This window comes from Quercus lobata, chromosome 9 (assembly GCF_001633185.2).
Source record: "Quercus lobata isolate SW786 chromosome 9, ValleyOak3.0 Primary Assembly, whole genome shotgun sequence".
NCBI classification, from domain to species: Eukaryota; Viridiplantae; Streptophyta; class Magnoliopsida; order Fagales; family Fagaceae; genus Quercus; species Quercus lobata.
The window spans coordinates 10,307,972-10,380,060 of NC_044912.1; the positions used below are offsets into that span (position 1 = coordinate 10,307,972).

A 72,089-nucleotide genomic window follows, 5' to 3' on the forward strand; every position below is an offset into this window, starting at 1 on the left:
ATATGCAACATTGAAAAAAAAAAATTGAATAATAAAATCTTAATCCCCTTTTTTTCAAAAGATTAAAATAAAAATCAGCGAGGTTTAAACTTTCGTGTCTGAGATATGATATAAAATGCGACAACGGTCTGGTAAAAATGCACTGTAGTGTTCTACATATTTAAGAGACAACAACAGATGATTTCAAACAATTTCTTGGTACAAGGAGGATAGATTGACAAGTTTATTAGGCCTTAAACTCCATTATAGACTCTAAATTAAGGAGCAAGTTCATAATTCATGAAATGTATTAAGTCCAAAATCACCCGGTTTCAAAGCTTGTTATATTACTTTTTTTTGTTTTGAGGAATTGTTATATTTCATATATAGTTGTATGCTAGTTTACAAATTTTTGAAAATTTAACTTTTAACTTTTTATAAGTTTAAAATTAAACCATTGCTTTCAAATTTCAATATCAACAAAGTTTATATATATATATAGACACACACTTATCGGACAAAATGGCCTTATGCCATTTTCATCCAAATTATATAGTCTTATACCCTCTTTTCCAAACTAATTAAGAAAATGCCCCTCTTTTCTAACTCGATTTTCTTAAAATCAAGTTAAAAAAAAAAAAAATCTAAAGACCTATAGTGACGTTTTAAAGACCTATAGTGACGTTTTAAAACTTGATATCCATAAAATCGAGTTATAGGCAATTTTATTGCCTATATCAAGTTACAAAACGCCACTATAGGTCATTAAAAACGTCACTATAGGTCCTTAAAAACGTCACTATAAGGCTTAACTCGATTTTGAAAAAATCGAATTTCAAAAAATGGACATTTCCCTAATTAGTTTGGGCAGAGAGGCAAAAGACTATATAATTTGGGTGAAAAGGGCATAAGGCAATTTTGTCCCACACTTATCCATTGCTCCTAAATCTGGGTTGCGCAGATTGTGTTAAGATTTTTTGAACAGATTATGTGTAGATTCACACAAGTTAACCCAGATCACACAAAATTTAAATCATTCTAAACAATGAGTAGTAATTAACATGTTCATTCCATTTCTTTTCCTCTTGGCATTCCATGATTGATGTATATCTATAATAATACAAAGTAAAATAATAACTAATTAGAATGATATAAATTACAAATTGTTCCCTCTAACTTTATCCAAAATTCAATCCAGTCTTGTAACTTCTTATTTATTCATTTTAGTCCTATAATTTTTACTTTTATTAAATGTAGTCCTTTAGTCTAATTTTGTCACATTGTGCCATTATATAGGTGTCTTAAAATAGCATAGGACTGACTAAAACAAGTGAGAGAGAGAACTTAATTGTACAAAAAGGTTGCAAAACCTAATTCTCTCGATTTTACTGTACTAAAGATATTAAAGTAGAATTAATGAAGAAACTAAAGTCATAGTACTTGCCACACACTTACCGTTGCAAAGAAAACATTTAAGATATTCTTGAAATCAGTTGGAGGTTCCGGTTGTACCACAGGTCTGTCATTCATGAATCAACCAAATAATTGAAGGCTGTAAGGGGTTCAAATGAACCCCTGAAACTGGCCCAAAAAAAAACTATATATAATATTTTTTAATATTGTTTTTTGTTTTAAACCCCCCCCCCCCCCCCCCCCCCACTTCAAATAAAATTTGAACACCTTGATATTAGATTTTTTTAAGTCCAGTTGAAATAAGTTTTACTATGATCATCTTAACAATATTTTGGCACTTTTAAACACAAAAAAGCCTAGTAACAAACTAATTTGATCAAAAATCTGGAAAAAATAAAAATAAAATACTAACCCAATAACAAAAGTTAGAAATTTGTTAATCTTAAATCTTAGAAAAAACTCATTTAGATCTTAACAAATTTATAATATAAATATCAACTGAGAGATCAATAGATGAATGATTGTTTGGATGTGAAAGAGATGTAATTGGTAAGATTGATAATAAAGATATCATGTATGATTTCAAAATATAACACATTGTAAAAAGCAATTATAAAATTTTATGTGTTTCAGTTTTTGTTTTTGTTTTTGTTTTTTTTTTTGGGGGGTAATATCGATATATTCAAACTCTCCTTTGTTTTAAATTTTATATAATTTATGTTTCTTATTGATCCCTCTAACAAATAATCCTACACCTGCCACTGGATTGAAGTTCTTTTTTCTTTCCTATTTTATCCCAAAACTATTGAAAATAAACTCTTCACAAAGTTTATGGATTTTTTTTGTTTTTTAAGTTTTGGAACAAACAATGAAATTCATGTAAACATCAGGGATGAAAACTTGAAAAAAAAAAAAATTGAAGTATTAATATTCAAAGAAACACACCTGAATAGTAAATAAATAAATAAATAAACTTCCAAGAAGTGAAGCATATGTATGGGAGACAACTCATAAGCAGTCTTCACATCCGACTGCTCTTCTTGGTAGTAGCTAAGGAAACCAGGACTGAAGTTGTAGATAACAAATTAACAACATAATAAAAAGTCACATTTTCAGTGAAATCCATCTTATGGGTGGAAAGAAAAGCAAATAATTGTTATACAAATTTCAACACTCAAATAGATTAAAAGAATTTTATTTTCCGATTTCTAGTGTATATTAAATGATCAAGATCCAGTTGAGAATTATTCCATAGCCCACACTCGATCAACATGATACATAGGTCTCAGCTTGAACGAGCAGTGGTGTAATTGACTTATGTAGCTGATGAACTCGGTAACATCTCGTTCCCATCGCTTGTACCTTTAGACTGGGAAGACTTTTCTTTCTTGCGGTGCAAGTCTGGTTGGAAACATGGAAACAGCTTCCTTGCTTTCCAATTCTTTACTCTTCCTTTTTTTTCTTCTCTCTTTCCTCTTCTATTTTTGTGTTCCTCCTTGGATGTCTTGCCGTTCTTGTCTGTGCTTTTAGTTGCCAACTTTATATAAGTCTGTTCCAGTTCCACTAGTAAGTTAAATTTATCAAATCTCACAATATCTAGCATGTTTATATAAAGTATGTACATATTCGTTACCCTAAAATTAAGACTAATCTTAGGTGTGGATTTCAATTAGCTCAATTGGAAAAGTCTCTAATGGTTGTATAAGAGATTTAAGGTTCAATCTCTGTCTAAACCAAAAACTGATTGGTTTCTGAGTTTGATGATAAAGAATTATTATCAAGAGCGGACGCAATAAGTTGAAACTTTTAAAAAAAAAAAAAGGCTAATCTTAGGTCGCACTTTTAATGCAATAAATAGGGAAAAGAGCAGAAGAAGAGGAATGAAATTAGGGGTGCTTTGGTTTCTACTCCTCGAGCATACAAGGGAACTATAGAGTGAAATGCTGTTTTTCCATTTGAGGGGAACATAGAAACTAAGATTGATCTCACAATCTAAATATACGTTTTCTTGGTTTCAACAAATAAAATTGGATCTGATATTTCAACAAAAACAAAAGCATGATCAAGAAGAGGGTACCAAGATTAGTACCAAAAACGAAGAATGAAACAAAACTAGGGAAACAATAATAGTACTCACTTATCTAGAAGTTGATGAGGTAGGTTTGGCCGATTGCACTAACTACAGCCTCTTCTTTTTTTTCCTTTTTTTTTTTTTCCAATCATTGTTTCACCGAATGTGAAATACTTTATACAATGTCCACACTTTCGGATTAAATGTCCATATTTTACTCGAAATATAACAAAATATACATAATGAAGACACTATAAAAGATGTGAAATAATCAAAACCTATTTTGTTTTTAACCTTTCAAAGAATGCATGACTAGGCTTGAGGCAATAATTGTTTTTAGAAGCTGATTTTTGGTCTAATCTTCACATAATCATAGATGAGTAGTCCCACCTCTCAATTCAGCTAACAATCAACAACCCCACCCCACCTCCACTACAATCTCAAACCTTTTTTAGTAAGAAAAGGAGAGAAGAAAGAATTGAGTATTTACCTTCAAATTTTTAAGGAAATATAAAAATAGCAGCAAGCCCAAGATAGAGATAAAAATTGAAAAGCAACTTTCCCAGAGATAGTTGCTTGTTTGAAGGCCTTGACCATAAGAACTGCAAAAATTGGGCAAACATATTAATCTTAGAATTTTAACTAGAATATACATAAAGTAATAAGAATAGAGTTTTCTCCAAAAAATAGAAAAGTACAAACTTTATCGGTAAATAATAAGTTAATTAATAAGATGAAGAATATACTTGGGAGATATATGAAGAAAGACCGTAAAAGCATTTTAAAGTATGGTAAGGAAACAAAAATCAAGATCACCGGTTAATAATGGTCTTAGCCTATTGCAAAAGCAAGAGACTAATCCTCTTGATCACAATCCCATCCTAATGACAGATCGAAATAATTCAATAGATTCATAGCAAAAATTTCAACCAATTATAAGAGCATTTGATTAGTTTCTATAATTTTTTTTTTTTTTGGTTTATTTTAACATAAGAACTTATTTTTTCTATTTTACATACTCACTTTTCAAAACACACCATATCTAATTATCTACCATATACTCTCTTCATTCATCATTGGGATACATAAAAAGGGAATAAAAAATTAAATACAAAATTAATAGTGTTAAGAGTAAATTTACACAGTTACTATAATAATCTTATGATTTTACAAAATTTTACATAAACTGATGTGGGTGAAATTTTATTATACAAACATTGATACAACTTATACAAGTGCCCTAAGGTTTTATTTTTAAAAAAAAAAAAATTACAATTTATTTAAGAATAAATTATTAAATTTTATTTTAAATATTTTTCTATTACATTTTAATTGCAAATATTTTTTTAAAATTAAAAATTACCGGCGTGGATGCAGATGCTGAATTTCCATTCTATCACAATTGACATAAATGATAAATTTGGTTATTTCTTAAACTTCATAAGCCAATAATACTAAATCAAGAGTACATGAGACTTGTTTAAAACCTACTTCAAAATGAAATGTGTAGGACAACATACACTCTACTTCAAATGAAATTGCATTAGAACTCTCGCTTTCCAACAAAATAAAAGGGTATGGTATGATTTGATAATTAATCAACGCAGTATATATGTAACATGGAGAAGTCTAATACAAACTGATCGAAAAATTAAAGAGTGTAGTATATGCAAACCTTAGATTTCGTAGTCCCCACCAGAAACAGTAAAAGAATTTTTGTGGAAGATTTGAGGATTGCACAATACCAGACTGAAGGGCTTCAAGAAATATTCCAAAATCAAATTTTGTTGTATTTGGTGTATTTATTGGGCAACGATCATCTAGGAATGCGTAATTTACTGAACTGTCAGTGTTAGCACAACTAAAAGAATTTCCACATCCACTTAGATTTCCACAGACCAAGTGCCAGCAAGCTGTCTCTCGTTGAATAGAAAAAAAGTACCAAAAGGCTCCAATTACCTGAAAGACGAACATGTTATTAAAAGTCTTTAAATCCAGTTTGTAGTTTTATTACATTTTTCCTATTGTTGTGGTGATATGCACGCATCTAAAAACAACCATTCATCAAGTTAGTAGTTATATTCTTCTCAAAACCTTAAGTGGTGAATAAAATATCTGAAAGACGTCCTTGGAATGACCAAGGAGACTTGGTTTGCAATTGGTGGCTCAATTTGTGGATCTGGAGACTAACAAGAAGAAAAGATTCAAGGAATCCATTGCTTGTAGGGGCGCAGAAGGCTCGAGTATATAGTCATATAGTTTGGTTGGTTTTGTAAGTGATGTGTACTTCAACTGTTCTTATTTAGTGGATAGTTTGATGCTATAGGCCCTAAATAGTTTTTTTTTTTTTTTACTTGGTTCTTGATTTTTTTTCTCTTCATAAACACTTTGGTGTTCTTGTGTGTGTGTGATTGTTTATTTAGGTTTTGCTACCATGTTTATATCCATGATAATGTCAATTGGCTAATTACTTAAACAATTGGGCTTTGATACAAGGCTACAAATGGAGGCACGTGCTAAGGCAATTGGTGTCATGAAGGGTTATGTGTTGCACAGCTGTGTGGCCTTGAGGTGTGCACTGGGGTGCGTGGGTTGCTGCTGTGTGGTGCGTGGTCTGCTGCTGTGATGGCTTCAGGGGTAGTTAGTCAGTTAGGCCGTTAAGAGCGGGGGGTTGTGGGTAGTTATTTAGTTACTCATTTACTGTTTAAGCATTGATTAGTGAGATGTAATCATGGATTAGAGAATTAGTTAGTTACATTGGATTCTGTACATAAGGAGGTTGGATTGTATTGATTAGGCATAAGAAATAACACATTGTTTCCATTGTTTCCTTATTTGCTCTGTTTTCTCTCTTTCTCACTCTTCATCTACTTTCCATCATTCTTGGAGGCTGGCTGTCCTTGAATTCAGCTAATTCCTGTCAGATTCTTAAGGATCTTATCAGGCTTACGTCTATAGTTAGCATGAAATTGACTATTAACAGTAAAATGGAGGTCTAAATTGTGTTAACTCTCATTCTCTAACGTTACACTACAACAAAAAGTTATTGTGTACATATCTCTTGAGGCTTGATGAGTTCTATAATTAGTCCGCCTAATAACACTGAGAAATTTTATAATTCACCCTTAATAAATATGAACTCAGTACCTCAAGAAACTTACGTGACTGGCGAGGATGAACAGAAAGAAATTGAATAAAGCTTTAATCCATCCATCAAGTTTGCCAGCATTTCTCGGAAGGTTCTTCCAGGATAGGTAGATCTGACGAATTCTAGGCACATATTGAAAGAGCACAAGGGTGTTCAGTGACTTTATTATTTCTGAAGGTCTCGTGCTTCTCATTTCTTTAAAAATGAATGGAAATACCACCTGAATAGATTGCAAGGAGTTTAGTTTCAACGGATAAAATCTAGTCAAGCAGGAGAAAAAGAATTTGGAAATATACTTTCTTTTAAAAACGAAGGACAAAAGCTAATATAAAGAAAATGTAAAACTATAGTTTAGTGACTTTAGTCCCCTTAATTCTGTACGAGTTATCAATTTGGATTTTGGACCCAAGCTCATATTGAGAAACAGTGTAGAGATGAGCTTGTGGGACAGAATCGGCTATAATTGCCGTCAGATCATGATCCCATGCGATTCTAGGATGTGACACAATTCAACTATATATAACTTTATTAGATGAACGAATTTAGACTTTAGAGTAATATGGATTGCAATCTAGGATTATAGGATTCACGATCCTACCATGGTTTTAAAACATGGACCGTTTATCGAACCGTAATAAAAGAAGTTCAAGGTTTTTGAGGTCAGACCGAAGTTCAACTGATATCGAATTATGATGTTATCATAATTAATTTAATAATTATTTAAAATATAAATTAATATATTAAATTAGTATAAATATAAAATTTGACTAAAATAAACCAAATAAATATAAAGACCATCTTTCAAATGTATTTTCATACCACAACTTCCATTATAGTGTTCAAAAATCAACGCAATATTATTAATTGTTAAACAAAATAATAATAAAAAGAAAACTTATTTATTTACAAGAGTTGTGTTAATGGGCACTGCACGGTGCCCGTTAACCACAAAATTTTTTTACTTTTTTCTGACACAATTTTTGTCTTTTTTTGCAATTCATATAATTTTTTTTCAGTTTTGTAGGTATTATTCAGAATTTTTTTGACTTTTTCTGACAAATTTTTTTTTTGTCTTTTCTACACTTAACCAGCATAAGGCGATGCTGGTTAACATTCTCCTATTTACAATATACTATGAAGGTAAGATTTATATTGTAGATTAAATAAATACTTATAACATTATACACTCAGTATAAATATATACAATGTTTTAAGCATTTTTTAATCTACAATTACATTGACAATACAAAAGCAATAAATAAATTAAAATATACGAAATTACAAATTGGTGGGAATTGAAAGGCAAAGTTCATAAAAAGTTCATAAAAAATTACAAACCAAAATGAAAGGCAAAGTCGTAGCCACATGTCCAACTTTTCACATGGGAAAGGATAGTGTCTGTCAATGCATAGACCATAGTGGTAGACAACTCATTGAAAAAGCAAAAATCTTGGCTTTTGGGTACTAGTGACTAGCGACAGAAGAAGAAAGAAGGAAAATGCAAGAGGAAGAACAAAGAAAACGCAGATGCAGAAAAAGAAGAAAAGGTTTGTGCTTTTCATCTCATTGTACGTGAATTTTCCCATTTAGTGTGTTTTGGGACTGCAATTTCAAATTTGGGGTTGATAAGCACAGAAAACGGCACAAACAGCTCAGTTTCACCGGAGATGAATTGAGGTTTTTTTTTTTTTTTTTTTTTTTTTAAGCTTTAGCCTGAACCGTGAGACCGGGTCACACTTCTCAAACCCAGGTGGTTTGACCTCAGTTCAAACAGTTCACTAGATTTTTTGTGTAGAGCGGGTTTTGAAGTTAAAAGAACCATCCAAATAGGCGGTTCCGGTTAAGTAGTCCGGTCCGGATTTCAAAACCATGGATTCTACAAACCAGGATTGTGATTTTAATAACCTGAGACAATTGATATGTATTACTTCTTTTTTCATTTTTCTTTTTTTCTCTATGATCTATATATACAGCAACTAAAAACGTCACCAAGGAAATAGGAATACGCACTCTTTGCACAGTATTACTTTGAAAAATGGACAAGGTGTCCTAAAAATACTCGAGGGCAAAAAAAAAAAATTAAAAAAAAAAAATTAAAATTGAAGACATTTAAAATTTTTGAAAGGCTGGAGTTTTTAATTTGAAAGAACAAATGACAATAGAAGGAACAACTCAACTCAATGCAATTATGTAGTGAAAATGTGGTGGAATATTGTTGTGGCCATAGAAAAACAAATTTAGTTGAAGAAAGCTGCTCTTACCTGTGGGACGGGAAGAACAACAAAAACGTCGATTAGGAAGGAGAAGCATCTCCGAACACTTGCAAAAACGTTAGTATTAGAACAGCAAATATTTGACCTAGGCTTTTCACAGATCTTGAAGTCCATCCACGGCCGCAAAGCAATATGAACAAGGTAAATGACATCGGTGACCATCCGAAAAACAAAAACGGCAGTCCACAACTTTTTTTCCAACAAAAGGCACCTCTTACTATCATTGATCACAGGGATGTAAAAGAATAGAGGATCCACAATTGCTGCAATCACACAAGAGAATAGGAAGAGATAATTCCATACATGTCTAAGAATTATCCTTTTAGTTATTCTTTCACCCTCATGATTATCATTATTGGAATGTTGCAATTCAGCAGCTTCATGTTCTGGTCCATTAATATTCCCTGAGTCTTCATTCTCAGTTTCCCGATTCATACTGACACAAAAATATGGCAAACATAAAATTATAAGTTCGTGATTTATTCTTATCTACTATAGTACTATCTATGGGGTGAGTAAATTAAACATCAAATTAAGAAACTAACCTTTCACCATTCTCTTGCGGACTCCCCCGGTTACTCATAACTATATTGTACAAAACAAAGAATCAGTCTCTGAACTATAGACCCCAACTAAATTTACAGGTGAAATTTTGATCCCTGCAAATATTGTGAAACGGATTAGACAATATATACCCATTTCCATTTGTTCTAAGTGCAATTTCTCCGCACTAGGCACCCAAAGACTTTTCTTTTTGGCTAGCCTGTGAAGCTGTCATATATAAATTGAGACCCTTTTGAGTTTTAGTTAATCTTAAAATGCAGTGTCATATAGGGGTGTCAATTCGGGTTAGCGTGTCGGGTTCGTGTCGTGTCAAGGTAGGGGGTATTCGACTAAATGGCTCAACCCTAACCCGACCCATTTAATAATCGTGTCATGATTCTTCAACCCTAACCCGACCTGTTAATAAGGCAGGTTGACCTGACCCAACCCATTTGACACGCTTAATAAACGAGTCGTGTTAGGTTGACATGAATGTAACACAACCCATTTCAACCTGCATAATATTAAATATAACATCCATCTAGAAATAATTTTTTTTACATCCCAAAAAACGGTGCATACACTTCAAGTCTTCAACTCACATTCAAAATAATATAGTTCAACAAAAATATAATATTCATCTAGAAAATAAGTTCTTTACACTCTAAAAGAAGTGCATACACTTCAACCCAAATTCAAAATAACTAAGTTTAACAAAAATAAAATAACATAGTTAAAATATATATATATATATATATATAATATTCTTGGAACTTGTCAAATGCTAAGTATTAATATTTAAAGAATTTGAGTAAACAGTAGACTAATCCTGACTATGACCACGATTATCATACATAGATTCTTTGTTGATGTTCAAATTCATAACATCTTCCACAAGCTCATCCAATTTTATTTGTGCAAGTTCTATGCAAAAAAAAAAAAAAAAAAAAAAGTATTAGTAGTTCTAGGGTCTGTAAAGTTTCAATTTCCAATTATATTTCTTGTAAATTTTTGTAATTACTCACTTTTCTTTTTAAATTTAAAATATATGTTGGATATAAAAGGTATTTGACAAATCTAAAATAAAATAAATATTTATTTGTTAAATGAGTTAAATAAGTTGTGTTAAGTGGGTCATTTCGGGTTGACACAAATAAATTGGCGTGTCAAACGTGTCTATTGCGGGTTATGCGGGTTGACCCACTTAGGACACGTTTCTTATCGTGTCACTTTCGAGTCGACCCGTTTATGACCCAAACCCATTAAGGTCCAACCCTAACCCGAAAAAACCCGTGTCGAGTTCGTGTCGTGTTCGCGGATTGGGTCGAACATTGACACTCCTAGTGTCATATCAACTTTTGAGTTATAATAATTTTACATCTTATTATTTTAATATATATATTTTTAATTAAATTTAAAATCTATTACTTATGAATTAGCAGAATATATAATTCCATATATAAATACAATCATAATAAATACCTAATGTTATTTTTTTTATAGTTCTATCTACAAACATAACCATAATAAATGTTTATTAATAAACTATAATTATCATTATTATCAAATTTCATATTTAAACAAAAAAACTGTTAGGCTAATCAACAAACACAGTAGGCTACATGTGGCTTTTAATAATGATTCATTTTTGTCCTGTTGCTAAGCTAGTGACGCAGCTCTGGGTGGCTTTAGGACCCTTTCTTATACTTTTGTACTTTTTGTTCACTAAAACATACCCATTCTACCTTTTTCAGTCCAAAAAAAATATTTAAACAAAAAACTAAAAACTAAAAAAAATCATATTATATTAAACTATTTGGTGGATTGTATGGGGTTTATTTATATATGGTAAGAAACCATATAAAGATCAAGAAGCAAAGATTTTTATAAAATTAATTACACCTATCTTAATAAAAATTGCAAGACTTTAAGCATAATTTAATTGGTAAAATGAACCCCAAAAAATGAAATAAAAATTATAAACACTGTCCGATTGCTTTCGGAATGTCAATGAAAACAACAATTTCAAATAGTTCTCTAAAGAAGTATCCCCCCGCAGAAATAAGAGAATGAGAATTTATATGACAGAATCTAACCTGGTAAAGTTGAGTAGTTATGAAGGCACTTTACAAGGCGGAGCAAGAGAGACCAGCAGGATTTGGAGAAGGCGAAGAGTCGCTGAAATTGGATTTTAAAGGTGTGCAGATGAAGTTTCCAAGTAATGCAAAGGAAACTTCCAGGTGATGCAGAGGAAACTCTTGTCGTTCTCTTAATTAGTAAGTAATTACTAGTAGTAAACATTTGAAGATAGTCTCTTCCTCAGGTACTTCACTAAATAATAGTATTGTATTGTTTTTCTTACCAACCGATGAACTGTTAATTTATATTCCGAAGTCTACACAGCCAGTTCAACATGATAGCGTAAACATTCAAAAAAAAATCCAACTTCACAAAATTGTAGCAAAATAAAATCGTAATAAATATATACAAGTACGTATATTCTGCAATTTTCTAATTGACTTGACCTGGAAATTTCAAGGGCAAATGGGAACTTAATTAAGATATAATAAGTAAGAAATTGAAAGAAAACTTGTTTGAATAAATCCTCATGATTACTAGTTGGCCATAAAACCTTCATGATGTTTTAGCTTCTGTTTCACAAGCTAACAACTCTCCTCATTTTTTAACTAGAAACTCGTACGATTATCTTGTCTGTCCACGAAGTTCGGCAATGGCAGCCAACTTGGACTCAATTTTCTAAGGAATGGTCTTACAAGGAAACCTGTAAACGGAATCATTTTTGACATTACCCTACAACTATGTCGCATACCATAATTTCAGGTTCAAATAAAATATTGTTTAGTGATTATATAATATTTTATTTTGTTAAAATACAAGAGTCAACCTGTGTGAATGGGAATGAGAAGAATAGTTACAGAAACTCCAAAGCTCTATGTAACAAAAAAATGATTCTCGAGAACCCATGCTTTTGTCGTGGATAAACCCTCCATCTGAACATAAGTTTGACATTTATTCTTTCCTTTTCTCTTTTAGAAATCGAATTAGATAATAGGGCGAAAACAAACAAACGGTGAAGGACTTTGATTCTTCAACGTTTACCAGATATACACTTCAGTCGGACCCTTTGCCACCAAGTACACATCCAGAACAAATGGGCTTAACTGAAACTAGCATTATTGTATTGTGTCAAACTACTGTAAAATAATCAGTTAAAACTAGGATAAAATAATAATAAAGACTAAGACAATATGATATAATGGGATTTGGCCTTTAACCCATGTCTATAACATCCCCTCAAAGGCTCAAACTGAATGGCTTAAAATCCAGTCCATGAAAGAATAAGTTCGGAGGTTTCTTTTGCAATCGCACTTTAATTAGAAGAAGAATAGGGAGGTGTGTTAATTCATTTTGAAGTGTTAGTCCCACAACGATAAGAATAGTAATCTTAATTAAAAATTCAGTCTCACATTGAAAAGAAAAGAAATAAGGTACTATGCCAGTTCTTATCAATAAAGTGGTGGCATAGCCTTTGTAGTGTGTGTGTGAGAGTTGGAAGACAATACATTTTCTAGGTAGAGATCTAGGGACTAAAATTTCGTTTAGTGGGTAAGTATGAGTGTACAGGTCAATTTGATATTAGAGATTTGGTTGTCACCCTAGGTATAAATTAAAATTTTACTCACCCTAAGTGCTTTTAACCTTTTGGATGTTTGCCTCTCAAAATATAATGATTGAATACACGCGTAAGCACTACACAGGACCGACTTTATGATATAAGTAAATGAGGGGACAACTCTAATAGTATAGGCAAAATGAGGCTTTCAAAAGTAAAAGTAAAAAAATAAAAAAAAATAAAAAATTTTAATAAAAAGGTTATTTATTTAATTGTAACAGTAACTTAAATATTAACTAATAAATAAAATAATATTTTTTATCAAAAAAAAAAAAAAATTATGTCTATAATACTTTTAAAAATAAATTTTAAGTGGTAATTATTATTGACTATAATAAAAAATAATCCCAGCAATGAGTTGAAATCAATAAAGTGAATACCGTATTGTACCGTACCGGTCAGTACAACCGATATACATGCTACCGGTCAGTCAAACGGTACAGAAAGACCATTGATTCGTACCGCCCAAATTACCAGACCATACCGCTCTTACTGGTGAATATCAGCCATTTCGGCCGGTAAATCTAATCCGGGCCGGTACAAAAAAAAAATGAAAAAAAAAAAACAAAAAGAAGAAGAAAAGAAACCAAAAACCAGTCATTGCTGTCACACCACTCACCACAATGTCGCCGTCGTTTCTGAACGATACCATGTCGTGGAGCAACTTTTCCCCCACTGCCGCTGCTTCTTCTTCTTCTTCGTTTTTTTTTCTTTTTTCTTTCTTCTTTCTTCGTTCTCCTTGACTCTGTACTCTTCTTTTTTATATTTCCTTGTTTTGTCCACTGTACTGAATAGTGAATACTGGTGTGAATAAATGAAATGAAATACCCAAAAGTTTTGGATATTTTTCAAACTTGCCTTTAGTATCAATTCATTTCCACCAACCACGTGGCTTAATGCTCTTAAATTTTTGTTTTGCCCCTGTACTTTCTTTTTATTTCATTAACTAGGTACCAGGCACATGTACTGATGTATATATACATATTTACATTATTATAATAATTTTGCTTGATTGATACGTATTTTATTTAATCTAATATTTTGGTTATGTACTTAAGCTAATATGTAAACTTATAAAGTATGTGAATTTTAAATTTTACGTTAATGAACATAAAATTTTATATTCATTCTTACCTAAATAATACAAACAAATATATATTTACGTACAAAAATATATAAATAGTAGTAATCTTGAAACAGTATACCGATATTAACTGATATTCTGGCCAAACGAAAATAGCCTACAGTATGAAATTGACTCTCATGGTTTAAATTAGAACTAATAATAACCAAACAACTAGGATTTGTTATAAAAATATTGTGAATGCAGCACTTTAAAAAAAATAACAATACATACAAAATTTCACAACATTTTCTATATTAGTGATGATAATATTCGGGTCCCGTCTGCCCGTGTTGAGCTGAAACTCGAGTATGGGCCGAGTGGGAGTTTTTCGAGTAGGCAAGGATTGGGTGGAGGTGGAAGTGGAAGTGGAAATGGGAATGTGAATTCGTATGCCGGGAAGGTTAATGAGGCGGGTAGTGTTGTTAGGGTTAGTTCACAGAATTTAGGTGGGAATAGTGGGGGTTATACAAATGTGTGGGCAGCCAGGAAAGAGGCAAAGGGGGTTAATGAGCCGGTGCAGCAAGCTGCATTGGCCGGACAAAATGATGTTTCCAAGTTTACTCATGCTAGTGCACTTGATAAGGTGTCTTCGAGTAGATGGCAATCGAAGCAACCGGCCCCTTATCAGGGTGATGTTGAGGTAGCTAGGTCGCCCGAAAGGGAGAGTGGCTTTTAGTCTAAGAACTTTGGTGCCGACAATGGTGGTGGTGGCTATGATAGTGTGGATGTTGCGAGTGGGAGAGAATATCATGATGCTACATTGGCGAGACAAGCTGAAAAGGGTCTGAATATTGAGGATGGGGTTCAGGTTGGTACAAAGGAGATTCTGGATTATGAAAGAGCTGGGGCTCCTGTTTGTTTTGAGGAATTGTTATTGTGGGGCCCGAGAATTTTTGGTCCCGGTCCACTTCATAATAGGGCCCAAGATCCAAGCCAAGGAGAATGATTTCCAAGTACGCAAAGTAAAAATCCAAAAAAGGCCCAAATATATGGCCGAGGACGATCTTATGCTCGGCACCTCACAAAACGCCTAAAGAAAAGGACAAACTCAGTACAGGGGCAGTACAAGGGAGAAAGCTGCCAACACCGTAGTATGGAACCCTGCATCTGATAGGCCCATACTCCAGACCATGCTATTTAACTTTTCCAACCACCCCCAACCACTCTATGTATGGATTGATAGGACGGGTCTTTACCCTAAAAAGCAAAACTTACACGTGGACACTAAATGGGAAGTAAACACTAGTATAAAAGGGAAAGAGAGTCAAGGAAGAAGGGGATCCCAAAAAGAGGATAAATCCTACAAAAGGGAGAAGGGGAAGGATACTATGCTCCTCAGACTACGTCCGAGGACTTCAACCCTACAAGCCGCATCGATGTAAGGCTTAGTTAGTCAAGCCAAGCCCACCCTCATATAAGCTTCCATAAAAGCCACGACTAGACCGCTGACTAGTGACCAAGGTCCAGCCTTTCAAACCCACACTCTACAAATTATATTGTTTGGGCCCTTTACATACGAGCCTAATGTCATTCTTGGGTCGTGAATAATCGTGTCCCTACAATTGGCGCCATCTGTGGGGAGGCTTGCGCGTTGGCACAAGTGGTGGTGGAGTCAAGCCTCTGTCAAGCAAGGGTCGGCGAAAGCTCCTTCATTTCCAGCAGCACGCTATTGTTGTTCCGACATAAATTTCCGCTAGGCGCTACGCCTCGCAGTGTTAATGGCACGGGCAGCTCTAGGGGCTTCCAACATCAAGCTAACGCCCCCCACCTTGGCCGAGGGGCTAATCTTCGAAAATAAGAAAAAATACAAGTTTTGGACAGAACCAAGACCTTGTATGGTCCTCGGACTCAAGCCTATGGAGAAACCAACTACTTAAAAGAAAAAATACAAGTTTTGGACAGAACCAAGGCGTTGTATGGTCCTCGGACTCAAGCCTATGAGGAAATCAACTATTTAAAGGAAAAAATACAAGTTTTGGACAGAACCAAGGCCTTGTATGGTCCTCGGACTCAAGCCTATGGGGAAACCAACTACTTAAAGGAAAAAATACAAGTTTTGGACAGAACCAAGGCCTTGTATGGTCCTCGGACTCAAGCCTATGGGGAAACCAACTACTTAAAAGAAAAAATACAAGTTTTGGAGAGAACCAAGACCTTGTATGGTCATCGGACTCAAGCCTATGGGGAAACCAACTACTTAAAAGAAAAAATACAAGTTTTAGAGAGAACCAAGGCCTTGTATAGTCCTCAGACTCAAACCTATGGGGAAACCAACTACTTAAAGGAAAAAATACAAGTTTTGGACAGAACTAAGGTCTTGTATGGTCCTCGAACTCAAGCCTATGGGGAAACCAACTATTTAAAAGAAAAAATACAAGTTTTGGACAAAACCAAGGCCTTGTATGGTCCTCGGACTCAAGCCTATGGAGAAACCAACTACTTAAAGGAAAAAATACAAGTTTTGGACAAAATCAAGGCCTTGTATGGTCTTCGGACTCAAGCCTATGGGGAAACCAACTACTTAAAAGAAAAAATACAAGTTTTGGACAGAACCAAGGCCTTGTATGATCCTCAGACTCAAGCCTATGAGGAAACCAACTACTTAAAAGAAAAAATACAAGTTTTGGACAGAACCAAGGCCTTGTATGGTCCTCGGACTCAAGCCTATGGGGAAACCAACTACTTAAAGGAAAAAATTCAAGTTTTGGACAGAACCAAGGCCTTGTATGGTCCTCGGACTCAGGCCTATGGGGAAACTAACTACTTAAAGGAAAAAATACAAGTTTTGGACAGAACCAAGGCCTTGTATGGTCCTCGGACTCAAGCCTATGGGGAAACCAACTACTTAAAGGAAAAAATACAAGTTTTGGACAGACAAGGCCTTGTATGGTCCTCGGACTCAAGCCTATGGGGAAACCAACTACTTAAAAGAAAAAATACAAGTTTTGGACAGAACCAAGGCCTTGTATGGGTCCTCAGACTCAAGCCTATGGGGAAACCAACTACTTAAAAGAAAAAAATACAAGTTTTGGACAGAACTAAGGCCTTGTATGGTCCTCGGACTCAAGCCTATGGGGAAACCAACTACTTAAAAGAAAAAATATAGACAGAACCAAGGCCTTATATGGTCCTCGGACTCAAGCCTATGGGGAAACCAACTACTTAAAAGAAAAAATACAAGTTTTGGACAGAACCAAGACCTTGTATGGTCCTCGGACTCAAGCCTATGGGGAAACCAATTACCTAAAAAAAAAATAAATAAATAAATAAAGGTTCTGGACACAACCTGGACATTGTACGACCCTTAGACCTATCCCATGGAGGAGTTACCCATTAATAGTTGGGTTAATCCCTAGACCGAATGGAATCCCCAATTTATCCTCGGATCCTTAATAACAAGGGAACTAATGCGATTGTGATGGGGCCAGGTGTTATCAAAAACACGACCAAAGTCCCTCACTACTCGGCAACCCTCTCGGATGGTTTATTTTGAGTTTCTCATTCTTGGACGGCTGCCTCACACGCATTACAGAGCACTCAACTGTTATCTCGATTAGTCTCATAAGTTTAATCTACTGTGGGTTAGCATTATTATATTTGATAATGTTGATAAGTTCAAATTAATAGCTTTTTGTTAACAAGGTTTCCTGTCCTAAGTATCATTAAAGGAAAATACACATGTAGCACACCCATTCACAAAGTAATTGCTGCAGAAAATAAAAGTATTTAGAAGGAAACAAATTCATCTTTTATTAAGACAAAGAAATAGTACAACGTACAATGAAGGAGCTTGAATAAGTTTATACTAAAAACTAACTACATAAGCAAAAAGAAAAGGTACAAGGGAATGAAGAAAAAGCAGAAGAAGAGGTGCAGAGAAGAGGGATGCAGCCATTCCAAAATGTTGTCTAAGGAAACCATTTCTCAGTACTTTTACATGCCCATAACTCAGGCAGCAAAAGAACCTAACGTGAGGCTAGCACCTTTGAAGAAAAGGTGCAGGGAGTGGGGTATTCGCCGGTGGCCCCACAGGAAGTTGATGAGCCTCCATGTTAGCCATGCTCGCAATAGAGCGGATGGCGCTGACGACGGAAAACCTTACTGCTGTCGCACCAAGAATCTGTTGCGACCAGTACCTGCTTCGGATTTTGGCTGAAAGAGGTAGAGATATCACCCCCATCTTGTGAAAGCGGAGGATTGTCTTGAGTTTGTGTCTCCCCCGTCCAGACGGCACCACCTTGAGTCTCGGAAGGATCCGGTGCCCCTAGAGCAGGTGTGGTTCCTTCACCCCCACCCGTGCCTCAAACATATTGCTCTAAGGATGGATTGCACTGGAGATGAAGACTGTGAGTATGGATGAAGGATTATGAATTTGAAGGGGCCGAGGGGTTTAAATTTAAAGGGAGTAACCTCCTATCCTACCTATATAAAGGGCAAATTGGTGGCATTTAATTTATGCAGGTTTCCAAGAAATGCTACAAACAAGACGGTTTTGACTCAATTTCCAACACCGTCTGCAACCGTAAGATTTGAATATCCTCGTGAAGGCGCGCCTCGAGCACTGAAACGTCGAGGACGCCGCATGAGTAAATCTAAAGGGATGTCTCATAATTCGACGCACCTCCCATGCACATGGAAAACACCAACATCAATAAAGTACGGAGTTGGGCAAGCCATGGTTTGAGCCCGACATCACTAAAACCCCCCTCCCCAACCAAGAGGTCGGGCAGCAGGATTTTGAGGGGCTATTATGGGGCCCGAGAATTTGTGGTCCCGGCCCACTTCATAATAGGGCCCAAGATCCAAGCCAAGGAGAATGATTTCCGAGGACGCGAAGTAAAAATCCAAAAAATGCCCAAATATATGGCCGAGGACGATCTTATGCTCGGCACCTCACAAAACGCCTGAAGAAAAGAACAAACTCAGTACTGAGGCAGTACAAGGGAGAAAGCTGCCAACACCGTAGTATGGAACCCTGCATCTGACAGGCCAATACTCCAGACCATGCTATTTAACTTTTCCAACTACCCCCAACCACTCTATGTATGGATTGATATGACGGGTCTTTACCCCAAAAAGCAAAACTTACACGTGGACACTAAACGGAAAGTAAACACTAGTATAAAAGAGAAAGAGAGCCAAGGGAGAAGGGGATTCCAAAAAGAGGATAAATCCTACAAAAGGGAGAAGGGGAATGATACTATGCTCCTTGGACGTAGTCCGAGGACTTAAACCCTACAAGCCGCATCGATGTAAGGCTTAGCTAGTCAAGCCAAGCCCACCCTCATATAAGCTTCCATAAAAGCCACGACTAGACCGCTGACCAGTGACCAAGGTCCAGCCTTTCAAACTCACACTCTACAAATTATATTGTTCGGGCCCTTTACATACGAGCCCAATGTCATTCTTGGGTCGTGAATAATCGTGTCCCTACAGTTATATTTCATATATAGTTGTATGCTAGTTTACAAATTTTTGAAATTTTAACTTTTTATTAGTTTAAAATTAAACCATTGATTTCAAATTTCAATATCAACAAAGTTTATATATATATATATATATATATATATATAGACACACACTTATCCATTTCTAATAAATCTGGGTTGAGCAGATTGTGTTAAGATTTTTTGAACAGATTATGTGTAGATTCACACAAGTTAACACCCAGATCACACAAAATTTAAATCATTCTAAACAATGAGTAGTAATTAACATGTTCATTCCATTTCTTTTCCTCTTGGCATTCCATGATTGATGTATCTATAATAATACAAAGTAAAATAATAATTAATTAGAATGATATAAATTACAAATTGTTCCCTCTAACTTTATCCAAAATTCAATCCAGTCTTATAACTTCTTTTTTATTCATTTTAGTCCTATAATTTTTACTTTTATTAAATGTAGTCCTTTAGCCTAATTTTGTCACGTTGTGCCATTATATAGGTGTCTTAAAATAGCATAGGATTGACTAAAACAAGTGAGAAAGAGCACTTAATTGTACAAAAAGGTTGCAAAACCTAATTCTCTCGATTTTACTGTACTAAAGATATTAAAGTAGATCTAAACATAAATTAATGAAGAAACTAAAGTCATAGTTCTTGCCACACACTTATCGTTGCAAAGAAAATATTTAAGATATTCTTGAAATCAGTTGGAGGTTCCGGTTGTACCACAGGTCTGTCATTCATGAATCAACCAAATAATTGAAGGCTGTAAGCTTCTAAGTTTTGTATGGGCCAACAGAGTCTAGGAAAATGAATTTTTATTTTGTATTTCTAACTTTCTAGCCTTCATTAAATAATCAAGATCCAATTGAGAATTCCATAGTCCATAATTATCATGCATGTTACGTACGTATGTAACTTGAACAATCAATTTTTAACTTGGCAATTCCCTGTCCCCATTGTCGCTCATACTGGACTGGAAAGACTTCCCTTAAAATTTCTTATTTTTAATTCATTTCTTGCAACTTATTTTTAATTCATTTCTTGCAGTGCAATTATGCTACGTAAGGATAAAGTTTTCCTCCAAACTAATTTAAAGAAAAACCCTTTAAACACTTACTAAAAAATTAACATGACAATATATTTTGAAAGTCTAACATTAGAATTGCATATTCTTTATATTATTAGTATATATATCAAATTTCGATCAAATTGCATATTCTTTTTTTTTTTTTTCTCTTCTTTAAAAAAGGATAAAATATTGTTTTATTCTCAATATTTTGCATGAATATTTTTTTTTTCATAAATTATTGAAAATGTTTTGCTTTCTGTCCTTCAACTTTAAAAAAATACCTTTTTCCGTTCATAAACTATTGAAAAAAGATTGAAGCATGGGCAGCTCCACTTGGAGTCCGGGGGTTCAAATGAACCCCTGAAACTAGCCAACAAAAAAAAAACTATATATAATATTTTTTAATATTGTTTTTGTTCCCTCCCCCCCCCCCTCCCCCCCTCCCCCACTTCAAATAAAATTTGAATACCTTGATATTAGATTTTATGATCATCATAACAATATTTTGGTACTTTTAAACACACACACACACAAATAATAATAATAATAATAAAAAAATACTAAGCCAAACTACAAAGTTAGAAATTTGTTAATCTTAAATCTTAGAAAAAAACTCATTTAGATCTTAACAAATTTATAATATAAATATCAACTAAGAGATCAATGAATGAATGATTGTTTGGATGTGAAAGAGATGTAATTGGTAAGATTGATAATAAAGATATCATGTATGATTTCAAAATATAACACATTGTAAAAAGCAATTATAAAATTTTATGTGTTTCAGTTTTTGTTTTTGTTTTTGTTTTTTTTTTTGGGGGGTAATATCGATATATTCAAACTCTCCTTTGTTTTAAATTTTATATAATTTATGTTTCTTATTGATCCCTCTAACAAATAATCCTACACCTGCCACTGGATTGAAGTTCTTTTTTCTTTCCTATTTTATCCCAAAACTATTGAAAATAAACTCTTCACAAAGTTTATGGATTTTTTTTGTTTTTTAAGTTTTGGAACAAACAATGAAATTCATGTAAACATCAGGGATGAAAACTTGAAAAAAAAAAATTGAAGTATTAATATTCAAAAACAGAAACCCGAATAATAAATAAATAAATAAATAAACTTCCAAGAAGTGAAGCATATGTATGGGAGACAACTCATAAGCAGTCTTCACATCCAATTGCTCTTCTTGGTAGTAGCTAAGGAAACCAGGACTGAAGTTGTAGATAACAAATTAACATAATAAAAAGTCACATTTTCAGTGAAATCCATCTTATGGGTGGAAAGAAAAGCAAATAATTGTTATACAAATTTCAACACTCAAATATATTAAAAGAATTTTATTTTCCGATTTCTAGTGTACATTAAATGATCAAGATCCAGTTGAGAATTATTCCATAGCCCACACTCGATCAACATGATACATAGGTCTCAGCTTGAACGAGCAGTGGTGTAATTGACTTATGTAGCTGATGAACTCGGTAATATCTCGTCCCCATCGCTTGTACCTTTAGACTGGGAAGTGGGAAGACTTTTCTTTCTTGCAGCGCAAGTCTGGTTGGAAACATGGAAACAGCTTCCTCGCTTTCCAATTGATCTTTCCTCTTCCTTTTTTTTTCTTCTCTCTTTCCTCTTCTATTTTTGTGTTCCTCCTTGGATGTCTTGCCGTTCTTGTCTGAGCTTTTAGTTGCCAACTTTATATAAGTCTGTTCCAGTTCCACTAGTAAGTTAAATTTATCAAATCTCACAATATCTAGCATATTTATATAAAGTATATGCATATTCATTACCCTAAAATTAAGACTAATCCTAGGTGTGGATTTCAATTAGTTTAATTAGAAAAGTCTTTAATGGTTGTATAAGAGATTTATGATTCAATCTCTGTCTAAACCAAAAACTAATTAGTGTCTTAGTCTGATGATAAAGAACTATTATCAGGAGCGGACGCCATAAGTTGAAACTTTCTGAAAAAAAAAAAAAGGCTAATCTTAGGTCGCACTTTTAATGCAATAAATAGGGAAAAGAGCAGAAGAAGAGGAATGAAATTAGGGGTGCTTTGGTTTCTACTCCTCGAGCATACAAGGGAACTATAGAGTGAAATGCTGTTTTTCCATTTGAGGGGAACATAGAAACTAAGATTGATCTCACAATCTAAATATACGTTTTCTTGGTTTCAACAAATAAAATTGGATCTGATATTTCAACAAAAACAAAAGCATGATCAAGAAGAGGGTACCAAGATTAGTACCAAAAACGAAGAATGAAACAAAACTAGGGAAACAATAATAGTACTCACTTATCTAGAAGTTGATGAGGTAGGTTTGGCCGATTGCACTAACTACAGCCTCTTCTTTTTTTTCCTTTTTTTTTTTTTCCAATCATTGTTTCACCGAATGTGAAATACTTTATACAATGTCCACACTTTCGGATTAAATGTCCATATTTTACTCGAAATATAACAAAATATACATAATGAAGACACTATAAAAGATGTGAAATAATCAAAACCTATTTTGTTTTTAACCTTTCAAAGAATGCATGACTAGGCTTGAGGCAATAATTGTTTTTAGAAGCTGATTTTTGGTCTAATCTTCACATAATCATAGATGAGTAGTCCCACCTCTCAATTCAGTTAACAATCAACAACCCCACCCCACCTCCACTACAATCTCAAACCTTTTTTAGTAAGAAAAGGAGAGAAGAAAGAATTGAGTATTTACCTTCAAATTTTTAAGGAAATATAAAAATAGCAGCAAGCCCAAGATAGAGATAAAAATTGAAAAGCAACTTTCCCAGAGATAGTTGCTTGTTTGAAGGCCTTGACCATAAGAACTGCAAAAATTGGGCAAACATATTAATCTTAGAATTTTAACTAGAATATACATAAAGTAATAAGAATAGAGTTTTCTCAAAAAAAAAGAAAAAAGAAAAGAATATAGATAAGTACAAACTTTATTGGTAAATAATAAGTTAATTAATAAGACGTAGAATATATATATTTTTTTTGAGAAAAATAATAAGACAAAGAATATACTTGGTAGACATATGAAGAAAGACCGTAAAAGTATGGTAAGGAAACAAAAATCAAGATCACCGGTTAATAATGGTCTTAGCCTATTGCATATAGCTCCCTCTCCCATAAAGGTGGTCCCCATACATGAGACTTACAAAAGCTAAAAATCAGAACCAAAAGCCAAGAGACTAAGGGCCCGTTTGGTTTAGAGGTATCTCAATTTTCATAACTCAAACTCAAACTTAAAACTCATAACTCAATCTCAAAACTCAAAACTCACTACTCAAATCTCACCTTTACTCAAAAATTGCAAAACACCTATTTGGACTTATAACTCAGTTACATATCCCTACAACTTTTTTCCAAAACTGTGGACCCCACCCACTGACACTACCCATTGTTACTACTGTAGCTACCCGCGTCTCACTAACAAAAAAATCTTCCCCTTTACTTCTCCTACACATCCTCTCACCTTTCATTTCTCTGACTCTCCCTCTTTTCTATCAAATTTTTTTGTCTATCTCTCTTTCTTTGGCTCTCCCCTCTTCACTCTATATTTGATTTTTTTTTCCACTCCTCTGTTTCTTTCTCAGCTTTCTCTGTCTCTCCCCTTTTCAATCTGTATTTGATTTTTTTTCTCTCTTCTCTGTTTCTTTCTCAGCTGTTTTTGGTTGGTTTGAATCGGTGATGGTGGGTTGTTTCAGTGGTTGCTAGGTTCGGATTGGTGATGGTGGGTTTCGGTGGTGGTCATTTGGGTGTTGGCTGGGTTTCACGGTGGAGATAGATCGGGTTTGAGATTGGGTTTTTGGGGCTGGGTTACGGTGGAGATAAATCGGGTTTGAGATTGGGTTTTTGGGGTTGGGTCACGGCGTGGCTTGAAGCGGTTGGGACTAGCTTGAATTGGTTTGGTGTTTCGGAGGTGTGGATCGGCCTAGGTTTGATTGGGTTTTTGGGTTTCAGTTGGTGTTTCGGTGGTGATTTGTTGCGGTGGGTTGCTGTGGCGGTGTTGGGTGGGGCTGGGTTTGTGTTTCGGTGGTGTTGTGGTGCTGTTGTGGCGGCGCTGGGTGGGGTTGTGGTGGTGTTTGCAATGATAATACCCAACAGCTCTGAATGAACAAGACAACACAGAAGTCTATGGGCCCTACAGAGTCCAGAAATTTACCATTGTGCCACTGAGTTATGTATCTCGAAAACTAAAAACACCAATTTGGTGTTTTTAGTTTTCATCACTCTCACTCAAAATTTTTGAGTTTTGAGTGATGAAAACAAGATGAGGAAATCAAACCAAACAAAAAAAACTGTGTAGGTCCCATGTTTTTTCATAACTGAGTTATCAGTTTCCAGTCATATCACTCAAAACAGGCCTAAACCAAACAGGCCCTAATCCTCTTGATCACATTCCCATCCTAATGACAGATCAAAATAATTTAATACATTCATAGCAAAAATTTCAACCAATTATAAGAACATTTGATTAGTTTCTGTAATTTTTTTTTTTTTTTTTTGTTTATTTTAACACAAGAACTAATTTTTTCAATTTTACATACTCACTTTTCAAAACACACCATATCTAATTATCTACTATATACTCTCTTCATTCATCATTGGGATACGTAAAAAGGGAATAAAAAATTAAATACAAAATAAATAGTGTTAGAGTAAATTTACACAATTACTATAATAATCTTATAATTTTACAAAATTTTACAAAGACTGATGTGGGTGAAATTCTATTATACAAACATTGATATAAGTGCCCCAAGGTTTTTTTTTTTTTTTAATTACAATTTATTTAAGAATAAATTATTAAATTTTATTTTAAATATTTTTCTATTACATTTTAATTGCAAATATTTTTTAAAAAAAAATTTTAAATTAGCCGCGTGGATGCACATGCTGAATTTCCATTCTATCACAATTGACATAAATGATAAATTTTGTTATTTCTTAAACTTCATAAGCCAATAATACTAAATCAAGAGTACATGAGACTTGTTTAAAACCTACTTCAAAATGAAATGTGTAGGACAACATAACACAACTTCAAATGAAATTGCGTTAGAACTCTTGTTTTCCAACAAAATAAAAGGGTTAGAAACCAAAGAATGTTATGATTTGATAATTAATTAACGCAGCATATATGTAACATGGAGAAGTCTAATACAAACTGATCGAAAAATTAAAGAGTGTAGTATATGCAAACCTTAGATTTCGTAGTCCCCACCAGAAACAGTAAAAGAATTTTTGTGGAAGATTTGAGGATTGCACAATACCAGACTGAAGGGCTTCAAGAAATATTCCAAAATCAAATTTTGTTGTATTTGGTGTATTTATTGGGCAACGATCATCTAGGAATGCGTAATTTACTGAACTGTCAGTATTAGCACAACTAAAAGAATTTCCACATCCACTTAGATTTCCACAGACCAAGTGCCAGCAAGCTGTCTCTCGTTGAATAGAAAAAAAGTACCAAAAGGCTCCAATTACCTGAAAGACGAACATGTTATTAAAAGTCTTTAAATCCAGTGTGTAGTTTTATTATATTTTTCCTATTGTTGTGGTGATATGCATGCATGTAAAAACAACCATTCATCAAGTTAGTAGTTATATTCTTCTCAAAACCTTAAGTGGTCTTGAGTGTTGTTGGTGTTGAGGAATAAAATATCTGAAAGACGTCCTTGGAATGACCAAGGAGACTTGGTTTGCGATTGGTGGCTCAATTTGTGGATCTGGAGACTAACAAGAAGAAAAGATTCAAGGAATCCATTGCTTGTAGGAGCGCAGAAGGCTCGAGTATATAGTCATATAGTTTGGTTGGTTTTGTAAGTGATGTGTACTTCAACTATTCTTATTTAGTGGATAGTTTGATGCTATAGGCCCTAATTTTTTTTTTTTTTTCACTGGGTTCTTGATTTTTCTTCTCTTCATAAACATTTTGGTGTTCTTGTGTGTGTGATTGTTTATTTAGATTTTGCTACCATGTTTATATCCATGATAATGTCAATTGGCTAATTACTTAAACAATTGGGCTTACATCTATAGTTAGCTTGAAATTGACTATAAAAGTAAAACTTACCGCATGAGAGGCTATTGCCAAGTAGGCAAATATGACCTCATCCACCTCAGGACTAGACATGATGGGAGGCCGAGATAGGTACTCTTTAAGCTATTGAAATGCTACAGCACACTCCTCGGTCCATTCAAATCCCTTCCATTTATGCAGCAAAAGAAAAAAGGGTCTACACCTATCTGCTGACTTGGATATAAATCGGTTTAGTGCAGCAGTCATCCCGGTCAATTTCTGGACCTCCTTGGGGTTTCGAGGTGGTTGCAAGCTATTAATGACCTTAATCTGATTAGGGTTCACCTCAATTCCCCTGTGAGTCACCATGTAGTCCAAAAACTTTCCTGAGCCTACACCAAACGAACGCTTAGAAGCATTCAGGCGTAACTTGTGCTTTCTCAGAATTCCAAAAATGTTCGTGAGATCTCCCACATGCTCGGACACCATCTTGCTTTTTACAACCATATCATCAATATAGACTTCAATGCTCCTGCCCAACTGTGATTCGAACATCTTAGTCATCATCCGTTGATAAGTAGACCCTGCATTTTTCAAACCAAAGGGCATCACTTTGTAGTGATAATTTCCAATGGGAGTGACAAAAGCTGTCTTTTCTTGATCGTCCAGTGCTAGTGGTATCTAGTGATATCCTTGAAAGGCATCCAAGAAACTCATCCGAGGATGGCCTATCGTTACGTCCACCAACTGATCTATCCGAGACATAGGGAAAGGATCTTTGGGACAAGCCTTGTTGAGATCTGTGAAGTCCACACACACACACCATTTCCAAGTTTTCTTTTTCACCACCATCGTATTAGCTAACTACTGAGGATAGAAAACTTCCTTGATAGCTCCTGCCTGTTTGAGCTTTGTTACCTCATTTCTGACTGCCTCGGCGTATTCTTTGGATGGACGCCGAGGTGGCTGTCTCTTCGAAGTAATGGAATGGTTAACATTCAAATGATGACAAATGAAATTTGGATCTATACCAGGGGATTTGTACGCGCTCCAAGCGAACACATCAACGTTTTTTCTAAGAAACTCAACCAATTGCTCCCTCTCCTATAGTGGTAGTTAAGCTCCAACCTGAAAGAACTTCTCCTGATCATCGCCAACAATTACCCTTTCTAGATCTTCACATTTCGCTTCATCAGCTGGTCCATTGAAAGGCAATGCCAGAGTTTCTGATTGCTATAAACCATTATCAGCAGTGGCCGAGATTTCAACCTCAGACCGATGTTGGATGGCTGTTACCAGGCATTGTCTGGTCGTAGACTGACTTCCTAATATCTCCAAAACCTGGCCTCCAGAAGGATATTTCACCTTTTGCTGAAGAGTGGAGGAGACAACTCCTAGGGTATGAAGCCAGGGTCTGCCCACAATGGCTGTATATGAAGAGAAAGCATCTACAACAATGAAGTCTACTTGCACCACATCCAGGCCAGTCTGCACGGATAATTTGATCTGACCTTTCGAAATGACCATTTTGCCTTCAAAACTAATCAGAGGAGAATTGTAGGCTGTTAAGTTCTTAGATTTCAATTTTAGCCCCTTATATAGGTCAAGATACATTATCTCAGCTTCGTTGCCTTGGTCAATCATCACCCTTTTTACATCGTATCTACCAATTCTAAATGTAACCACCAAAGCATCATCATGAGGTTGTATGGTTCCAAATTTGTCCTCATCTAAAAAACCTAACACTAGTGGGATGCCCATCTTGACTCTCTTCGGCATTGAACTGGATTCCTCAACTGGGTAACGGGATACTGACATTACTCTGGAAGGACAAGATCCGGTCCTCCCTGGTGCCACAAATATGACATTTATTGTGCCAAGAGGGAGTCTTGAAGAAGCATCTCCTCGAAACTTCGAACCTGTCTGGCTTCCCCGGCCACTGGAATGATGCAAGAGTTGCTTTAATTTCCCTTTCCGGACCAATTGGTCTAGATGGTCCCACAAGTTTCTACAATCATCGGTAGTATGTCCATGATCCTGATGATACTGGCAGTAAAGGTTTTGATTACGCCTCATAGGATCTCCTGCCATCTTGTTCGGCCATTTAAAGAATGGCTCGTTTTTAATCTTCTCTAGAACTTACTGTATTGGTTCTCGGAACACGACATTAACCACCTGGGTGTTGGCAGATCCTGGTTGCCCAACAAAGTCTTTCCGAGGTTGTTTATTATTGTACTAGTCTGACCTAAAATCCCTCATCTCCTAGGGGATTACCTTAGCCTTCCCTTTCCCCTGCATTTGGTCTTCTTCTACCCTTCTGTACTTGTCAATTCGATCCATAAGTTGACGCACATTGGTAACAGGCTTACCAGTTAGAGATTTCCTTAGATCATGCTCAGCTGGGAGGCCTGCCTTGAAAGTACTAATGGCCATATCGTCATAGTCCCCGTCTATTTCGTTAAACATCTCCCAATATCTATCTGAGTAAGCCTTCAGAGTCTCCCCCTCCCAAATGGACATAGATAATAAGGACTCTAAAGGCCGAGGAACCCTGCTACAAGTGATAAAGCAAGCACCAAAGGCTCGGGTGAGTTTTTTAAAGGAGTCAATAGAATTCGCCTTTAAACCATTAAACCACCTTATTGCCACTGGGCCCAAACTAGATGGAAAGACCTTACACATCAAGGCCTCATCTTTAGAATGAACGGTCATCCTTTAATTGAAATGACTAACATGTTTCACTAGATCAGTTCGAACATTATAAATGGTGAACGTGGGTTGATGGAATCGCCAAGGAAGACTCGCACCTTCTATGTTTCACGTGAAGGGTGACTTAGAAACTTGGGTCAACGCCTTATTCATGGCATCGTTCCCTAGGCCTTTGCGAGGCGGGCTCTTATATCTACGTCTATGGTGATACTCTTGGCTCAACGCCTTGTTCATGGCATCGTTCCCAAGGCCTTTGCGAGGCGGGCTCTTATATCTACGTCTATGGTGATACTTCTTGTTGTAGGAGAAAATCTCGCTGGGCGGAGTTCTAGATCTCCGTCTATAACTAGCACCATCTGTCTCCTCAAAGGATAGCTCGGAGTTGGGCGATGAATGTCTTCACTGTGCATGGCGTAATTCCCTCTTCAATTCATCTATTTCACGTTGCATGTCTCTGTTGTTCTTTGCATGGGAAACACGGCTCTTCCCTCGAGATTGGTTTTTACTAGTATGAGTTGTATGCACACTTCCCTTACGATCTCCTCTCTGTTCGAGGCTCCTACGCGGATTACTATGTTGAGACCCCCTTGATTTTGCTTGGTGTAGATTGGCATCCACCTGGTGTGGTCCTGTCGCTGCCTGGTGTGGACCTGCTTCTTTCATCTTAAACGTTGTACCCGAATCTCTTTCAAAATAGATCAAGTTCTCCTTACAGACGGCGCCAATTGTAAGGACTGAATTTGGGTTGGACCTAATATAGGATTGAGTTTAGCCCAATAAGCTCAAACAATGAATTTGTAGAGTGTGGGTGAAAGAACTAGTTCTATTCAATAAGGAAGACAATAACAATTGTTGATTTAAAAGCATCCGACATAATTAAGATAAGAAAATCTGTCCTCGACACGGCCTGAGGAGCTATGTTATAATGTCTTATTGATGAATAAGGTTACAAGAGTTCATAGGATTATTACAAAGATTTCTTAGTTTTTTTTCCTTTCCCCCTTCTTTAGGTCACCTTTCCATGCTATATACTATAATTTTGGTGTCATCTTTACCATACACGTGTAGGTTAGATTCTAGGAACTCCTTCTTGTCTCATCCAACACCTCCCAGAACCTTCAACTAGTAGCTGTAAGACTGCTTAACCACTGTTCAGGTATCACCTCCACATTAATGTGGCCAGAGAGTTAGTTGGAAGGCATTTAATGTGGAGGTAGCAACTTTTGAAGATATTTGTTGCCTCCCTGTACTCATCCCTCATCCAATGTCCAACTTTTAGTTGTGATGCAACCTTGAAAAATATCCAGGATGATAAGACACTCTAACTAACCTCGGATCTCCGTTTCTGATATGACTTTTCTCCTCAGACATATTTTGATCTATCATACACAGTCATTATTTCTTCTTATCATACCATTCCCATAATAATATTATTTGACCATCCTCGGATTAGCTAATATCCTCGGATTGGGCCATTGACCCAATCCGTACAACTTTAATAGTACCTTCTGGCTAACTGGCCCCTACAAGGATAAAATATTGTTTTGTTCTCAAAATTTTGCATGAATTTTTTTTTTCGTCCTTAAATTATTGAAAATGTTTTGCTTCTTGTCCTTAAACTTTAAAAAATATCTTTTTCCATTCATAAACTATTGAAAAAAGATTGAAGCATGGTCCGATCCACTTGGAGCCCAGGGGTTCAAATGAACCCCCTGAAACTAGCCCAAAAAACACTATATATAATATTTTTTAATATTGTTTTTGTTTTGAACACCCCCCCAAAAAAAAAAAAAAAAAAAATTGAACACCCTGACATTAGATTTTTTTAAGCCCAGTTGAAATAAGCTTTGCTACGATCAACTTAACAATATTTTGGCATTTTTAAACACACACACACACACAAAAAAAAAAAAAAAAAAAAAAAAAAAAAAAAAAAAAACCAATAACAAACCAATTTGATAAAAAAAATTTGGAAAAAAAAAATACTAAGCCCAACAAAAAAAGTAGAAATTTGTTAATCTTAAATTTTAAAAAAGCTCATTTAGATCTTAACAAATTTATAATATAAATATCAAATAAGAGATTAATGGATGAATGATTGCTTGACTGTGAAAGAGATATAATTCGTAAGATTGATAATGAAGATATCATGTAATGATTCCATAATATGAAACATCGTAAAAAGCAATTATAAAACTTTATGTGTTTCAGTTTTTGTTTTTTTTGTTTTTTGGTAATATCGATATATTCAAATTCTCTTTTGTTTTGAATTTTGTATAATTTATGTCTTTTATTGACCTCTCTAAAAAATAATCCTACAACCGCCACTAAATTGAAGTTCTTTTTTCTTTCCTATTTTCATCCCATAACTATTGAAAATAAATTCTTCACAAAGTTTAGGGATTTTTTTTTTACAAGTTTTGGAACAAACAATGAAATTCATGTTAACATCAGGGATGAAAACTTAAAAAAAAAAAAAAAAAAAATAGAAGTATTAATATTCAAAGAATCAGAAACCCGAATAATAAATAACCAAATAAATAAACTTCCAAGAAGTGAAGCATATGTATGGGAGACAACTCATAAGCATAGTCTTCACATTCAACAGCTCTTCTTGGTAGTAGCTAAGGGAACCGGGACTGAAGTTGCAGATAACAAATTAACAATATATATAGGCTAAAATGCAAAACTGACAATCTAAGTTTATTCAAATTTCATTTCAGTTCTCTATCTTTACTTTTTTTTTTTTTTATTTCAGTCCTCTAACTTTCAAGTTTATTCAATTAATGATTAAAAAATATTTTCTAGATTTTTTTTTTTAATTTAACAAAATTTAACGAAAAGACCTTAATTGAATAAATCTAAAACTTAGAGGACTGAAATAAACGAAAGTAAAGTTAAAAGACTAAAATGAAATCTGAAGAAACTTAGAAGATCAGTTTTGCATTTTAATCCACATAATAAAAAGTCACATTTTCAGTGAAAACCATCTTATGGGTGGAAAAAAAAAAAAAAAAAAGCAAATAATTGTTATACATATTTCAACACAAACAGATTAAGAGAATTTTATTTTCCGATTTTTCGTGTACGTTAAATGATCAAGATCCAGTTGAGAATCATTCCATAGCCCACACTCGATCAACATGATACATAGGTCTCAGCTTGAACGAGCAGTGGTGTGATTGACTTATGTAGCTGGTGAACTCAGTAACTTCTTGTCCCCATCGCTTGTACCTTTAGACTGGGAAGACTTTTCTTTCTTGCGGCGCAAGTCTGGTTTGTAACGTAGAAGCAGCTTCCTCGCTTTCCAAATGATCTTTCCTCTTCCTTTTTTCTCTTCTCTCTTTCCTCTTCCATTTTTGTGTTCCGCCTTGGATGTCTTGCGGTTCTTGTCTGAGCTTGTAGTTGCCAACTTTATATAAGTCTGTTCCGGTTCCACTAGTAAGTTAAATTTATCAAATCTTACAATATCTGGCATATATATATATATATAAATTATATACATATTCGTTACCCTAAAATTAAGACTAATCCTAGGTCGCACTTTTAATGCAATAAAAAGGAAAATGAGCAGAAGAAGAGGAATGAAATTAAGGGGTGTTTTGGTTTCAACTCCTTGAGCATACAAGGGAACTATAGAGTGAAATGCTGTTTTTCATTTTGAGGGGAACATAGAAACTGAGATTGATCTCACAATCTAAATATCTTGGTTTCAACAAATAAAATTGGATCTGATGTTTCAACGAAACAAAAGCATGATCAAGAAGAGGAGGGTACCAAGATTAGTACCAAAAACGAAGATTGAAACAAAACTAGGGAAACAATAGTAGTGCTCACTTATCTAGAAGTTAATGAGGTAGGTTTGGCCGATTGCACTAAATACAGCTTTTTTTTTTTTTCCCAATCATTGTTTCACCGAATTAATGTGAAACACTTATACATTGTCCACATTTTCGGATTAAACGTCCACATTTTACTCGAAATATAACAAAATATACATAATGTAGCCACTATAAAGAGATGTGAAATAATCAAAACCTATTTTGTTTTTAACCTTTCAAAGAATGCATGACCAAGCTTGAGGCAATAATTTTTTTTAGAAGCTGATTTTTTGGTCTAATCTTCACATAATCATAGATGAGTAGTCCCACCTCTCAATTCAGCTAACAATCAACAACCCCACCCCACTACCACTACAATCTCAAACCTTTTTTAGTAAGAAAAGGAGAAAAGAGAGAATTGAGTATTTACCTTCAAATTTTCAAGGAAATATAAAAATAGCAGCAAGCCCAAGATAGAGATAAAAATTGAAAAGCAACTTTCCCAGAGATAGTTGCTTGTTTGAAGGCCTTGACCAAAAGAACTGCAAAAATTGGGCAAACATATTAATCTTAGAATTTTAACTAGAATATATAAAGTAATAAGAATAGAGTTTTCTCAAAAAAGAAAAGAAAAGAAAAGTAATAAGATATAGAAAAGTACAAACCTATCGGTAAATAATAAGTTAATTAATAAGATGAAGAATATACTTGGTAGATATATGAAGAAAGCCCGTAAAACTGTAAAAACATTTTAAAGTATGGGAAGGAAACAAAAATCAAGATCACCGGTTAATAATGGTCTTAGCCTATTGCATATAGCTCCCTCTCCCATAAAGGGGGTCCCTATGCATGGGACTTACAAAAGCTAAAAATCAGAACAAGCCAAGAGACTAGGGGTGTTCACCAAACCGCATAAACCGTAAAAACTGCATCAAAACCGCTTGTAAAATGGCAAAATCGCACCACACCGCAAGTAATAGTGCACCGCACCACATCGCATGGTGCAGTGCGATTTACGGTTTTATAATAAGAAAACCGCACCGCACCGTACTGCACCATCTCTATATATTAATATATTTCATTATTTTTAATATTAAATATATTATTAGTAGTTTAATAACCTTAGTTTTCAAAAAAAAAAATAGTTTGATAACCCTAGCAAGTGTTGATTAAAAAAACCTATCCAAAATAAAGAAAAACTAGTTCAATAGTTTGAAACTTGGACCAAAACAAAGAGAAAAATAAGTTTTGGGCTAGGTAGAAAAGGCCCAAATTTTGAAAAATATACAAACTTCAAATCATTCAAATTGCATCTTATATACCGCATCGCATATGTGACTGCAAAAATAAGGTGCGGTGCGGTTATGATTTTGACTAAACTTTAAACTGCACCGTACCACACCGCACTGCACATATGACTGCAAAAATAAGATGTGGTGCAGTTATGGTTTTAGTTAAACCGCACTGCAAAGTGCGGTGTTAAAAATAGCCCAAAACCGCACTGCACTACACCGTGAACACCCCTACAAGAGACTATTCCTGTTGATCACATTCCCATCCTAATGACAGATTGACAGATCAAAATAATTTTATAGATTCATCAACAAAAATTTCAACCAATTATAAGAGCATTTGCATTAGTTCCCGTATTTTTATTTATTTATTTATTTTAACATAAGAACATTTTTTTTCTTCCTATTTTACGTACTCGTTTTTTAAAACACATTATACTAGATTATCTATTTTATATTACATTTCTTTAAAATATCAATTTTTCTTGATTTTTTTAATTGTTTCTCTTTCTTTCACACATAACAACTACCATATATTCTTTTCATTCATCATTGGGATACGTTAAAAAAGAATAAAAAATTAAATGCAAAATAAATAGTGATAAAATAAATTTACACAGTTACTGTAGTAATCTTATAATTTTACAAAATTTTGCATAGACTGATATGGGTGAAATTCTATTATACAAAAATTGATACAAGTGCTCTAAGTTTTTAATTTTTTTTAAAATTACAATTTATTTAAGAATACATTATTAAATTTTATTTTAAATATTTTTCTATTACATTTTAATTGCAAATGATTTTTTTTTTAAATTAAAAATTCGCCGCGTGGATGCACATGCTGAATTTCCATTCTATCACAATTGACAAAAATGATCAATTTTGTTATTTCTTGAACTTCATAAGCCAATAATACTAAATCAAGAGTACATGAGACTTGTTTAAAACCTACTTCAAAATGAAATGTGTAGGACAACGTACACTCTACCTCAAACGAAATTGCGTTAGAACTCTCGTTTTCCAACGAAATAAAAGGGTTATAAACCAAAGAATGGTATGATTTGATATTAATCAACGCAGTATATATGTAACATGGAGAAGTCTAATACAAACTGATCGAAAAATTAAATAGGAGTGTAATACATGCAAACCTTAGATTTCGTAGTCCCCACCAGAAACAGTAAAAGAGTTTTTGTGGAAGATTTGAGGATTGCGCAATACCGGACTGAAGGGCTTCAAGAAATATTCCAAAATAAAATTTTGTTGTATTTGGTGCATTTACTGGGCAACTTTCATGTAGTAATGTTGAATTTACTGAACTGTCAGTGTTAGCACAACTAAAAGAATTTCCACATCCACTTCGATTTCCACAGACCAAGTGCCAGCAAGCTGTCTCTCGTTGAATAGAAAAAAAGTACCAAAAGGCTCCAATTACCTGAAAGACGAACATGTTATTAAAAGTCCTTAAATCCAGTTTGTAGTTTTATTATATTTTTCCTATTGTTGTGGTGATAGGCACGCATCTAAAAACAACCATTCATCAAGTTAGTATTTATATTCTTCTCAAAACCTTAAGTGGTCTCGAGTGTTGTTGGTGTTGAGGAATAAAATATCCAAAAGACGTCCTTGGAATGACCAAGGAGACTTGGTTTGCGATTGGTGGCTCAATTTGTAGATCTGGAGACTAACAAGAAGAAAAGATTCAAGGAATCCATTGCTTGTAGGAGCGCAGAAAGCTCGAGTATATAGTCATATAGTTTGGTTGGTTTTGTAAGTGATGTGTACTACAACTATTCTTATTTAGTGGATAGTTTGATGCTATAGGCCCTAAATAGTTTTTTTTTTTTTTCACTTGGTTCTTGATTTTTTTTCTCTTCATAAAAACTTTGGCGTTCTTGTGTATGTGTGATTGTTTATTTGGATTTTGCTACCATGTTTATATACATGATAATGTCAATTGTCTAATTACTTAAACAATTGGGCTTACATCTATAGTTAGCTTGAAATTGACTATGACAGTAAAATGGAAGTCTAAATTGTGTTTACTCTCATTCTATAACGTTACACTACAACAAAAAGTTATTGTGTACATATCTCTTGAGGCTTGACGAGTTCTATAATTAGTACGCCTAATAACAGTGAGAAATTTTATAATTCACCCTTAATAAATATGAACTCAGTACCTCAAGAAACTTACATGACTGGCAAGGATGTACAGAAAGAAATTAAATAAAGCTTTAATCCATCCATCAAGTTTGCCAGCATTTCTCGGAAGGTTCTTCCAGGATAGGTAGATCTGACGAATTCTAGGCACATATTGAAAGAGAACAAGGGTGTTCAGTGACTTTATTATTTCTGAAGATCTCGTGCTTCTCATTTCTTTGAAAATGAATGGAAATACCACCTGAATAGATTGCAAGGAGTTTAGTTTCAACGGATAAAATCTAGTCAAGCAGGAGAAAAAGAAGTTGGAAATATACTTATAACTATAGTTTAAAGAAAGACAAAACCTAATTTAAAGAAAACGTAAAACTATAGTTTAGTGACTTTAGCCCCCTTAATTCTGCACGAGTTATCAATTTGGACCCAAGCTCATTTTGAGAAACAGTGTAGAGATGAGCTTGCGGGACAGAATCAGCTATAATCGCCATCAGATCAAGATCCTATGCGATTCTACGAAGTGCCACAATTCAACTATATATGACTTTATTAGATGAACGAATTTAGACTTTAGAGTAATATGGATTGCAATCTAGGATCATAGGATCTCATGATCCTACAAACCCAGGATCGCGATTTTAATAACCTAAGACAATTGATATGTATTACTTTTTTTTTTCTTTCTTCTTATAATCTATACAACTAAAAACGTCACCAAGGAAATTAGGAATACTCACTCTTTAATTTGCACAGTATCACTTTGAAAAATGGACAAATGACAATAGAAGAAACAACTCAACTCAACTCAATGCAATTATGTAGTGAAAATGTGGTCGAATATTGTTGTGGCCATAGAAAAAAAAAATTTAGTTGAAGAAAGCTGCTCTTACCTGTGGGATGGGAAGAACAACAAATATTTGACCTAGTTTTTACACAGATCATGAAGTCCATCCACGACCGCAAAGCCATATGAACAAGGTAAATGACATCGGTGACCATCCGAAAAACAAAAACGGCGATCCACAACTTTTTTTCCAACAAAAGGCAACTCTTACTATCATTGATCACAGGGATGTAAAAGAATAGAGGATCCATAATTGCTGCAATCACACAAGAGAATAGGAAGAGATAATTCCATACATGTCTAAGAATTATCCTTTTAGTTATTCTTTCACCCTCATGATTATCATTATTGGAATGTTGCAATTCAGCAGCTTCATGTACTGGTCCATTAACATTCCCTGAGTCTTCATTCTCAGTTTCCCGATTCATACTGACACAAAAATATGGCAAACATAAAATTATAAGTTAGTGATTTATTCTTATCTACTATATATATATGGGGTGAGTAAATTAAACATAAAATTAAGAAACTAACCTTTCACCATTCTCTTGCAGACTCCCCCGGTTACTCATAACTATATTGTACAAAACAAAGAATCAGTCTCTGAGTACTATAGACCCCAACTAAATTTACAGGTGAAATTTTGATCCCTTCAATAAATATATGTGAAACAGATTAGACAATATTTTCCCATTTCCATTTGCTCTAAGTGCAATTTCTCCGCACTAGGCACCCAAAGACTTTTCTTTTTGGCTAGCTTGTGAAGCTGTCATATATAAGTTGAGACCCTTTTGAGTTTTGGTTAATTTTAAAATATTGTGTCACATCAACTTTTGAGTTATAATAATTTTACATCTTATTATTTTAATATATGTTTTTTAATTAAATTTAAAATCTATTACTTATAAATTAGTAGAATATATAATTCCATATATAAATACAATCATAATAAATACCTAAGGTTATTTTTTTTTTATAGTCCTATCTACAAACATAACCATAATAAATGTTTATTAATAAACTCTAATTATCATTACTATCAAATTTCATATTTAAACCAAAAACTGTTAGGCTAATCAACAAACACAATAGGCTACAATGTGGCTTTTAATAATGTTTCCTTTTTGTCCTGTTGCTAGGCTAGTGATGCAGCTCTGAGTGGCTTTAGGAACCTTTCTTATACTTTTGTACTTTTTGTTCACTATAGCATACCCATTCTACCTTTTTCAGTCAAAAAGAAATATTTAAACAAAAAACTAAAAAAGTCATACTATATTATATTAAACTATTTGGTGTATTGTATGGGGTTTATTTATATATGGTAAGAAACTTTTTTTTTTTTTTTTTGAGGAAAAGGTAAATGAAACCATATAAAGAAACCATATAAAGATCAAGAAGCAAAGATTTTTATAAAATTAATTACACCTATCTCAATAAAAATTGCAAGACTTTAAGCATAATTTAATTGGTAAAATGAACCCCAAAAAATGAAATAAAAATTATAAACACTGTTCGATTGCTTTCGGAATGTCAATGAAAACAACAATATTAAATAGTTCTCTAAAGAAGTATCCCCCCGCAGAAATAAGAGAATGAGAATTTATATGACAGAATCTAACCTGGTAAAGTTGAGTAGTTATGCAAGCACTTTACAAGGCGGAGCAAGAGAGACCAGCAGGATTTGGAGAAGGCGAAGAGTCGCTGAAATTGGATTTTAAAGGTGTGCAGATGAAGTTCCCAAGTAATGCAAAGGAAACTTCCAGGTGATGCAGAGGAAACTCTTGTCGTTCTCGTAATTAGTAAGTAATTACTAGTAGTAAACAATGGAAGATAGTCTCTTCCTCAGGTATTTCACTAAATAAGGTATTTTACTAAATAATAGTATTGTATTGTTTTTCTTACCTTCCGATGAATTGTTAATTTATATTCCAAAGTTCACACAGCGAGTTCAACATGATAGTGTAAACATTCAAAAAAAAAAAAAAAAAAAAAAAAAAATCCAACTTCACAAAATTGTAGCAAAATAAAATCGTAATAAATATATAAATGGCGGAGCCAGGAATTTTTGTTTGGGGGGGCTAAGTTGTAACACTAATATATTTATCAAGACAACCTCATATACACACATAAATACACATGCTTTTTTTTATTATATACACAAACTTTTTTATTTGATAAGTTATATATATACACACACCCAACAAAAAAAGAGTTTAATATTTTCAATCAAAATTATGTTTGATGGCTATCTTTCATAAAATTAATAAAATACATTTTCACAATTTTCATAGTGAAATTCTTAAAAAGTTTCATTTTCTATAAAAATTATCAAATTTTATACTAATGTAAGTAAAATTATTCAATTGAACTAATGTAATTTTCAAAAACAAGAATGATCCAAAACTTGGAGGAATAAATTAGGCTCCAAACATATTTAAAACTATTTTGCTTTGACCCATTATGTGGCAACTAAAGAGACATTTCATGTGTAGTTTTAGTGACAATAATTTTTTAATGAGTCAATGACTTGTTAATCGTCACATAGCAGGTTGAAAAAGATAAATTCAAACATGTTTGGTGCCAAACTTTTTCAAATATGTAACAGATATAAAAGCACATTTTACAATAAAAAATAGAATTGCGAAAAATAAAGTTGTCTCTATAACTATTAGACCAGTTATTTTTTTTTAAACATCATTGGACTAATTCAAATACTTATGGGGGCCAACTCTTATTTTTGTAGACTAAATTTTGAAAACATTAAAATAATTATATATATTTTAAAAAATTTCAAAATTTTGGGGGGGCCATGGCCCCCCCACCCTTCGACATGGCTCCGTCCATATGTACGTATATTCTTCAATTTTCTAATTGACTTGACCTGGAAATTTCAACTTTCAAGTGCAAATGGGAACTTAATTAAGATATAAAAAGTAAGAAATTGAAAGAAAACTAGTTTGAATAAATCCTCATGATTACTAGTTGGCCATAAAAACTTCATGATGTTTTAGCTTTTGTTTCACAAGCTAACAACTCTCCTCATTTTTTAACTAGAATCTCGTACGATTATCTTGTCTGTCCACGAAGTTCGGCAATGGCAGCCAACTTGGACTCAATTTTCTAAGGAATGGACTTACAAGTAAACGGAATCATTGCTGACATTACCCTAATTTCAAGTTCAAATAAAATATTGTTTAGTGATTATATGATATTTTATTTTTTTAGAATACAAGAGTCAACCTGTGTGAATGGGAATGAGAAGAAAAGTTACAGAAACTCAAAGCTCTATGTAACAAAAATATGATTCTCGAGAACCCATGCTTTTGTCGTGGATAAACCCCCCATAAGTTTCCTTTAGTTTGACATTTTATTCTTTCATTTTCTGTTTTAGAAAACGAATTAGATAATAGGGCGAAAACAAACAAACGGTGAAGGACTTTGATTCTTTCAACGTTTACCAGATATACATTTAGTCGGACCCTTTCCCACCAAGTACATATCCAGAACAAAAGGGCTTAACTGAAACTAGCATTATTTTATTGTGTCAAACTACTACAAAATAATCAGTTGAAACTAGGATAAAATAATAATAAAGACTAGCACAGTATGATATAATGGGATTTGGCCTTTAACCCATGTCTATAATATCCCCTCGAACTGAATGGCTTAAAATCCAGTCCATGAAAGAATAAGTTCGGATTTTCCTTTTGAAATCGCACTTTAATTAGAAGAAGAATAAGGAGGTGTGTTAATTCTTTTTGGAGTGTTTGTCCCACATTGATAAGAACAGTAATCTTAATTAAAAGTTCAGTCTTACATTGAAAAGAAAAGAAATAAGGTACTATGCCGGTTCTTATAAATAAAGTGGTGGCATAGCCTTTGTAGTGTGTGTGAGAGTTGGAAGACAAAACATTTTCTAGGTAGAGAGCTAGGGACTAAAATTTCGTTTAGTGGGTAAGTATGAGTGTACATGTCAATTTGATTTTAGAGATTTGGTTGTCACCCTAGGTATAAATTAAAATTTTACCTACCCCAAGTGTTTTTAAACTTTTGGATGTTTACCTCCCAAGATATTGAAGATAGATTTAAAGAAGTGCCTAACGGCTAGTGTTTCAAATATAATATCATTTCTCATTAAAGAAATGGTGTCGGTTTGATCAAGTCAAGTAGCTGTGTTATTGGTCAAAGATGGTGTGTTTCAACACTGTATAACATTATCTTTGACTTGTAAAATATCAGAGTTCAGTTGCAGAAAAGTCCAGCTGTTGGTGATGTTAATTAAGGTCGGTCTGGAGGTTAGAGCTTGTAGCTGATGACGTGTCACTCACTTGTGTAACCGTCCCAATTTTTACGGATCTACGGTTAGGCAGTTAGAGTAATCTATCTTTGTGATTGTGTATATATATTCACGTAAAGATGTATCAGTAAAAAAAATAGTTGCTATTCATTTCATTCATTCTCTCATAGCTCTCTCCACTTCCTCTCTCTCTCTCTCTCAATCTTTTATTTTGTTCTTCTGCCATTGTTGGAAAACTCTGTTTTCTCAAGTAAACTTTCATGGTATCAGAGCCAAATACCATGGCTTCCACAACTGCCTCTGCAACTACTTCTTCTTCGACTAGCAACACCATCACTCCCACTCAATCGCCATTACTTCTTCTGTCTAACATGTCCAACCTGATGTCCATTAAACTTGACTACAGCAACTATATTCCATGGAAGCACCAATTGGTGACTATCCTTGAAGCCTACTCTTTGATTGAGCACATTGATGGCTCAATTTCACCACCATGTCCTTTTCTGCGTGATGCACAGGGAAATCCAACAACTACAGTGAATCCAGACTATCAGACATGGAGGATAAGAGACAAAGCTCTTCTTTCTTTGATCAACTCAACACTGACACCTCAGGTGTTCTCTCTGGTTGTTGGGATCACAAATGCTCAGGAGGTGTGGAACACTTTGGATCGAAGGTTCACATCAACATCTAGAGCCAATATACTGAATCTTAAGCTTGAATTGCAAAGCCTGAAGAAAGGTAATGAATCTGTTAATGGATTCCTGCAAAAGATCAAGATAGCTAGAGATAAGCTTCTTGCAGTTGGAGTTGTCGTTGATAATGAGGAGCTGATTTGTATAGTTCTCAGAGGTTTACCTAAGGAGTTTGCACACTTTTGTTCTGCTATTCGCACCAGAAGTGATCCTATCTCTTATGAACAACTCTCTATCATGCTTCAGAGTGAGGAACAAGCTATGATGGAAGTTTCAGAATCTGTTCCACATTCCCTTGCCATGTATGCTTCTAACTTTAAGCCAAATGGCAATGGAGGAAATTCACAATCCAACATGTATCTGAACCAAGGTTCTACAAGAGGAAGAGGAAGAAATAATTTTCACAGAGGTAGAGGTGGTGGTAGATCAAACAATTACACACCTCATTCTCAAGGCAGCACCAGTGGTAATTCAGGTTTCTACAACACTGGTAGTAACTCTGGTGGTAACTCAGGCTTCTATAATTCCAATTTCTCATCACAGCATCATTCACAGAATCAATCTAGTAAGCCTGATCGTCCACAATGCCAAATTTGTGGTAAGATGGGTCATACAGGCCTAGATTGTTACCACAGAATGGATTTTGCCTATCAAGGCAAGAATCCACCAACCAAGTTGGCTGCCATGGCAACAGCATCAAACACTGCAATTCTTGGCAACTCAGATCCATGGCTTACTGATTCAGGGGCTTCAGACCATATCACTGCAAATCTCAACAATCTGACAAGTCAATCTCAGTATAAAGGGCCTGATCAGATAGCAGTTGGTAATGGTCAATCTCTTCCTATTAACCATATAGGTAATTCTTCTCTTCACACCAAATTTCATCAATTTCAACTAAGAAATGTCCTACACGTGCCTAGAATTGCATCTGACCTTCTGTCTGTACACAAACTTTGTCTTCATAATAATTGCTCATGTTATTTTGATGCACACAAATTCCTTATCCAGGATATTCCTACGGGGAGAATCCTTTACCAGGGCTTGAGTAAGAATGGCCTCTACCCGATCTACTCAAAATCAAAATCTGTCCAAGCTCCATCACAGTCTCACTCCAATCATGTTTTCCATGCTCAGAAATCAACCAATAGCTTGTTGTGGCATAATAGGCTAGGCCATCCCAGTGATAGTGTTCTAAATTCCACTTTCTGTCCTCCTGTTTTCAATAAATCTGCTAGTCCAGATATTGTATTCAATAAAGATTCTGTTGTTTCACACTGTAAACATTGTCTCAGTGGCAAAATGTGTCAATTACCTTTCAAAGAGTCTGTCTTTAAGTCATCTAGACCTCTTGAACTTGTTCACAGTGATGTATGGGGTCCTGCTCCAGTTGTTTCAATCAATGATTACAAATACTATTTGGTGTTTGTTGATGATTTTACTAAATTCACTTGGCTTTACCTGCTCAAATTTAAATCTGATGTCTTTACTATTTTCAAGTATTTCAAAGCCACGGTAGAAAATTTGCTTGACCATAAAATCAAGATTTTAAGGACAGATTGTGGTGGAGAGTTTACCTCTAATGCCTTTAAAGAATTTTGCTCAACCCAAGGTATCACTCACCAACTTTCTTGTCCACACACACCACAACAGAATGGTGTGGCAGAAAGGAAACACAGACACCTTGTGGAGTGTTCACTTACTCTACTTTCCCATTCCCATCTTCCTATTTCCTATTGGTCCTATGCTGTTTCTACAGCTACACACATTATAAATAGACTTTCTACTCCTATCCTAAACAATCTGTCACCTTGGGAAAAGCTATACAACTCTAAACCTGATATTAGTCACCTTAGGGTCTTTGGCTGCACATGTTTTCCCTTGCTTCGGCCTTATAACTCTCACAAACTTCAACCACATACTAAACCATGTCTGTTTCTTGGCTATCCCACACACTCCAAGGGCTATATTTGCCTTGACCCTACAACTCACAGAATCTACATCACTAGACATGTTTTATTCAACGAGTCTGAGTTTTTATATCCTGAGACTTCTCCTTTATCTTCTGGTTCTTGGCATTCTTCTCATATATTTCAGTCTACACCTACATCTCCTAATACTTCTACTCAGCCTCCTCAAGTCCCATCTACTCAGCCTACTCCAGATGCCGCATTACTTCATTCTCACATTATTCAGTCTCAGCCCACCTCTACGTCCACTTCTATATCTTCTAGTGATCCTCCATCTCCACATCCTACATCTGAGCCTGTCCCTACCCCTACATCTAACCCCACACCTGCTTCCTTACCTTTAATTCCTTCCAACACTCATCCAATGGTCACTAGGTCTAAAAATGGTATTTCCAAACCCAAAGCTTTCACTGCTATTCAGGCTCTCATTGCTAAGATTGACTACTCAGAATTGGAGCCACCAAGCTTCAAAATTGCAGTCCAATATCCTCAGTGGTGTAAAGCCATGGATGAAGAGTTTGAGGCTCTTCAAAGACAGGATACTTGGATCCTTGTTCCTTCTCATCCCAGTCAGAATGTTGTGGGATGCAAGTGGGTATACAAACTTAAACGCAACAGTGATGGCTCCATCAGTCGTTACAAAGCAAGACTTGTGGCAAAGGGCTTCCATCAACAATTTGGTGTGGATTTTGATGAGACGTTTAGCCCTGTCATTAAGCCTCCTACTGTGAGGATCATTTTATCCCTTGCTGTTCAGTTTAATTGGCCCTTAAAGCAGCTTGATGTGCGTAATGCTTTCCTCCATGGTCATCTCAAAGAGACTGTTCACATGGTCCAACCCTCTGGTTATGTTGATCCCAGGTTTCCCAACTATGTCTGTAAGCTTCAAAAATCTCTCTATGGGCTGAAACAGGCTCCCCGTGCCTGGTTTGAGAGGTTTTCTACTCACCTCCTTCACATGGGATTTGCATCTTCTCAAGCAGATTCATCTCTGTTTATTCTTCGTTATAATGGCGTTCTTGTGTATCTCCTGGTTTACGTTGATGACATCATTCTCACTGGTAACTCTCCAGTGTTCATTCAATCTCTTATTGCCCAGTTGAGCCACACCTTTGAGTTGAAGGATTTGGGGGATTTACACTACTTTCTGGGACTTCATATTCATCGCTCCCCACAGGGGCTTTTTATCAATCAAGCTAAATACATCACTGACCTTCTCACTAAGCATAATATGCTTAATTCTAAGCCTGCCAAAACACCTTGTGTTCCCAATGTTCGTCTTGTTCCAGATGATGGCTCAGCTCTTCCTGATCCTCATGTTTATCGCAGTCTTGTTGGCTCTCTGCACTATCTCACCTTCACCAGGCCAGATTTAAGCTTTGCTGTGCATCAGGTCTGTCAATTCATGTCCTTCCCCACAGATGTTCATCTTGTTGCCGCTAAACGCATCCTCCGTTATTTAGTTGGTACACAACATTTTGGTGTTCTTCTTAAGCCTGGTCCTTTGTCACTATCTGCCTTTTCCGATTCAGACTGGGCTGGTGACCCATATGATCGAAGATCTACTACTGGCTTTATTGTGTATCTAGGGACCAACCCCATCACTTGGAGTGCTAAGAAACAACTAACGGTTTCCAGATCCTCCACTGAATCTGAGTACCGTGCTCTAGCTTCCACTGCTGCTGAACTTTGTTGGATTCGTCAGGTTCTTCGTGATTTGGGCATTTTTCTTGCTCTTCCTCCCAAGATTTGGTGCGATAACATCTCTGCCTTAGCTATTGCTTCCAATCCTGTTTTTCACGCTCGCACGAAGCACATCGAGGTTGACTACCATTTCGTTCGTGAACGAGTTCTTCGCAAGGATCTTCAGATTAAATACATCTCTACATATGATCAGCTTGCAGACATTTTTACAAAGAGTCTGCCAACGCACCGTTTCCAGATTCTCTATTCCAAAATCTTGTTCACTGTGGTGCCCAAGGTTTTGAGGGGGGATGAAGGTAGATTTAAAGAAGTGCCTAACGGCTAGTGTTTCAAATATAATATCATTTCTCATTAAAGAAATGGTGTCGGTTTGATCAAGTCAAGTAGCTGTGTTATTGGTCAAAGATGGTGTGTTTCAACACTGTATAACCTTATCTTTGACTTGTAAAATATCAGAGTTCAGTTGCAGAAAAGTCCAGCTGTTGGTGATGTTAATTAAGGTCGGTCTGGAGGTTAGAGCTTGTAGCTGATGACGTGTCACTCACTTGTGTAACCGTCCCAATTTTTACGGATCTACGGTTAGGCAGTTAGAGTAATCTATCTTTGTGACTGTGTATATATATTCACGTAAAGATGTATCAGTAAAAAAAATAGTTGCTATTCATTTCATTCATTCTCTCATAGCTCTCTCCACTTCCTCTCTCTCTCTCTCTCAATCTTTTATTTTGTTCTTCTGCCATTGTTGGAAAACTCTGTTTTCTCAAGTAAACTTTCAGATATAATATTGAATACACGTGTGAGCATTACACAGGACCGACTCGATGATATCGGTAAATGAGGCAACGACTCTACAGTATAGGCAAAATGAGGCTTCCAAGTAAAAAAAAATACCCAAAAATTTTAATTAAAAGGGTTCTTTATTTAATTGTAACATTATTTATTAAGTTTAAATATTAATTAATTAATAAAATAATATTTTTTATAAAATAAAAAATACAAATAAAATAGAAAAAAATATTATATTCACGATATTTTTTACGCACAAATTTTAACTAATACATTATTATTAGCTGGTATAAAATACATTATTGTTAGCTAATATAAAAAATAATTTCAGCAGTGACTCAAATCAATAGAGTGAATAACGTATCGTACCAACCAGTATAATCGGTATATATCATACCGGTCAGTCTAACGATACAGAAAGACCATTGATTCGTACTGCCCTGACCGGACTATACAGCTCTTACTGGTGAATATCGGCCATTTCGGCCGTTAAATCTAATCCAGGTCAGTACAGAAAAAAAAAAAAAAAAAAAACCAGTCATTGCTGTCACACCACTCACCACAATGTCGCCGTCGTTTCTAAACGATACCATGTCGTAGAGCAACTTTCTGCCGCTGCTTCTTCTTCTTCGATTTTTTTTTTTTTTTCTTTCTTCTTCTTCGTTCTTCTTGACTCTGTACTCTTCTTTTTTATATTTCCTTGTTTTTTCCGCTATACTGAATAGTGAATATTGGTGTGAATAAATGAAAATGAAATACTTAAAAGTTTTGGATATTTTTCAAACTCGTCTTTTAGTATCAATTCATTTCCACCAACGACGTGGCCTGGTGCTCTCAAATTTTTGTTTTGCACCTGTACTTTCTTTTTCTTTCATTAACCAGGTACCAGGCACATACTGATGTATATATACATATATACATTATTATAATTATTTTGCTTGATTGATATTTTATTTAATCTAATATTTTGGTTATGTACTTAAGCTAATATGTAAGCTTACAAAATATGTAAATTTTAAATTTTACGTTAATGAACATAAAAATTGATATTCATACTTACATAAATAATACAAATATATATTTATGTATAGAAATATATAAATAGCGGTAATCCCGAAACAATACACCAGTATCAATTGGTATCGAAATATTTCGTTTCCCTAGCTAAACTGAAACAGCATTCGATATGAAATTGACTCTCTTGGTTCAAATAAGAACCAATAACAACTTAACAATTAGGATTTGCTATGAAAATATTGTGAATGCAGCACTTCTAAAAAAAATAGCAATATACAAAAAATTTCAGAACATTTTTCACAAAGATGAAAAACTTTTACTAATTCTCATCTAGGTTATCTTTTTAGAATAAATCTAGTTCCATAACTATTTTCACAATTTTGTTACAACTTTACCATTATCACATAGCAACTTGTGAGTGGTGGAATTATAGACTCACATGGACCCACCATTTTATTTTCATCATTTACAACTTACCACCTAGAAAAGTTATGGCAAAAATAGTGGAAATTGTTATGGCACTAGACATACTTATCTTTTTACTTACTACTATCAATTTGTCACATCAATAAATGTGAAAATTTTGTCAAATTTGTTGTATCTATAGACTTTCCCCAAAAAAAAAAAAAAAAAAAAAAAATTCTACATAATTAATTAGTAATTTTGCATCTAAAACAAGATAATAGAGTTTAAGTAATATTAAATTTTTTTAAGTCATATTTAAATATATAAAATATTTTGATTCAATTTTTGCCTAAGATCCCAAATTCATCAAGCCGCGCGGCTACTGACACTACAATATCTGTCGTTGTTGGTGAAACAATGTCTTTATTTTACTCTCTAGTCTCTAACAGATCAACTCTTGAAAAGAAGATGAATCTGTTCGTGATGAAGAGATGTCAACAAATAGTGACAATATCCTGACGATAATAAGCTTAACGTTTGGCAGCAAATTTTTTTTTTTGAAGAGAAAATGAATATCATTAACACAGGGGAAAAGGAATACAACAGGGGCCAAGGCTTACAACATTCAGCCAAGGCCTGCTTGAATCAGGTTCTTTAAGAACAGAGGAAAATCATCTTTCCAAACATAATTTGCATTATTACATTTGGCAAAATGGGCAAGCTCATGAGCTGCCCTGTTGTAGTCCATTTTCACGGTTTGGCAGCAAAATTTAAATTTCAAATAATTTCTTTACCCAATTCCCATTATTATTATTATTATTATTATTATTACGGGTTATATAGGTCCATGCAATGCCTCGTGTAATGAAGTAAGTCTTGTCAATTGATTCTCCCTTCCAAACAGGGACGGAGCCAAAGTTTTAAGTTAAGGGGGCGACTTTACTGTTGGTTGTGTACAACATTTCAACATTTGACTCTGCTACTACTTAGTTACTGAGATTTTTTATTTTTTTATTTTTATGTTGGTAAGAACAAAATTATTTTTGTTTAGAATTTTTTAAATGACAGGGTTGTTTATTTTAAATTTGGTTAATTGAGCTTAATTTTTTTTTTTTAAAGTTTTGCTATTGGTAATTTTTGTTGTTTAGCTATTTTTTTTGGGGCTTGTATACTTTGTTTTAGATTTTAAATCTATAAATTTTTTTATAGTCACTAAAACAAGGATAATACTAGCGCTACAAACTTTTTTTTATAAATTATTGATGTAATAAGTGGTTACTAGTAAGTAAAAAAATAATATAAGTAGTGGGTCCATGTGCGAATCAATACGAATTTGCTATCAAAACAGTTTGTAAAAATATTATAAAAAAATTTGTGAGTATAGTATTACTCTTAAAAGAATTCATGATATTATTTAAGGGAAAAAATGTAATTTTATAGAACAAAATTGCTAAAATTAGTACACACACATGTACATACACACACATATATATATGTAGGGTCGGTTTTTGAGGCCCAGACCCAGCAAGTAAGTGGTTCTGGCCCAAAGGACCCTAGACAATGAATTTATAGAGAGCGGGTTACAGAACTAGGGCTGGACGAAGTGAACGTTAGTTAATTGTATGCCATGCAATAGGTAGAACGTAAGAAAATCTTCTTTATGTCCACAGGATACTCAGTCCGAGGAGACGTATGAGTGCACCTCTTGTTATGATTAAAGACTACAGAATTCTTTTCTCTCTTTTCTTCTTAATTTCTCTCTAAATTTTAATCCCCTTTTTTCATGGGGATTTCCTTCTCTTATATAGCCTCTTTAGATTGATAAGAACCTTGCACTTGTTAACTATCTGGACCCTCACTTGAGTGCCTGTCCCATCGGACATCCATCTTATCTTTCCGTGAGTTGCATTGGCCAATGTAACACTGTTCGCCTATCTTTTCCACATTAATGCGGCTGGAAAAGTAGCTTCCTTGTATTTAATGCGGCAGTTGTGGCTGCCCCCTAGACGTCTTATCTTTTCTTCCTCCTTCCTGCTTTTCAGGACTTATCCTTATTACCAATATTTGTTTGGAATGACTCCTTATTGTGGATAGGGTGCACGTTGGTCTTGTATTTGGCGTGTCCGAGGAGACACTCCTCCTCGGATGTCTCCTTTAAATAAGTTTGGACTTATTTGGGTTGGGCTAGCATTTGTTTTGGCAGCCCATTTCTCCCCTTGGTCGTAGTTGGACACTGTATAGGGCCCGAGGCCCATTGTTTGACTTGGGAATTTTACCCTTACAATATATATTTTAAAAAAAATTAGGCGGGGCCATTGCCCCCCTAATCCAAAGCTAGCTACGTCCCTGCTCCCGAACAATGTAGGTCTACTCCTTGTAGGAGACTAATTTCAAAGACTCACATATCATATGCAACAATATATTGTTCCTCCTTATTTCAAGCACTAAAGCAATCGAGAAAAATAATGGAAAGAAATTTGATATGAAGTGTATAAATATATATATATATATATATATATATATATATAAAGAGTGAGAGAGAGAGATGAGATCAAGTTACACTTAGTGCATGTTTGGTAGACTGTAATAGCCTCTGTAATGTAATAGTTATTCCTATAGTTTAGTTATTCTTTAGTTTGATTATGTTTTTATTACAAAGAATAATCATTCCTTATGAATAGCTATTCTTCAAAATAAGGAATAACTATTCCTCTTTAAGAGGTTGTATTAGTTAGTAAGTGTAATAATTTCAAAACTTAATATATTTCCAAGTAAAGAAACTTTCTATATATATCTAACAATTATAAAAATAAAAAATCATAAAAAAATAACACATATCTATCTTAAATTTAAAAATAATAAATTTTAAGGAGATATAATTGTATGAGTAAGAAATTTCCTAATATAAATGTTAGGTTTCATTCTAATGTTATAATTTATAACCAAACTACTAAATAAGTTTAGTTATTACATTACAACACATTTTATTCCCAGTAATAAAAATTACAATTCCTGTCATAATCTCCATTCAGTATACCAAACGTACTCTAATGTAATTCTTATAAACTTATACCTTTTTTACACCATAGATTTCTAAGAAATTTAATGGTTAAAAAAACCTCATTAAATACTATTATTTTCTACCTTATTGTCCAATTAATACTAACATTCTCTCTCTCTCTCTCTCTCTCTTCTTATTTATTGCTCTCCACCATATAATATTTTCTTCAACAATATCTAACAAAAAAAAAATTGAAAAACAATCCCATAATCATTGATTTCACAAAACTACCCATAACAAGAGTCAAATGACTTTCAATTTGCTCCTTAAAATAAATAAATAGAGGAACTTAAAAAAAAACTTCAAAATTTGAGCCTATCACACACTAAACAATCAAATTGGATGGGAATGCTTAAAAGTTTTTTTAGAAAGTGACCAAGCTTAAAATTGACTGCTACGGAAATATATAGCGGGTCAATATTCTAGTTGGAGTGAATTATATTTTATTAATCTTTTTTGCTTGTCCTCTAGGAACTTTGTTTAATTGAAATCTGTCCAAAGCTAACAAATACCTACAATTGTTTTCTTTTATTTTACAGAGACTCTGTAATTAATTTTCCAATTATTATTTTTGTAAGAGATTGTATGAATCTTATTGTATTTTGTATTTTTCACTGATGATATAAACACAAACACCTATCCTTGGAAACATAACATTCACTTGGGTTCAAAACATATACATAAACATAACATTCACTTGGGTTCAAAACATATACATATTTATTTTTCCCAATTATTACATTATTATTTGTAAGAGACTATATATAGGTCTACCTTTCAATTGCTTTTTGATGAAATGGGAAGTTTGATTGTTTAGTGTATGAGAGGCTCAGATTTGAAGTTTTTTTTTTTTTTTTTTTTTAAGTTCCTTTATTTATTTATTTTAAGGAGCAAATTGAGAGTCATTTGACTCTTGTTATGGGTAGTTTTGTGAAATCATTGATTATGGGATTATTTTTCAATTTTTTTTGTTAGATTGTGTTGAAGAAAATATTATATGGTGGAGAGCAATAAATAAGGAGAGAGAAAAAGAGAGAGAGAACGCTAGTATTAATTAGGCAATAAGGTGGAAAACAATAGTATTTACCAGTGAATGACTTGTGGTTTTGAATAAATGACAATGCAAATGACCAAAACAAAGAATCAGACTCTGAACTATAGACCCCAACTAAATTTACCAGTGAAATTTTGATCTACAAATAATGTGAAACAGATTAGACAATAATTTCCCATTTCCATTTGCTCTAAGTGCAATTTTCTCCGCACTTGGCACCCAAAGACTTTTCTTTTTGGCTAAATTGACACCGTTTGAGTTTTGGTTAATCTTAAAATATTGTGTCACATCAACTTTTGAGTTATCATAATTTTACATCTTAGTATTTTAATATATGTTTTTTAATTGAGTTTAAAATCTATTACTTATAAATTAGTAGAATATATAATTTCATATATAGATACAATCTTTTTTTTTTTTTTTTTTGAGAATCTGCTCCATAATGTTTTATTAAATTAAGAAGAAGGCTTGTTAGCCAATACAAGTGTTAATATATGGTGGAACAGACTCCATCCAGACAATTAAATCAGAACTAAATCTAGTTTTCTTTGCTAAAGTATCAACTACAGAATTTCCTTGCCTATAGGAATGAGAGAAACTAAAGCTCCTCAAGGAGTTTACATAGAATAGAGTATCCTTAAAGAGATGGCCATAAGCAGATTAAAACATATCACCTTTTCAAAGGGAGTTGATGACAGTTTCCGAGTTTCCTTCCAATATGGAATCATGAAGACCTACTTCGTGGACAAAAATGGCAGCCTGTCTTGTTGCTAGTAATTCCAAACAAGTGACTGAAGGTGGTTGTAGAATTTTTTCAGAGAGTGCTACAATGATTTCCCCTACATGGTTTCGTATCACCACACCCAAGCATGCCTCTCCCGTGTTTGTGAACATGGCACCATCAAAGTTTGTTTTGAAGCTATTTAAATCTGGAGGCGTCCACTTAACTTCTTTTGCATGTGTTTGTTGCTTTGGTAACTTGCTGACCTGTTGCTGGTGGAGTATCAGGATTCAGGAACCTCTTTGCTTCAAAGACAACTCGGTTTAGAAGGAGTGCTTCCTCTTTCGGCCTGAGTTTATTTCGCCTTGACCATAGAAACCATGCAATGGTGACAAAGAGCTCTAATTGATAGGGCTTTTCAAGGATCAGTTCCACCAAATTTTGGAAGGATCCCTTGGATATTTTTGGGCGATCAACCCAACTGAAATCTGCATCCCATACCTGATAGAAAGAGGCGCAATCCTAGAGAGCATGGAGGACAGATTTGGTTTGATTTTGATAGTGTTGACATGAGCTTTCTGCAATAATTTTTCTCCGCAATAAATTTTCTTTCGTGGGCAGAGCATTTGAACAAGCTTTCCATATGAAGTGCTTGATTTTTCCTGGTACATCTACCTTCCACATTTTTTGCAAAACCTGTGAGCCTTGTTAGAATTTAAGGTTGAAGCCACTTCTTTATTTTCTTTTGCACACAGCCAATGATACCCCATGCTTACTGAGTAGGAGCCATCTTTGCTCCTTGGCCAATATAAGAAGTCAGGTTGCTTGGTGAGTCCTAGTGGAATGGACTTGATTTGCTCGGCTTCAAAAGGCAAAAAGGTATTGTCAATAATGTGTGAGTTCCATCCAAACGCGAGTGGATCAATTAGAGTCGAGATAGTTGTTGAACTAAGTGTAGGTGATGGAGGTGACACCACTCGGCCTTGTGACTCTCCAGGCAGCCAGTTGGATCCATAGATCTTGATTTGAGAACCGTCTCCCACTCTCCACTTGGCACCCATTAAAATGAGTTTTCTAGCACGTAAAATGCTTTTCCAAGCAAATGACCCTGATTTCACCTTTGCCTCAAACACACTACCATTAGGGAAATATTTGGCTTTGAACACCTTAAAGAAAAGAGAATTTGTGTCATGCACTAGCTTGGCTAACATAGCTTCGTTGAACTTGCAAAGATCTTTGAACCCCATGCCTCCATCCACCTTTGGCTTACATAAAGTCTCCCAATTTTTCCAATGAATTTTTTCTCCGGTCACCCCTTTGCCCCCACCAAAATTTATGGATCATCATTTCAATGTCTCTACAAAGACCAACTGGCAAGTGAAAACAACTTATTGTAAAGGTGGGGATTGCTTGCACCACTGCTTTGAGGAGAACTTCTTTACTGGCTTGTGACAACAATTTTTCCTTCCATCCTTGGATTTTCCCCAAGGTAGTCAATACCGTACTAGCCGATATGTACCGTACCGGTATGTATACTGGTATCGAAACATCAACGTTTTGTACTGGTTTAAATACCGGCCATGTACCAGGCATACCGGCCAATTTCGGGCAATACCAGCCGGTACCAGGCATACCGGCCATTACAAAAAAAAAGTTTTTTTTTTTTTTTTTTTTTTTTTTTTTTTAAGTTTTGTAACTTTTGAATTTTTGTTAAGGAAAAATGGTAACTTATTTGCATTAACTTATTAGTATTATTTGTTTTCTTAGTATACAATGGTAACTTTTAAGCTTTCTATTTTTTATATTGTGTTTTTTTTTTTTAATTGATACTAAAGTCTAAAATTATGAATAATTAGTTCTAAATTGAGGAAATGTTTTATGGTAAATTTTTATATTTATAATACACACACACATACATATACATATATATATATATATATATATATTTATAAATATAAAAAATAGCGGTAAACCTGAAACGGTACACCGGTATTGACCGGTATCCAAAATATATTGTACTGCTGGCCAAACCGGTACAGCCTCCGATACGGTATTGACTCCCTTGATTTTCCCCCACACCCTCTCCTTGATGAAGTTCAGACTGGCACTTCTGTTTTTACCCACCACTGCTGGAAGGCTTAAATATTTTTCATATTCCTTAATCTCCGAAACCCTAAGAAAATTTTTTATATCATTTTTTACTGTCATGGATACAGATTTGCTAAAGAAAAGAGTGGTCTTTTCCTTGTTGATACACTGCCCTAAAGCTTTCACATATAGGTCAAAAATTTCTTGGATGGCTTGAATATCACTTATCTAGGCACAACAAAATAGCAAACTATCATCAGCAAAAAATAAGTGAGAGATTTTTGCACCATACCGGCAAAGGGAATACCCCCCCTAATTTTGTCTTCATTCACAGCTTGTTGGATGAGAGCATTTAGGCCTTCTAGGCAAAGCAAAAAGAGATACGGTGACAAAGGGTCACCATGTCGAAGGCCTCTTGAAGGGACAATATTCCCTTTTAGTTCACCATTCACTAGGATGGAATAGGTAACAGTGCTGATACATTCAAAAATCAGATTTATCCATCTTCCATTGAAACCCATCTTTTCCATCAGTTGTAAGAGGAAAGCCCATTCCACTCTATCAAAAGCCTTGCTCATATCGAGTTTGAGCCCATAGAGCCAATTTTGCTTGATTTCTTTGTTTTCATGTGCTGAAGTGTCTCAAAAGCAACTAATACATTATCTAAAATTGCTTTGTCAGATTAAAAATCACTTTGAGATTCAAATATAATATTAGGTAATATGGCTTTTAAATGATTTGCCAACTTGGAATCAAATGTCTAATAAGGAATTGACTTACAAGTAAACGGAATCGTTTTTGACATTACCCTACAGTTATGTCGCATACCATAATTTCAAGTTCAAATAAAAGATTGCTTACTGATTATATAATATTTTATTAATATAAGAGTCAACCTGTGTGAATGGGAATGAGAAGAAAAGTTACAGAAACTTCAAAGCTCTATGTAACAAAAACATGATTCTCGAGAACCCATGCTTTTGTCGTGGATAAACCCTCCATCTGAACAAAGTTTTCTTTAGTTTGACATTGAGGTGTTTGGTACATGCACTTAAAAACTAAAAATTGTTGTTTGAAAATATGTATAGAAATACATGTGAGTAAAAAGTGTGTGAAAATATATATAATGTTATTTAAAAATTGAAAATTGTTATTTGAAAACATGTACCAAACACCTATTCTTTCATTTTTCTCTTTTAGAAAACGAATTAAATAAGAAAAAGTCTGGTGCCACAACAAAAGGCACAATTTGTGTCACAACGGCGAGTTGTGGTTGGTAGAGAGGTGTCCCTTCATAGACCCACCATCACCCCTCCACCAACCACAACTCGCCCATGTGGCGAGTTGTGGCACAAGTTGTGCCTTTTGTTGCGGCACTAGAATTGCTCATTAGATAATTGGGTGAAAACAAACAAATGGTGAAGGACTTCGATTCTTTCAATGCATACTAGATATACACTTAGTCTGAGTTAGTCGGACCCTTTCCCACCAAGTACCTATCCAGAACAAAAGGGCTCAACTAAAACTAGCAAGCATTATTGTATAGTGTCAAACTACTGTAAAATAATCAGTATTTATAATAAGATTAACCTTAGGGTTATATTAATTATATGTAATAAAGTCAGGAATACTATAACAGTTTTTTTTTTTTTTTAATAACCTATATAATATCTAAAAGCTAGTAACATTTATTATTGCTATGTTTTTGTTGAATTACATCAGCAATCATGTTATCATTTTCTTTCTATTTGTTGGTTACAGTTAGCTCAACTGGTAAAATTTTTTATAATTAAATAAGAGATTTGAATTTAATCTTCACTTACAACAAACAAAGGGTGAAGGACTTTGATTCTTTCAATGTTTACTGAGATATACACTTAGTCAAACCCTTTCCCACCAAGTACTTATCCAGAACAAAAGGGTTTAATTGAAACTAGCATTATTGTATTGTGTCAAACTACGGTAAAATAATCAGTTGAAACTAAAGATAATATAATAATAAAGACTAGGACAGTATGATATAATCGGATTTAGCCTTTAACCCATGTCTATAACATCCCCTCCAACTGAATGGCTTAAAATCCAGTACATGAAAGAATAAGCTCGGAGGTTTCTTTTGAAATCGCACTTTAATTAGAAGAAGAATAAGGAGGTGTGTTAATTCCTTTTTAAGTGTTAGTCCCACGTTGGTAAGAATAATAATCTTATTCAGAAATTTAGTCTCACATTGAAAAGAAAAGAAATAAGGAACTATGCCAGTTCTTATAAATAAAATGGTGGCATAGCCTTTGTAGTCTGTATGAGAGTTGGAAGACAAAACATTTTCTAGGTAGAGAGCCAGGGACTAAAATTTCGTTTGGTGGGTAAGTAACTAAGTATGAGTGTACATGTAAATTTGACATTAGAGATTTGGTTGTTGTCACCTATGCAATTAAAGATTAATTAATTTATCACCATCAATTTTCGGTGAATATTTTTCTTTATGACATTCAACATCAAAATCATCATCAAGCTACAGTTTGGCAAAATAAAATTTAACGTCATTATTAAATAATCAAAATCCAATTGAGAATTCCGTAGTCCATATGTACTCAACATTCATGGTACAAAAACGACTTTAACGAGCAGTGCTTTCATTGACTTGTGTTGCAGATGAACTTGGCAAGTTCCCTTCTTTCATACTGGACTGGGAAGACTTCCCTTTCAGCTTCTAATTTTCTTTATTGTGGCCCAAGGCTGCATAATTAATTTGAGACCTATATTCTTCAAGTCAGTGGCCATTAGATCATAGGCTTCAACTTTTGTATGGGATTTAAAGATTTTTGTAGAAAGTGGGAGATCGAATATGTCAGACGAGGTCTGTTGTCCCAAATCCAATCCCCATTTTATTAGTTCTTCTCCAAAGAAGCCACCCTTTTCAAGCCATTTAGATTGTGAGGAGCTAGGAGTCGCTTCACCATTAGTACGAGTTGTAGTGTAGGTCCATGCAGTGCCTCGCGTGATGAAGTACGCCCTATCAAGTGGCTCTCCCTCACGAACAATGTAGATGCACTCTTCGTAGGAGACTGGCTTCAGACAGTCGCATATCATTTTCAACTCTGGTTCGATCATCTTTTCACGAAGCACTGGCACCTAACATATAATAAGACAATTAAGATGAATAATGACAACAAATGTTATATGAAATAATTATACCTTAGGGTTATATTAATTATATGTAATACAGTTAGGAATACTATAACAGTTGAAACTAGGATAATGTAACCTATATAATATCTAAAAGCTTCTTCTCAAAAAAAAAAAAAATTATATATATATATATATAAAAGCTTGTAGCATTTGTTGTTGCTACGTTTCTGTTGAGCCACATCAGCGATCATTAATGCATTTTCTTTCCATCCTTATATGTATGTTAATATATACGATATTGCATTATGTCTTTACGCATTTTCAAAACTAATTGTAACTTACCAATTATGATAGGATTATCACTTTTTACTACCATAATTTTACACATTCTAGAACCTAAATGTAATTTATAATAAAAAAAATAAATGTATTAAAAAGAGCTTGGACGAAGACACCATTTATTTATTTTTAGTTTATACTCACAAAAAATCCTATTGCACCGCTGTACTCATATATGTATGCTAATGTAGTATTCAATGTCAAGTTAAATGGTCCAATTCCGCTCCTACTTAGAGAACCATATGTCATTTTCATCAATTTCAAGAAATAGAGATAATAAACATCCGCCTCAGTCCGATTTGTTCCATTTAGGTCCAATTCGGTTCACTTTAGTTCATTCGATTCATTTTGGTCTATTTGGTCCATTATGGTCCAGTTCAGTCTAGTAAGTCCAATTCATTAAATTCATGAAAATGAAAAATATAAATAATAAATAAAGTACCAATTAGTTTAAGCTCTCTCTAAAAAAAACTAACTGATGTCGTGATCTGATGATAAAAAACTATCATCAAAAGTGGACATCATAGTTTGAAACTATCTCTAAAAAAGAAAAATGTGGGTCTTTATTAACTGGTAAAAATAAAGACTAGAACATAACATCGGAGCAAGAGGTTTTAAGTTTGATTATTATCTCCTCCACTCTATCTTTCATTTAAAATCTCGTGTTGGGCCTCACCTATTAAATGCAGTTTCTGCCCACACGTAAGAGGGTGTTAGAACTTAGAAGTATATGATTAAATGAATATATTTATCATATGTCAATAGTTTAAACTTTTAAAATAATCAGTAATATAACATCACAAGTGTTTTTGAACTTTTGAATGGTTGCCTCCTGTGATACAATGATTCCATAAATGCACGCACCACAATCTGTAAGACTGTAACGTTGTGGCAAAACAATGACTTTAGTTCTACTCTGTAACCGATTAACTCTTCAAAAGTAGACACATTTGTTCATGATGAAGAGATGTCAATAAGCAGTCACAATATCCTAACGATAATAGGTCTTAGCTTGAACGAGCAGCGCTTTTGATTGACTTGTGTACCTGATGAACTTGGTAACTTCTCATCCCCGCCGCTCAGGGCCGTAGCTAGCTTTGGACTATTTTTTTTTAAAAAATATATATATATATATATATGTATGTGTACTAATTTTAACAATTTTATTTTAAAAAATTACATTTTTTCCCTTAAATAATATCATTAATTCTTTTAAGAGCAATACTATACACAAACTTTTTTACAACATTTTTACAAACTGTTTTGATAGCAAATTCATATTGATTCGCACATGGACCCACCACTCACATTGTAGCGCTAGTATTATCCTCATTTTAATGACTATAAAAAAATTTATAAATTTAAAATCTGAAACAAAGTATACAAGCCCCCAAAAAAATAGCTAAACAACAAATATTACCAATAAAAAAAAAAAAAAAAAAAAAAAAAAAAAAAAAAAAAAAAAACCAAATTTAAGGACTCAATTTCGGATAACTACTATTTTATTCAAATGTTTGCTTTATTCTTTTTTTTTTTTTTTTTTTTTTTGGAGAAGAATTTTCTATTTCTATTTGAATTCAAATATTTCAAACACAAACTCTAACAAACTTAAGCTATTATCTTTAACAACATATACATTCAAACGTTGGTTGGTTAATTAAAGTTTTTTTTTTTTTTTTTTAAATGCTTGGTTTAACCCTAATTCTTTTATCTCTCTCAGGTTCACGTACACACAAACTTTTTGGATTGCATTGAAGAGTCATTGGAATGGAATATTAGATAAGTTCAGGGTGAGAGACTTTACAAGAATTATTATATGTATTAAACTTCACATAAAGTCGTTGTTATCTAAGAAACTGTTGTAAAAAAATTTCTTTTGTAATAGAAACTATATTTCTTTTGTATACAATTATCGTCATTATTCAACTAGCCTTTGAGCACGCGCTCACACGCGTGCTCAGAGGCTCTTCTATTTTTTGGGTAAGGGTTAATTTAGAACATTTATTATAATTTAGAATTATTACATTTTTCAATCACAATAAAAAAACCTAGGGGGTGTGATAAGTGTCATGTGTGGAGAAATAATTTTCCAATCACACTCCTAGATTTTTTTGTGATGAAAAATTATTGTGATTGGGAAATTATTTCTCCACACATGACACTCATCACACCCCTAGGCTTTTTTTTTTTTTTTTTGGTGATTGAAAAATGTAATAATTTCAAATTATAATAAATGTTTTAAATTAACCCTTACTCAAAAAATAGAAGAGCCTTTGAGCACGCGCTCACGCGCGTACTCAGAGGCTAGTGCTTATTAGTGTTGCTTAAAAAAACGGTTTAGGTTTCATATCAATCCTTAATTTTATGTTCGGAATTTGCAGAGTTAAATCCAATGTTTCAAAATAAATTCTGGCGTCCGTTCCCATTTTATATTGAAACAGAATTTTCCAACACCTGCACAATCTGGTGTTCTGTTTCAAATTGAATTAGAAAAAAATAATAAACACAATATTTTAATAATAGAGTATTGAGTTCTCTATTATTTAAACTAGTATGTAACCTCGTGCGGAGGTGACTAGTGAGTAGTATTTTCAATATTTAGTTACTAATTTACCATTTTTTTTTAAGAGTTTTAATTTATAACGTTTGCTACCATTTCTTATTCTTAAAATCACAATCAACTCAGAGTTAGAAAATAACATAACCATATGGGTTCGTAACATTCAAGTCTTTTATGTATATCTTCATATAAGATTAATTAACTCAAGTCATTAAAATAATACATATACAAATGCTAAAATATAGTCAATTAGTTATTTATAATCTTTGCAACTTTTTTTTATTCATATATCCTATAATATATTTCAAAAGTACCTATAATTTATTCAGTGGTATTATAAAATAAAATGTTATATAAATACCCTTCTATCAATTATAAAAAAGAAGTGGCTCAAATAATAATTAACCACACAAACACAAAGGTTAACCATAAAGATTGGCTGGGATATTAAGTTAGCCTAATTTTATATACTTATCTTTTTACTTTACATTGTTTACAACATGACTTCTTTTTATTATGATACAATGAATTTATATTTTATTTTTTATGAAATACAAAGAATTTATTTAATGTTTATAAATTTTAAACAAATTATGAAAAACTATTGAAAATGAACTGCGAGTTTTTTAGAATATAATATAGTAAAAAACTTTCATTTACGGTTATATATTTGAGTTAATGATAAAATTCTCTAGGAAAATTTAGATAATTTTAAATGGATTGTAGGGTTTAAATGGATTGAAAACACTTTTAAATAGTTTAAAGTTTTTTTAATTGATCAATAAGTGGTTTAAATTATTTTAAAAATTACATAAAATTAGAGAACTTTATTTATTTATTTTTTAAGAATTAATGTAGACATTTTATTACTCAAACCATGGCTAAATCAAAAGCCATATTACATTATACTTGAGTAGGTAAGGAAGCAGTCCATGTTTTCATCCCCTTTATAAATCTTTAGCTACTCTTGCTAGAGCATGCATGTCTGTGCTATTTCCTCCTCTTTTAACGTGTACCAAGCTATATTTGTTTAAAGTCTTCATACCAGTTTGTGTATCTTCTATTAGGGTTGTAAACGAGTTGAGCAAAGTAAAATATATAAAGTTCATATTTGTTCACTATTCATTTTTTTTCAAACAAGATCCAAGCTAGAACTTATCACCAAATAAGATTATATGTTTAAATTTGGTTCATTTGCTTATTGAATAAGCTTGAACTTATTTGACTATTCAAATAAGTTACGTTGATACTCACCATTTCATTAGAAATGCAAGAGCCTTTTACTTTTGATCAGATCTCACTATCAGATTTGAATTTATTGAGTCAAATTTCATTTATAATTGGCTCTTAGTTTGGATGGTGATATCCTCCACAGATGCTTGCTTTTTTTCTTATGTTATTCTTGTTATTCTTTGTAGATTTAGGAATGTGACCATATGGTCATTATCCGTCAAGGTGTGCAATTGGATACAATTGGGTGATTGTCAGCAGCAGCAACTGTTGATCTTTGGTGGAGGTGGTGGGTTTGGAGCAGGTGAGGTGCAAGTTTTGTCATAAAACTTGTGAAGCCTTATCCTAAGTACTTGCGAAACGTGTGGCAGCTACACTTTGCAAAGTAATCTACACTTTGTGAAGCCTACACTTTGTAATCTACCCACAAAGTAATCTGCTACCATGTTTGCAAAGTAATCTACCAAAAAGTAATCTACACTTTGTGAAGCCTTATCATTATGTTTGTGTAACTTTATTCATAATATCATCTTTGCAACCGCAAAGAATACGTAGCCAGACCACCATTTGAGAAAGCAAAAGAAGAAATCAAAACAATAAGAAACACTTAACTAGAGTTCTTGAACCTTCACATAACAACTAGCTTTTAACTAATTGCATACTTGTTTTCTTCACCATCTAGCTAGTGGCAATTGCGGTATGGAACATTATATTTCTAGCTTCTTTTTTTTTTTTTTTTGGGGGGGGGGGGGGGGGGGGATAAAAGATAGAATATTTCTAGCTTTTGAAATTAACTAGAGCATGCGTAGGACAATGAAAGGTATATGATGCAAGGATGCTTAAATATTTTAGAAATATTTTGCAAAAAAAAAAAAATTATATTTTTAGAAATAAAATAATTAGTTAGCTTACCAAGGAAGCTAGCTTATAAGTGTCTGGAAAAAATAAGTGCTTGAAGTAAAATTGATTTGGACTTCACAGGCGGTGGGAATTTGGATAAAATCCAAGTCTACATTAGCCTCACTATCTTAAAAGAGCAATAACTTTATAAATACAAGAATGAGCTCACTTCAAACTAATGTGGGACTTACATAAGTGTAAGGACAGTATTTGGATTAGACCCAGTATGGGATTGAGTTTAAGCCTAACAAGCCCAAACAATGAATTTATAGAGCGTTGGTGAAATAACTAGTTTTACTTTAGAAGATGGACCATAAAGTTGTTGAATTAAGTTTGTTAAACACAAGTAAAGTAAGAAATTCTCTCCTCGGCATAGCCTGAGAAACTTATCTTATAATATCTTGATGATGAACACAGTTACAAGAACTCACAATGTTATTGCCTAGATTTTATGATTTTTTCTCGATCCCCTTTTAGGTTACCTTCCCGTGCTATATATTACAATCTTGGTGTTATATCTACCATACACGTGCAGGTTGGATTCTAGAAGCTCTTTCTTGTCCCATCCAACACCTTCCAGAATCATCAAATAGTAGCTGTAAGGTTGCTTGGTCACTGATCAGGTATCACCTCCATATTAATGCAGCCAGAGAGTTAGTTGGGAGGCATTAAATGTGGAGGTAGCAACTTTTTGAAGATATTATTGTGGTAACCAGATTCAAAGAATCATGTATAGGCAAAATATAAGTATAAAATATAAATCAATGCATAAAAATTTTAACTAAGCTATAACTTGTCAAGAACATTTTAGTTTAATTGATACTTTTTGGTATTTTGAAATAAGACGTTCAATTGTCAAATCATCCTCCTCCTCATATTGTCAAATTATATCCACAAAAAAAAAAAAAAAAAAAAAAAAAAAAAAAAAAAAAAAAAAAACAAACAAATATTTTAGCGTTTTGTAATTGTATGGCTATTATTTCATTGGATGTATTGGGATCCAGATAGACCTCCTTTGCTCTTTGATTTTATTTAGAGCTTGGCTACCTAATTCGTCTAAAAAAATTGGCTGTATACGTCAACCAGCCAACTCCATATATTCTTTTTTTGGATTTTTATAATAAAAATATCATTATTACCTATATATAAAAAATAAAAAATAAAATTTTGACATGGCCGCATTTTTCTTTTCTCTTCAACTTCAGAAAAACCTTACAAGTTACAAGCTTAATATTTGGTAGATTATGACTACTCTTGATTACTTCTTAATTTTTTTTTTTTCAATAATTTGAGAGTTATATTGGAGAGGTGAAATTTGAACCTTATATGTCTTGAAAATATAAGTGTCAATCAATTGAACTACAAGGCTCTTGACTTACATTTTAGTTGTAAAAAATAAGAAGGTAAATGGTTAAGCCTATCTTTATATACTTAATTTTTTACCTTACAACTTGACTTCTTTTTATTATGATACTTTTTATTTTTTATGAACTACAATGAATTTATTTAATTTTTATAAATTGTAAACATATTATGAAAATATATTGAAAATGAATTTTCGAATTTTTAAAATACAGTATAAAAAAAAATCATTGAAGGCTACAATTGAGTTAATAAAAAAATTTGCTGAGAAAATTTAGATAATTTTAAGTGGATTGTAGGGTTTAATGGATTGGAAACACTTTTAAATGAGCTTACAATAGTTGTAATTGAGAAAGAAGTGATTTAAATTATATTAAAAAAAAACATAAAATTAGATATCATAGCTGGTGGCATTAATATTATCTCGCTCATCAAGGCAAACATTTTTCTTTCCTTTTATTATCTCGGATAATTATTTCAAGCCTAGCCTTATCAGTTCCACAAAAGAGGACCCCATTAAACTGGAGCATTTGAAATTTTATTTTAAATGCCACTTTACACAAAAGCATGTTCTAATTACTAATTAGAATCCAGTGGAATTATATAATAGATTATATTACATAGGTTTACAGTAAATAGCTTTTTTTTTTTGGTAAAGAGGAAATTTCATTAAAACAAACTAAAGGCTACCAGAGACAGAAGGAATAGCCCTGATACAATACACACCCTCCTTATCCGCACTAATATGATCAAGCAAGTCCACAGGAGGGTCCTGATACACATAATAACAACAATCTTGGAGCGCACCTCTCCTAGCTAAAAAGTCAACACAACAATTAGCTTCACGATAGCAATGCCCAATCCGAACTTGGCCAAATTGGGATATCAACTGTCTACAATCATCAACAATAGGCATAACAACCCGGTTCGAATAATAAGGATCTCTAATAATATCAACAACTGCTTTGGCATCAATTTGAATATCAACATCTTGAAGATGCATGTTGTGACAAAGGTTGAGGCCATCACGAAGAGCCCAAAGCTCAGCTATAAAGCTTGTGGTGACTCCGATGCATCTAGAGAAGCCACCAAGCCAATCTCCACGATCATTCCGAACGATGCCACTGCAGCCAGCTCTACCAAGATTCCCTAAGGCTGATCCGTCAATGTTTAAGCGAACCCAACCAGGTGAAGGCTTCTCCCATCTGATCCAGACCATCCTTCTGTTACCTGCAATTTTAGGATTCAAAGCACAATGCAAAAACTCAAGAGCTTGGAACACCGCCTCATTGTGAACACCAGGCCGAAAGTTTTGGCCTCTAAACACCACATTATTCCTTTCTTTCCATAACAACCAAATGACAAAAGGAAAAAGAATTCTCCACGGTGGCTGATTGGGCACTCTACACCCATGATCTTTGCAATTCTTTTCAAGCCAAATGTGGATGCTATCCTCAAAGAAGCTGCTGTTTGGCTGAAACCCCAGGCTAGTCCAAGTTGTTTTTGCCATCTCACAGTCCCTAAGTCTATGAATAATGGTCTCAACTTCCCTTAGATAGATAGGGCACCTATCCATCTCACTAAGGTGCCTTTTAACAAGGCAATCTCCCACCCCAATGCTATTATGCAAGCATTGCCACATGAAAGATTTAATACGCGGTAAAGTATCCACCTTCCAAACCCAACAACCCATAAACTCCTCTTCCTCCTCACTGCATCTAGTGGCTAAAGAATACGTTGATTTGAGCTCAAAATCCCCATGCTTATCACCATTCCAAATCAACCTATCTTCCTCAATCGAAGTCCCCAAATCTTGTACACCGTATTGCAAAGGCTAATGGGACGATAATTCCCTAAACTTTCCGGGCCCGCAATTTTAGGAATTAGAACAATATTGGTTCTATTGAGGTACTCGGGAATTCTACCTTCTTCAAAGATAGACATAACTTCATTCCTCACAGATTCCTTTACAGTGGGCCAAAACCTTTGGAAAAACCCCGCATGGAGTCCATCCGGACTAGGCGCTTTGAACGGTTTGAGAGCCCACAAACCCTCTCTGATTTCATCATCAGACACCGGTAAATTCAGGCTGCCCTTATCCTCTTCCGACAAAACCACTTGCCACCTAGAGGGTTGGGAAATATGTAAAGGAGAGGAATCAAGGGTAGTCGAAAACAATTTACTAAACCCTTCTCTAATAAAAGATATAGTCCCACCCTCACTAGTAATCCATTCTCCCATATCATTTTTTATACGCGAAATACAGTTACGCCTTCTCCTAACAATTGTAGACATATGATGAAAGGCAGTGTTTCTATCACCCTCAATTAGCCGATTAATGCGAGACTTTTGCACCCACAACTCCTCTTCCTGACAAAGAATCTCATTTAACTCTTTATGCAAAGATTTCTCCAATTCCACCAAAGAATGAGAAGGAGTTTCAGCCAAAGCTTTCTGGGCACCATTCAGCCGAGCTAAAACTCGCTTCTTCCTCCCAAAGATATTTCCAAAGTGGTGCTTATTCCAATCCGAAGCCTTCCTGGAAAAACAATCAATAGCCACTTGGAGAGGTCGATAAAGCCCCCAAGCTTCCGAAACAATCCCAGGAAAAAATAGGTCAGACAACCAAAAGCTTTGAAATCTAAATGGCCTAGGAAGACGAAACCCAATACTCGGGTTGGGTTCGAGAAGCACCGGGCAATGATCAGATGCACATCTTGTAAGATGAGTCACCTTCACATCGGGGTGAGCAGCACACCAGTTTGGATTAGCAAAGAAACGATCAATTCTTTCTTGGACTAACGAATTAAAATTACGTCTGTTAGTCCAAGTAAACCGAGGCCCAGTGAATCCCATATCTATCATGTTGCAATAATCAAGACAGTCTTTAAAAAACAAGGACCTATTTGAATTAACAACTCTAACCCCAAACTTGTCCCCAACAGCAAGAATTTCATTAAAATCTCCAGCTATTATCCAAGGTTTCTCATGCAGGTCAGCAACATTTTTAAGATTGTTCCACAATATGCATCTTTCATGGAATCTAGGACTGGCATAAATAGCAGAAAAAATAAATTCAAGGGAAGTTGAGATTACCTTCACTAAAACGTGAATCTCCTGCTCAGATATAGCTAACTGAGTAATCTGCACTTTATCAGAGTTCCAGAGAAGCCAAATTCCACCAGGGAAACCACTCGTGTTTGAATGGATGGCTCCATCAAACGGCAACCTATCCGAGATATCCCTGGCTCTATCACCACCAATTCGAGTCTCCATAACAACCATAATAGCTGGATCATGACAATTAACCAGTTCCCTAACATGATTTTGAAAAGAGGGCTTTAAGGCTCCTCTGCAATTCCACACAATCATACTCATCATTAAGCAATATAAATGACACAGACAAACCATTAGATGGACGGGCCTATCCCGCTTCCTTCATCAGATGCTGGAAACGGTTCCCATACAAAAGGGATACCGACCCACTCACTGGTTGTAGATAACCAAAACCCACAAAAGGCAGAGCAACCCGTTAAACAAAGAGCTATTCCAGCAACCAAAACCCACGAAAAGTGGAGCAACCCGCCATACAAAGCCAACACACCAGACCCACGCAAAAGCAAAGAAAATCGCCTCCAAAATGCCAGATGGGAATCGTCCAATTTCAAAAAGAGACCCACTTCCGTGAAGCATCCAAAAAACAGAAGAAACAAACACCAAGTATCTACACTGAAGCCAAGTAGACCAAAGAAGACGGCTAATGTGAAGTTTAAGGGATAGAAAGACAGGTTAGTGAATGCTGAAATTGGGTTTAGATTCAGGGAACTGCAGAAAGTAAAGAGAAACCCACGAAAAAAGTGGGTAGAGAAGACCCTCACGAAGGAGGTGAAGACGCGCCACACGGAGGTGGAGAAAATCCACACAGGGAAGTGGAAAAGCGCCATACGGCGGTGGAGATAACCCACACAGGGCGGTGGAGGAAGCCACTCGGAGGTGGAGGACAAACCCACACGGAGGTGGGAGAGAAAGAAAAATTATTGGAATTGATAAGTTTATGTAAATAGCTTTTAAGGTTCCATATATCCTACTAAAAAAAAAAAAAACTTCTTACACCCACTGACGCAAATTATGTTCAAAAATTCCTACCCACGTTAAATGAGCAGAGTGCTGGATTCCAAAAGTCATTAAATGAGTTCCTTTCGCTGATGCAAATTGAGTTCCTAATTCCTATCGACATTAAATGAAGCAAATTGAGTTCCTTTGGCTGGATTCCAAAAGTCATGAGTGGCGCGCTGTATTCCATATCAAATGGAAGCAAAAGTCTTGCGCAGAGCCTCACCCATTGAATAAAGCAACCAATTTGATAAGTCATTCTCGGCGTTTCGTTTAGGTATCTTTCTCATTTCTTCGTACTATTTGTGAACTGTAGCATTTTGTGAACCTGACTTTTGAAACCGCGTGAAGTAGAGTCATACATACATCCAGGGCATTAACTGTGACAGCAAAAGAGGAAGAAAAAAAAAAAAAAAAAAAAACCCAAAAGTTCATTGTTTTCTTAAACTCTTCACAGAACACAGCAACTCTCCTCACTCCCAAGTTCCAGCTCAACTTTTTGTGGTGTCTCTCTGTTTACTTCATTTTCCATATTTTTCTCGTTTCCACAAGTGAACCATGTCGATTGTCCTGGAGGCTGTCGCGGGCGCTGCTTTATCTGCTTTCTTTGATGTGCTGCTTGACAAGTTAAGCTCCCCTGATTCGTTGAAGATCTTTCGGCAAGAGAACGTTGATGCTGACCTCAAGAAGTGGAAGACAATTTTACTGGAAATCAGTGAAGTTCTGGATGATGCAGAAGAGAAACAGATAACCAAGGAGTCCGTGAAGACCTGGATGGGTGAGCTCGAAGACTTGGCTTCTGATGCGGACGACATCTTGGACGAGTTTGCTACTGAAGCTTTGCGACGTAAGGTGAATGCAGAAGAACCCAGCACAAGTAAGATACGAAAGTTCGTCCCTGCTTGTTGTGTTGGTTTGAATCCAAGTTCTATCATGTTTAATGCCAATCTGCGGTCCAAGATTAAAGAAATCAATAAGAAGTTGCAAGAAATTGTTACACGGAAGAATGATCTGAAATTGGAAGACTTTGCTAGGGGAAGGACTAGAACAATAACATCAAGGGTGCCCGCAACTTCCCTGGTTGAATCTCATACTTATGGCAGAGAAGAAGATAAAGAGGCCATTATCAAGTTGCTGAGTGATGAATCGGGCGGTGCTCAATTCTCTACGATTTCCATACTTGGTATGGGAGGACTTGGCAAGACGACTCTTGCCCAACTAGTCTACAACGACGATAAGGTGGGCAGTTATTTTGATGTGAAAGCATGGGGTTGTGTTTCTCAAAATTTTGACATTTTAAGAGTGACAAAAGAAATTCTACAAGATATAACTTCTGAGACTTGCAATGATGATAGTTTAAATTTAGTTCAGCGCAAATTGAAGGAGCAATTATCTGGCAAGAGGTTCTTGCTCATTTTGGATGATGTTTGGATTAAAAACTATTCTGATTGGACTACACTATGTCTTCCATTTGTATCTGGGGCTCCTGGAAGTAAGATTCTTATCACTACTCGGGAAGCTAATGTTTCATCAATAATGGGCGCTACTCATCCATACAAGTTGAGAGAGTTGTCAAATGATGCTTGTTTGACCATGTTTACACAACACGCACTGGGGACGTCAGATTTTGTTGAACGTCTAAAAGTTGAAGAAAGTCAAAAGATTTTAGAGAGGTGCAAGGGCTTACCTTTGGCAGCAAAGGCTCTTGCAGGCCTTCTCCGCACATACGATCGTGATGAGTGGAAAGATGTACTAAATGGCAGGATATGGGATTTGTTAGAAGAGAAAACTGATGTTCCTTCAACTTTACGATTAAGCTATTTGTGCCTCCCTTCCAATTTAAAGAAATGTTTTGCCTATTGTTCACTATTTCCAAAGGATTATAATTTTGAGGAGGAAGAGCTAGTATTGTTATGGATGGCAGAAGGTTTGGTTCGAGAAACAAAAGGAGAGAAGCCAATGGAAGATCTTGGTGATGAGTATTTTCGTGATCTGCTCAAGAGATCATTTTTTCAACAATCAAGCAGTTATAGATCACTCTTTGTCATGCATGACCTCATGCATGATTTAGCTCAATGGGCAGCGGGAGACTTTTACTGTAGGTTGGAGGATGCAAAAAGTTTGATGACTTCCCCAAAGATATGCATTCACGGACTTTCCTTCTGCTATCATCAAGATTCATAGGCAACTTAACAAATTCTGATGCTATTTGTTTGTTGCCACAATTTAGATGCTTAAGGGTATTATCTTTAAGTAGATATGAAAACTTTGAGTTACCAAGTTCAATCAGTGATTTGAAACATCTAAGATACCTCAACCTTTCTTATGCTAAGATTACAAGTTTACCAGAATCAACAAGTTCTTTATACAATCTACAAACATTGATATTGAAAGATTGTTCCAGTCTCACAAAATTACCAAAAAAAATTGAAAATTTGGTCAATCTTCGACATCTCGATATTACAAATGCAAATTCAATTATAGAGATGTCAATGGGAATGGCAAAATTAAAGAGCCTACGGACGCTAACTAATTTTGTTGTGAGGAAAGATAAGATAGTAGACTTGATGAATTTAGAATCTCTTGGAACACTTTGTATTTCCCACTTGGAGAACATGCTTGATGCAAGAAAGGTCAATTTAAAAGGTAAGAGGAATTTAGATACATTGGTGTTGAAATGGGATGATGATTTACAAGATGCAGGAGTTGCGACAGATATTCTTGACATGTTAAGACCTCATGGAACGATTAAAACACTTTCCATTAAGGGTTATGTTGGTGCAAAATTCCCATCTTGGTTAGGAGATCCTTCTTTTTCTAATATGGTGGACCTAAGGATTGAGAGGTGTGGAAAATGCATGTTCTTACCTGCTTTTGGGCAACTACCGTCTCTGAAGTGCCATATTATTAAGAGAATGGATGGGGTCCGAAGCGTCGGTCTTGAGTTTTATGGGGAACATTGCAAGCAACCATTTCAATCCTTAGTGAAACTTTACTTTGAGGATATGCATGAATTGCAAGA

General features: G+C 34.5%; 3 protein-coding genes and 2 long non-coding RNA genes across 9 annotated transcripts; 1 reads left to right on the plus strand and 4 right to left on the minus strand.

Moving 5' to 3' along the window:
* Window positions 1-2,454: 2,454 nt before the first annotated feature.
* On the minus strand, window positions 2,455-13,889 carry LOC115959217 (cyclic nucleotide-gated ion channel 1-like). 5 transcript variants are annotated; one of them, XM_031077536.1, is made up of 8 exons: window positions 13,741-13,889; window positions 11,524-11,822; window positions 9,430-9,469; window positions 8,873-9,320; window positions 6,625-6,831; window positions 5,139-5,422; window positions 3,954-4,065; window positions 2,455-2,941 (listed from the first exon to the last, which is right to left on the minus strand). In XM_031077536.1, exons 2-8 carry the CDS (start codon window positions 11,726-11,728, stop codon window positions 2,708-2,710), a joined length of 1,530 nt encoding a protein of 509 aa, XP_030933396.1. In that variant the 5' UTR covers window positions 11,729-11,822; window positions 13,741-13,889; the 3' UTR covers window positions 2,455-2,707. The 5 variants fall into 5 exon arrangements, with proteins under 5 accessions (XP_030933396.1, XP_030933395.1, XP_030933394.1 ...); XM_031077535.1 differs by having other exon boundaries at window positions 11,524-12,609; XM_031077534.1 differs by having other exon boundaries at window positions 11,524-12,615.
* An 8,295-nt stretch (window positions 13,890-22,184) lies between these two features.
* LOC115961200 (cyclic nucleotide-gated ion channel 1-like) lies at window positions 22,185-36,082 on the minus strand. The gene is made up of 3 exons (XM_031080219.1): window positions 35,784-36,082; window positions 33,768-33,879; window positions 22,185-22,478 (listed from the first exon to the last, which is right to left on the minus strand). The coding sequence occupies exons 1-3, from the start codon at window positions 36,080-36,082 to the stop codon at window positions 22,185-22,187; spliced, it is 705 nt and encodes a 234-aa protein (XP_030936079.1).
* LOC115959219 lies at window positions 23,512-26,302 on the minus strand. Its single transcript, XR_004084803.1, has 2 exons — window positions 25,989-26,302; window positions 23,512-23,604 (listed from the first exon to the last, which is right to left on the minus strand). It is a non-coding gene; the product is annotated as an uncharacterized LOC115959219 (long non-coding RNA).
* Window positions 36,083-37,893: 1,811 nt separating the features above from the next.
* Window positions 37,894-39,491, minus strand: LOC115959220. The gene is made up of 3 exons (XR_004084804.1): window positions 39,256-39,491; window positions 38,171-38,286; window positions 37,894-38,065 (listed from the first exon to the last, which is right to left on the minus strand). It is a non-coding gene; the product is annotated as an uncharacterized LOC115959220 (long non-coding RNA).
* A 30,134-nt stretch (window positions 39,492-69,625) lies between these two features.
* Window positions 69,626-71,251, plus strand: LOC115961202 (putative disease resistance RPP13-like protein 1). The gene has a single exon (XM_031080220.1). The coding sequence runs from the start codon at window positions 69,626-69,628 to the stop codon at window positions 71,249-71,251; it is 1,626 nt and encodes a 541-aa protein (XP_030936080.1).
* The last annotated feature ends 838 nt before the right edge of the window (window positions 71,252-72,089 follow it).

Coding starts and splice junctions, on each gene's coding strand:
- LOC115959217 (XM_031077536.1), bottom strand. CDS start 11,728: ATGTTTACTACTAGTAATTACTTACTAATTAAGAGAACGACAAGAGTT. Junction 4,066..5,138: donor TGGGGACTACGAAATCTAAG/GTTTGCATATAC, acceptor CAATTTTTGCAG/TTCTTATGGTCAAGGCCTTC. Junction 2,942..3,953: donor ATTTCCTTAAAAATTTGAAG/GTAAATACTCAA, acceptor GAACTGGAACAG/ACTTATATAAAGTTGGCAAC.
- LOC115961200 (XM_031080219.1), bottom strand. CDS start 36,082: ATGTTCGTCTTTCAGGTAATTGGAGCCTTTTGGTACTTTTTTTCTATT. Junction 33,880..35,783: donor TGGGGACTACGAAATCTAAG/GTTTGCATGTAT, acceptor CAATTTTTGCAG/TTCTTTTGGTCAAGGCCTTC. Junction 22,479..33,767: donor ATTTCCTTGAAAATTTGAAG/GTAAATACTCAA, acceptor GAACTGGAACAG/ACTTATATAAAGTTGGCAAC.
- LOC115961202 (XM_031080220.1), top strand. CDS start 69,626: ATGTCGATTGTCCTGGAGGCTGTCGCGGGCGCTGCTTTATCTGCTTTC.